The sequence below is a fragment of the Saccostrea echinata genome, unplaced genomic scaffold, assembly GCF_033153115.1.
Source record: "Saccostrea echinata isolate AGI-Se365-2 ecotype Australia unplaced genomic scaffold, CSIRO_AGI_Sech_v1 ptg000054l, whole genome shotgun sequence".
NCBI lineage: Eukaryota > Metazoa > Mollusca > Bivalvia > Ostreida > Ostreidae > Saccostrea > Saccostrea echinata.
Genome location: NW_026889803.1, coordinates 66281094 through 66344472, shown reverse-complemented (window position 1 = coordinate 66344472; position 63379 = coordinate 66281094). Strand labels below are relative to the sequence as shown.

The window sequence follows — 63379 nt, the reverse complement described above, 5'->3', positions numbered from 1 at the left end:
ATCTGATTGTACACACAAGTACTCTGAAGTTGACATTAAAAAGACGCTCGAATTTCTGATTGACAATATCTATGTGTTTTTTGGGGACCAGGTCTTCCAACAATCTATTGGAATTCCCATGGGTACCAATTTGTGCCCTGTTATTAGCAGACCTATTTTTGTATTCATATGAAGCAGAATTTGTTAAAGATCTTTTACTTGAAAAGAAGAAAACACTTGTTGTCACCTTCATCTCGACATTTAGATATATTGATGATGTATCGTCAATTAACAATGGTTATTTCCATTCTTATGTTGACGTGCTATATATCCCGGTGAGCTTGAGATAAAAGATACCACAGAGTCTGACACATTTGTTTCATACTTGGATATTTTACTAGAAAAAAATGTTAAAGGTAATCTAACAATAAAGCTTTATGATAAACGTGATGACTTTAACTTTTAAATCGTCAACATCCCTTACTTATGCAGCAATATACCCTTATCACCTGCATACCGGGTTTATATCTCTCAGTTGATCCAATATGCCAGAGCAAGCTCTACGTATGTATGATTTCTAAAATGAGGTAAGTTATTGACAAACAAGTTGATGAAACAAGAATATCAGCAGTCCCGTATAAAGTCATCATTTCGTAAGTTCTATGGTTGATACAATGACCTTGTCAGCAAATACAATCTATCATTAAGTCAAATGCTGACTGACTTTTCTCATACTAATTGTTAGGTCATTATTTACACACTGAATTGTCGACGGATTTTTCGTTATTTCCCGATCATGACATGGAGCACACGGCAGGTGTGACCGGTCGGCAGGGGATGCTCACTCCTCCCTGGCACCTTATCCCACCTCTGATGTCTTAGAGGTACGTGTTTGCTCTACTCCTATTTTGTAATATTTAATGGACTTTTAAGCTTGAATACTGTTCTTTATCTCCACATATTTCACAATAATAAAGAGTTATCTTTAAAGACTGCATTATTTTGGAAGTTAGGCCCTGCCTGTAAGACTAAATTGTATCATTATAACACCCCCACCAAAAAAGCTGGGGTATATAGTGGTGGTGGTATTTATCCAACCATAAATTTGTCATGGTTAAGGGTATACCCAACTCTTCTCTGAAACTCCTCCGATACAACTGAATAAAATTAAATGAGACTTTCACAGAATCTTTATTACATAGTGCCATTGTGACCATTTATTTTATTTGATGGGACAGATAATTGGGCTTTTCCATAGCAACACTGACTTTGCTAATATACTAATATGGGAGTGAGAGGTATCATTTTGTGAGTTCAGCGTAGGACTAGACTTGATTAATTTGAAGGTTTAGATCCCACCACTAGTATGGGAGTGAGAGGTATCATTTTGTGAGTTTGACGTCGGACTAGACTTGATTAATATGAAGGTTTAGGTCCCACTACTAGTATGGGAGTGAGAGGTATCATTTTGTGAGTTTGACGTCGGATTAGACTTGATTAATATAAAGGTTTAGGTCCCACCACTAGTATGGGAGTGAGAGGTATCATTTTGTGAGTTTGACGTCGGACTAGACTTGATTAATTTGAAGGTTTAGATCCCACCACTAGTATGGGAGTGAGAGGTATCATTTTGTGAGTTTGACGTCGGACTAGACTTGATTAATATGAAGGTTTAGGTCCCACCACTAGTATGGGAGTGAGAGGTATCAATTTGTGAGTTTGACGTCGGACTAGACTTGATTAATATGAAGGTTTAGATCCCACCACTAGTATGGGAGTGAGAGGTATCATTTTGTGAGTTTGACGTCGGACTAGACTTGATTAATATGAAGGTTTAGGTCCCACCACTAGTATGGGAGTGAGACGTATCATTTTGTGAGTTTGACGTCGGACTAGACTTGATTAATTTGAAGGTTTAGATCCCACCACTAGTATGGGAGTGAGAGGTATCATTTTGTGAGTTTGACGTCGGACTAGACTTGATTAATATGAAGGTTTAGGTCCCACCACTAGTATGGGAGTGAGAGGTATCATTTTGTGAGTTTGACGTCGGACTAGACTTGATTAATATGAAGGTTTAGGTCCCACCACTAGTATGGGAGTGAGAGGTATCATTTTGCGAGTTCAGTGTCGGACTAGACTTGATTAATTTGAAGGTTTAGGTCCCACCACTAGTAATAACAGGGATCATAATTACGTTATCCTCCAACTGAACACAAATTCTTTAAAATTGATGCATCAGTTTCAGATAAAAAGCTGAAAATAATCAAAGCTAAATGAGAGCACATGTGAATGAAAATACCCACACTAGCTAAATCTGCTTCCTTGATTATATACCATAAATTGATTCACCCAGAAGTCATACAAACTTACACACCTGAATAAAGAATGATTTGAAGCATTTAATGTGTAATGGTTTGGGCTATGGATAGCAGCCTGGGTAGAGTATCTGACTTATCATTAAGGGGTAATAGAATCAATATCAGGTCCAGCCATACATTTTCTCCTTTCCTGTTATATAATTTGATGTTGTGCAAGTGAAAGAACTTCCAGGGGTAAATAAGAACTTGGGTTGTATCTTCGAGGGCAAAGACAATTTAAGGAAGGAGGAATGTAATGGTTTGGGCTGTGGATATAAGCCTAGGTAGTTTAGTTGGAAGAGCACCTGAGTAGGGATGCAAGGGTCCCGGGTTCAATTCCTGGTCCAGCCATATATTTTCTCCTTTTCTGTTACAAAATTAATGTAATTATAATTTGATTTAGCTTACAGCTTTTTCTGGGTTTGAAATCAATATGAAATTTTACATCCAAGATGTTAGGAGTTTCATAATAAATTTCTGTTTGCTTCAGGTGAGCTGAATGTAAGAAGCTGCCGAAAAAGTAGGCACACTTACAAAGTAGTGATAATATTAAATATGACAGACCAACTAATCAGGCACTACATTGTTTAACAAGCCAAACAATAACACAATAACTGTAGCTAAAATGCATGCACATATGAACATGATGAAGATTCCTTTTCTTGTTAAACAAGGAGTGACTTTACTACAACAACATCTCCCCCCCCCCCCTCCCCCCCCACACACACACAAAATGGCAATACTATAACCCTATAAATGTATAACTTTATTCAGCTGTTAATTTTATTCCTTACAGTAGATTAGGAATCTACAAAGTGTGCTAGTCTACACTAAATCTTACTATTGAAAAGCAAGCCCTAAAACATTAAAACTAATTAATATTGTTAGTTCATATATAATACGATATATACAATTTGAATATAGTGTTATCCCATGCTAAATCCCATGCTTATCATGCTAAACAATACTGCAGCAGTACTTACCGGACCATTTTACTTCGTAAAACACTGGTTTCCCTGCAAATTGGTTAGCTTGTAATGTTAAAGGTATATACATGCATCTACTTACTGATTTAAAATTTCTTATTTTATTTACATACATTAGGAATTGGCTAGATCATGTTTTACAGGAGCAAAATAGCATTTAATTCTGAATTTTTGTAACATACTTCTCCTGGAAATATGATTATATTTTAACTTTTATTCCTCCTTAAAATTCAATGTACTGGAAAACACTATGCATTAAACATGTTGAAGAATACATTATACATTGATTCATTATTTTTTCACTAATGTCAATAATCGGTCAAAAATTAGATCTGATGTCACTTCACATAATGTGTTCTTTTACAAATTATGTGAAGACAATGCTTGTCATACTTAATTGAATTCACATTACAATGCATTATAATTAAGAATGATGCTTTGACTTTCTAAAAAAAAAAAAGTTATTTAATTTTTTTTATTTCCATAAGCAATGAGCATACGAGGGGACATGCTTAATGGCCCAGAATTGGTCTCAATGAATCTTAATAACATTTTTTGCCTATCATGCACAAATTTTCATTTAGTAAATTTGTAAGTAATGACATAAAAAGCAAGTGTTTGGATTAGACAGAACAAGTAACTCGTTCATTCTACATAGGTGATCAAAAATGCTTTATATCAACAATGTAACACATCATCTGATTCGCTGGAGAATTTTCAGTCGGGTAACTGGACAAGCATTTGTTGCTCCAGTTTATTTTCTAAATAATCACCTTTACTAGTTAGAATAATCTAACTGTGTCTCGGGACAGGCCCTCATCACAGTTAAAATGCCTCCCATATAAATCCATAATGTAGCAGAAAATTGCTGAATCGCTCCAAAACAATTTTGGAGAAAAATTAATGAAGTTGCATTGAAAATAACAGTCGAATTAATCAAAACAAACCTTTTTGAGACTGAAAATACATGTACCTTTCATCTAAAAATTAATCCATATAATGGAAGAATTCAATTCTCAGGATTTTTCATAGTAAATGCACTGAGTTAGGGTTACCTCCAGTATTTTCTTTGCTACGTTGACAATACACAGAATGCATTCTATCGTTAAACTGGGTCCGTAGGACATTTATCATTTTAACAATAAAACATTCTGTCTACACCTTTACTAGCTCAGTAGAAATAAAATCAAAAAATTTTGTTTTCTTAAAACAGGTTGTAACCAATCGCCCAAATTGGATATAATAGCCTGTTTGGGATATAATATCCCAAATGGGATATAAATTCACAGTGCAAAAATGAAAATTTTCATTTTGGCTATAAATATCATAAATCCGCATAAGAATTCTTAAAAAGGAGTAACTTTTGGCATGCAAGTTTTTCTGCAACCATACAGTTTTTTAGATTGATCCCCAAGAAGTTTTGGAACTTCTGAGGGATCGATCTCCTAAACAGTGGGCATACAGAAAAACTTGTAAACCAAAAGTTATTCCTTTATAAGTATGTTGATGTGGATTTAAGATATTTATAGCCAAAATAAAAATTTTCATTTTTTGTACTGTGAATTTATATCCCATTTGGGATATTATATCCAAAACGGGCTATTATATCCCATTTGGGCGATTGGTCCCAACCTGTAAAATACCCAGAATAAAGAATGCCAAAACAAATCTTGAATTATTCCAATTAATGTTTACAGTTTAGAAGGGAGAAATACTAGTAGATCATTTTGGAATGTTACATGTTAGTTGTAAACTTCAGATCGTACAACATTGTTGCTGGAGGGTGTGAATTTTTTAAAGTAAACATTATCAGACTCTTGACTGTAGTTGGTGTTCGGGTGGGTGGGTAAATCATCATTTGGGCAAAAGATTTCTCCCTTTTAAGACTTTGCCGGTTGGCCCCTTTCAGTTGCATTGAAACTTGATACAGGTCTCTCACATTTCGAGTTGTGGTCATTAAAACTAAAACAAAAATTTAACCTCCTAACACCTTCTAATCTTCAGTACAGTACTTTGAGTCTGACCGTCGACCTAGCTCACAAAAACACTCGGAGAAAAAGATGAAATAATAAAATAAAACTCTTTAAATTTTTATGATATGATTTCTTATTTTCATACCTGAATCACATGTTTTGTTTCATTTTCTTTCATTCATTATTTACTTCCAGCCTCATACTGAGGAATTTCGAACAGTAGCTGAACAACTCGTTCTAAAATTGGGTTGTAAAGATTAAACATACCTGGAATGTTTCGCGTTTGCATGCGGGATATTTGAATCGCAATATGAGATGAGGTTTCGATGTCAATCAGTCACCTGAATCAGTCAGTCACCTAAATCAGAAAAAAGTGGATAAGATTAATTGTAATTAATTGACAACTGTTGAGTGTTGAAATATATTATAATCTGTAATTTAATAAACAAATAATGAGCCGTTATTATAAAAATAGACTCATCAGAAGGAAACTCTGCATAACCTTTTTTATTTAAATGTTTTCTGCTGATAAAAAAATCAGTTCTTTTTCCTTGTTTTACATTACATGTATGTTGATTGAATTACGCCATCGGAAAGCAACAGTTTATTACACTGGGATTATATTTCTGTCATCCGCTAGTGCTTAATGTTCCGTTCGGTTTACAACGAGGATTTATGTCAATTTCACCAGTGGCATTTATTTGAATGTGCACTATGAGGAATTAATAGAGATTTAGATTTGAAAAGGATATTTCGAGTTTCATTTTCTTTGATCGTAGAAAATTTTTATCTTTCTGGGGTATATGGCGGCATATTTCTGCCCCTACACGCATGCCAAGATGAATTATATTAACACGCTAGAGTTCAAGTTCATTTTATTCTCCCAAACCAAAATGTCGGTACAATGGGTACATAAATAACAAATACACATTTTTTACAAGTTGGTAAATTAGAGGTACATACATGTATACAATAGAAAAAACGACACAAAATAAGTATAAATATTAAAAAAAGAAAACAGAAAGGATGAAAGCATATTTTAAGAGGTCCTTGTTTGCTCTGCTCCTGATATGCATTGTTTGAATGGGACTTCTGAGCTTGAATACTGTTCTTTATCTCCATATTATTTATGCAACATAATTAAGCAGACATGCAACTTATTTATGTCAACATGCAATTTATTTATGTCAACATGCGATTTATTTATGGGTGAATTAAAAAAAGACCACCAAATTGAATTTAAAAAAAAAATTCAACTACCCATAACGTATTTTTCACTTATATCATCATACTGTACAAACATTCTAGTAAAAATCCCATAAGTTGCAATAGAATAGACAATTGAATAAAAAAGTTTCAGAATTTCTTTTAGTAAAACTTTATTTAAATCAAAGTACTGTGAGTACTGATAGACGGTGGCATGAATGATTTTGTTTGATTGTTGTTTGTTTTAATTAAAACGTCCCTCTCGGGAATTTTTCACTCATATTGAGACGCCACCATTGCCATTGGTGGGCTGCATTTATATCTATACTCAGCACTGAGGGCGATTTTGCAGTGAGGGGTCTTTTTTTCTGACAAGCACTTACTGCGACACGGGACCTCAGTTTAACGGTCTCATCCGAAGGACCGGTCTCCACGTCCCGCAGTGGGATTCGAACCCGCGACCTAAGGATCGACTCCTTACGCAAACGCTCTAATTACTGGCCACTAGCATGAATGAATAAAATTAAATAAGATGATATGAGAGTCTGTAAAATGATATGGAAATTATGAAAGTTTGTTGCAATTTTTCACAATACATGTATTTGATGAGTTATTTTATATTTGCGTCAGTGTGATGAGGACATGTATTAATTGAAGTTGTTAAACAATTTATTGCATGAAATTTTCTACATTTATTTAGTTTTATTATAAAATAATGTTTGAAGAAAAAAAAATGCACTGAAATGTCAGAAACGAAAGCTTGATCATTTCAATCTTTTTTTTTTTTTTCATTAATTAATCCTGAAAACAATTCGTCAAAGGTTCTAATATATTCATGTGGTGACCGAACATATTTATTTTAAGATAGCTTTCTATACATGCATGTGTGGTTCCATTTAGGCGCTCTTCCAAGTTAGATGTGCATTTTTTTTAGCAGAAATTGTTTGAGATATTTGAGGAACAATTAATAAACCTATTGTGAGTTGCAGATATGAGCGAGTATCAGTAAATTCCGAATTTATTGTACTTTCTTCGCATAATTTGAAAATAATCTTATCAGCATGCATTTCAGCGATATCAAGTATCAAATGAAAAAGTTAAATTTTACAACAAAAAGTGTCATGAAATCGTGGTGTTTTGAAGTTAGAAATTGTGATTTTATAATTTAAAATCTTATACTCAGTGGTTAATTATCAAATTTCGCTAATCTGGAATAAAATTGAACTCACAATATTTTTTTTAAACAAAAACTAACTTTTCTTAAAATATATGGTAAAAAGGGAAATGATAAGGTTGAAAGACTTCGAGAATTGTACAGTAGTTTTACCTTTTTGTTTGATATATATATACTGTTCGAAAAGAAAAAAAAGAAGACAGAATAACAAAATATCTTTCACCCTCTATTTCTCTTAATATCTTAATATGCACTGACCCCGCTAGTCATTGCGTGATACGAAGTTTTGAAAACACATGTAGGAGAAGACTGCCCTATACTAAGTCAACTGAATTCGCAAGAAAAGCCTAATTTTTCATGTACATGTATTTGTGTAGCTTTTTTCTTACACTTTTTAATGGGTAAATTTCATTCGAGGCACGATAGAATTTTCAAATACAAATGAAATATATGGGAAACTTTTGTTCGTCACAGTCTTATAATTATAGCTTTGATAAATTAGCATCCTTTCAGTAGTTTTTGTGTCCGAGATAATTAGGCAATGACTTTTGTTTTTAGATAGAACCGTAATAAACTTTGCAAAATGGCATCGTATCTGCCTTCAACAACTCTTTTTTATGTAAACTTTAACTGTTTAAGAGGACGTGATTTTTATTTCCATTCCGAAAATATATCTTTTTCTAATATAGTATCGTCAACAGATACTAGAAATTCAAATAATCAAAAGACACGTAAAATTTCAATAAACTGTATAAGTATTATTGTATAAAAATTCCATAAAACGTCTCAAATAAAACATTTAACAGTTTAAAGGCCGAGGTTTTCAACCGGTCGGTTTTCTTCAGGCAAGTTTGGTGTGGGGTGGAGCTTAATTGAAACGGCTGTGAAGCCCCGAGGGAACCAAGCTGGCTTGTGTATACCTACCTATATACACAGGATGTTACCTGTATATTACCTGTAAATGTTTTCCTAAGACATAGTTTAACTTCGCGTGTTGGTCAATCGAAATGTTGATCGTCAAATTTATGAAATAAAACATGCTAAATTTTTTATGTAGACTGATTCCTTTAGTTCAATTCTTTTCTAAAATATGTTTGAATAAAGGAGACAATTTTAGCTTAATTTTGTGCGTTAATAAATTTCATGCAGTTCTGCAACAAGGAATACGCAGTCCTCGAATCATGTCAACTGAATTTTCGGAAATGGAGAAATTTGGGGATCGACGCTTTCCAAGCATGGAGTACCTCGTAATTAGGGAATACCAAATTAGGAACATCTCGTAATAAGCGTTTGTCACACATCCAACAGCGAAGAAACCGCCGAGAGTGTGTTGGTTTAACAATAATTATTTTATTTCCTAAGATGGTAAGGTGTAATGTGAAACCATTATCCATAAATATTTTCCCCCAGATTTTTTTTTATTTTTAATAAATTTTATTGAAATTTTACATTTACACAACGTAAAAAAGGCCGTGTGTACGAACTGACTTTTTGCATTTGTTTCATGTTCAGCAAACTTTATGTACGAATTGACTTCTGTGGTTTGCATACGAATTGACTCCTTATATACGAATCAGTTTTTGTACGAATTAACATTAATAATGAATATTCACGTGGCGAGAAATATTATAACGGGAAATATCAGGAATTAAACTTTGCGCCTACCAACAAAATGTCATTGAAATAACTTGAGAACCATGTACATTTTATTTTCGAACATCGAAACGACCCCACTTTCATTATTTTGTCTCTGCAAAAATCGCCGCTAGGGTCCCCGTGATTTTTCATCGCCCAGACCAGCAGCAATAGCCTGTGACTATAAATAGCCACCGTCTAAAAAAAAATTATCACTATATCCTAAAAGACTTTCTAAAATAGCTAATTAAAAGAAATCATGGTTATTATGCCCCCGGATCGAAAGATCCCGGGGTATATTAATTTTGTCCTATCTGTCTGTTTGTCTGTCTGTCTGTTGTCGACTTTAATCTTGCCCATAACTTTTGATTGGTTGGAGCTATGACTTTCATATTTCACATGTATATTCCTTGTGACAAGACCTTTCTTTGGGTACCATCATATTTGACCTTTTGACCTTGGAGTTTGACCCACTTTTGCAAAATTTTATGAGACATTAACCTTGGAAATAACTTCTGAACAGTTGGTGCTTGAGGTTTCAAACTTCACATGTGTATTTTTGTGACAAGGCCTTCCTTTGGATACCAACAACTTTGACCTTTTGACCTTGACCATGGAGTTTGACCTACTTTCGAAAAACTTTAACCTTGGCCATAACTTTTGAACGGTTGGAGCTAGGGCTTTCATACTTCACATATGTAATCCTTGTGACATCACCTTCCGTTGGATACCAACAAATTTGACCTTTTGACCTTGACCTACTTTTAAAAACTTTACCCTTGGCCATAACTTTTGAATGGTCAATGCTAGGGATTTCATACTTCACATATGTAATCCTTGTGACATCACCTTCCTTTGGATACAAACCACTTTGACCCTTTGACCTTGACATAGGAATTTGATCTACTTTTGAAAAACTTAACCTTGGCCATAACTTTTGAATGGTTGATGCTTGGGCTTTCATACTTCATATATGTAATCCTTGTGACATCACCTTCCTTTCGATACCAACCACTTTGACCCATTGACCTTGACATAGGAGTTTGACCTACTTTTGAAAAACTTTAACCTTGGCCATAACTTTTGAATGGTTGATGCTAGGGCTTTCATACTTCACATAATTTATGTAATCCTTGTGACAAGACCTTTCTTTGGATACCAACCACTTTGACCCTTTGACCTTGACATAGGAGTTTGACTTACTTTCGGAAAACTTTAACCTTGGCCAACAAATTTGACCTTGACCTTGACGTTTTACTTACTTTTAAAAAAATTGAACCTTCGCCATAATTTTTGAGCAGTTGCAGCTAGGGCTTTCAAATTTCACAGGTACATTCCTCGAGAAAAGACCTTTCTTTGGGTACCAACATTTTTTATCTTTTGGCCTGGATTTTGATTTGCATTTGAGAAACTTTAACCTTCGCCATAAGCTGCCATACGGGGGCATCAGTGTTTCACAAACACATCTTGTTTAGTATATTTTCCTTCACAGGACAAACACTGTAAGTAACTGAGGTCAACCAGAAACATTCTACTTATCATTTTTTTTCTATTTGATCAGCAATAATTCTAACATATTTGTTGCACTACTGACCAAACGCATGGGAGTCTTAATTTAAGTAGAATTGTGAAGAAGAAATTATATCAGAACTTGTTCTGTAGCTTCTATGTCAAAACTTGGGAAAATCTGAACTGCAAATCTGCAAATGTTGTCTACGGAATAGAATGTAACCTTTGTGGGCTTATTTATGTTGGTGAAACCCAGGGTTCACTTCATAAAAGAATATCGGGTCACATGTTTCAAATAAACAACGGGGCCAGCAGCTTCTCTACAAGCACTTTATTTTACCTAATCATTCTATTTTGTCAATGAAAGTTAGAATTCTAGAAAAGATTTACCATCATACTAATAGTCCATCACTGAATACACCTTTCTGTAGACAACGAGAAGAATACTGGATTAGGAAACTAGGCACAGCCTCTCCATATGGAAGCAATGACAATATCGATAGTATTGGGAATCTTCCAAGTCCACAGTGTAGCAATGTGAATGTGATGGGACTTTTTAACAATACTCAGAGACGTAAGCGTAGTCATGGACATCGGTCATACAATAAACCTATTATACACGATGTTTCTTTTGATTCACTACTACCTTATGTAAATAAACAATTAGGTCTCCATCATATTCGCACCAAACTTTCCTCTGTCCCTTTGAAAGTTCTCTCTGGTTTATTTGAAAAGGTCAAGAAAGTCCATATTTGGATTTTTCGACACCTGAATACAGGCTTGGATCTGTGATTATGGATATTGCAAATCATAGGCTTTTTAAACCGACACGTTTTACGGAAGATAATACTGCTTAAACAACCAGTTTGTTCCTTAAACTTCAATTTGCAAACAAAGGAATCGACGCAGTTAATATTAGTAATATTCTAAATCACAAAAGGGTCCAGTCTTATATTCCACCATATTTCAATTAGAAGTCCACACCTTTTATTTCTTATAAATATACATCGACTATTGCTTCCAAGCTTTTTAATTCCAAAAAAAACTCTACAATGCTTAGATATCGAACATCTGATACATTATCCTCTTACGCGTTCATATTCTTCTTCACCCTACAACTATAGTCCTGCTGGACACGTCATTACTGGTGATGTAAACATATCAGAAGTTAATAATGAGGACCTTAAATCCCTTATTTTAAAGGGGCCAAAATTTAGGGAACCCCGTTCTTTCAACTGGCGTCATTTATAAATACTATGAATTCTGTGGAAGATGACGCCAGGCGATGGGCCAAACACGAAAAAGAAGACCTTGACACTTTGTCAGAATGGATTAAGAGCATCAGATGGATGTTGAAATTTCGCATTAAGCGATTGAGGGGCTGTATGAAAACCATATATCCTTCTGTCTTTAATAATTCAGAAGTGAAAAAGGAATTAGATAGATAACACAATCAGTATGTACTGGTTCCAGCTGACAAAGCTGGTAACAACATAGTCTTTGTTTGTAAGGCTCATTATTTGAATTGTATTTTTAGAGGAACTAGGAATTAATTCTACGGGTGGAAATTTAACTTACATACATACCTCACTTTCTAAGGAGGAAATTCTTCAAAATCATCTGTCCGTTTTAGATATTTTTAATATTTCCAACAATCAAAATGAATTTGAATTTCCATACCTTTACTGGATTCCTAAACTTCATAATAACCTTACAAACAAAACAGTGTTTTCTTTGAACAAATTCTGCTTCATATGAATACAAAAATAGGTCTGCTAATAACGGGGCGCAATTGGTACCCAGTTCCAATAGATTGTTGGAAGACCTGGCTCCAAGACCATAAACTGAGAATAGACTTAAGTCAAAATTTAGATTTTGAATATTTTAATTATTATTTAGCGAACATGCTTTAAAACTTGCAAGTTTGTTAAATATTTTAATACAACATAACTTGAAAATTTTGTTTCATTTTGAAATTATTTCAAAAGTTACACTGATTTGAAATTTTGACTTAAGTCTGTTCTCAGTTTATGGTCTTGGGGCCTGGTCTCCAGAAACTACATAGATATTGTCAATCAGAAACTCAAGAATCTCTTCAACTTCAGAGTACATGTGTGTACAATCAGAATTGCTTTTTAACAAAATAATTTTTCAAATGACCAATGACAAGGTAAGTATATTTACAAGTTCCATTTTTATTAAAAAAGCATCTGTCTATGTTCTTTGTATCTTTGTTTTACAAAATAAAAATCAGGGATACATACATGTATACTGATAAAAGATTTTTCATTCTGGGGAACAAAACATCAAATGTTGCACACCTGGGTAGGCACAGATACTTGACTCTCATTAATGCTGCTTATGATTTGTATAACATTTTAAAGTTTATATTGTATATCAGTTATTGTTTTACACTTTGAAATTTTTTTTTGACTTAACAACACTACATTTTTAGCTTTACCGGTCAGAGACCAGAGGAGCTTATGCAATAGTAAGGTGTCTGTCGTCCGTCCGTCTGTCTAGCTGTCTGTCTCTCTGTCTGTAAACATTTTTTTCAAAACGCTACTCCTCCTACAGTTTTTGTCTGATTTCAATATAACTTGGCACATAAGTAGACTACAGTAAGATACATAACTCTGTGTATTGTTTTTTATTTCATTGAACGGTGTTGCCATGGTTAAAAAAATAGAAATTTCTGTGAAAAACTTTCAGAACGCTACTTCTCCTACAGTTTTGATCTGATTTCAATATTACCTGGCACACACGTACACTACCTTAAGATACACAATTCTGTTTACTGGTTTTTGATTTCAATGGATGATGTTGCCATGGTTGCTAAAAATAGAAATTTCTGTAAGCAACTTTTAAAACCCTACTCCTCCTACAGCTTTGGTTTGATTTCAGTATAACTTGGCACACAAGTAGACTACACTAAGATACATAATTCTATGTATCCGTTTTTGATTTCAATGAACGGTGTTGCCATGGTTACTAAAAATAGAAACTTCCTTGCATTTCTTTCAAAATGCTACTCTTCCTACAGTTTTGGTCTGATTTCAGTCTAAATTGGTACACAAGTAGACTACACTAGGATACATAATCCTTTTATAAGTTTTTGATTCTATGAATAGTGTTGCCATGACTATTAAAAATAGAAATTTTCTTGAAATACTTTCAAAAGGCTACTCCTCCTACAGTTTTGGTCTGATTTTTGTATAAATTGGCACACAAGTAGACTACACTGAGGTACACAATTGTCTTTATTGTTTTTTGAGTTTGCTGAATGATGTTGCCATGGTTACTAAAATCGAAATTTCTGTAAAATTCTTTCAAAATGCTACTCCTTTTACAGTTTTAGTATGATCGAATAAATCTTGCCACAAAAAGAGACTAAACCAAAGATCATTATTTTATTTATTGCTGTTGCAAAGTTTCAAGTCCAAGTGCTACTTTTATTTTCCTTTGTTATAAGTACAAACCAGTAGAGCTCCAGTCTCGTCAGAGACTTCTGGTTTCTGTTGCACTCCCGACATGGTATTACATTTTTTAACATATTTATTTCACAGATCTTCAAAAATATTGAAATTTCAAAATTTCACAAAAAGGTGTTGCACTCATGACATTTTTAGCATCATTTTTGGGCATAACTTTTTTTGTGAATTGAGATGTAAATGAGATGTTTAGTAGCTATTTAGACATTGTCTAAAGACATATGCTGTGACATAGAAATTTATTCCCATTGCCTATACTTTTAGTGCAGGTTGAAAAATGTGTGTTTGGTCATTTTTTTAATTCACCCCTATGTCAACATGCGAGTTATATTGGAAAATGCAAGATATTTATGTGAACATGCAAGATAATGAGTTGCATGTCAACATATACATATCTTACATGTTGACATAATTAACTCGCATGTTAACATAATTATCTTGCATGTTGACATAATTAAGTTGCATGTCTACATAATTATCGTGCATGTTGACATAAATATGTCAACATATGATCCTGTTGCATCTTGCTTGTGTTATGTCCCATTATAGCGTTAGTAAATAAGTTTAACAAAATTAAAATTAGATTCTCTAAAGAGATTGGTAACATGCATGTTAAATAATTATGTTGCATGTTAACACAAATTATTTTGCATGTAGGGGGCAGAAGTATGCCACCATAAATCCCTGACCTTTTACAGTGCCTTATTTCCTACTCCAGACTTTGTTAGAGATGTCGTGTTCCTTGTTTTTTTCCCTCCCTACCATCAATGAGGGGGAAAACGGTTTTTAATGAATATCTCATTTTGTTAATATTTCCAGTGTTTCCTAGCTTACGATGCCTGATGTACATAATTAGAAAATTTTATTTCCATGTTGTAATTTATTAGCATAAGGATTATTTATATGAACATTTTCAGAAAATTAACATTTTCTTTGCAATTAGATGTTCATTTCTGTTCTTTTCCAAGAATATTTATTATGTAACTTTAAACAACGACGCTTAAAATCTTTAATTAAAATTTGAATAAGTTCTAAAATGTCATGCTTTACTGCAATTACTGTAAAAAGCTTTTCATCAGTGAATCTGCTATGATTGCAATTTCCTTGAAAAATCGGCAACACAAAAAAATTTCTTCAGACTTAATGCTTAGGTTGACATTTCTAATATACAAGTAGGTCTATCTCCGCTTCAACATTAAGTTCTATGAAATACCAGTAGTAATAGGTGTATTGTACAAATAAAAATTGCTGTATTTATAATATCTTTCATAACGTTCTTTTGTTCAATTATTTAAATATGTTTCACGAATTAACAATCAAACCCGTGAATCTAAAGATATAATCACTTAATTTGTTATTTCATATTTCATTTTAATACATTTGTGTGAAATTTTTGTGTGAGAATTGTGAAACGCCATTTCGTGAATTTTGGTCGTTATAATGACCTTGTCTGGAAATGCAACCTATCATTGGGTCGTATTTTGACTAAAATATTTCAAACCATTTGTTTTGACATTGCATTTTAAATAAATTGTAGAACACATTATTCCGTCTACCTGATCAAGACACAAGCTCACGGCGGGCGTGACCGTCGACAGGGGATGCCTACTCCTTCTTGGCACCTGGTCCCAATTTCCAGGGGTTCGTGTATTTCTGACCTTTTCACAGATTTGTATTGTTTGTAGGTTTAATGAATCAATCACTGTTTATTATTGTCACTTTTGTCATTGTTGTTACAGGGTTTTCGACAATCTACTGAAATCAGCATTTCGCAAATTTTAATTCAGTTTGCAAATACAACCTATCATTGGATTGTTTTTTGACTGACATGTTTCAATTACTACCTTAAGCCGTTGTTTATACCGAATTCGACTACCAATTACTCCGTTTATCTGTTCAATACAGGGGTCCAGGGCAGGTGTGACGGGTCGACAAGGGATGCCTCTTTTTAGGCACCTGATCTCACCTCAGGGCAGGCGTGACGTGTCGACAAGGGATACCTCTTTTTAGGCACCTGATCTCACCTCAGGGCAGGTGTGACGTGTCGACAAGGGATACCTCTTTTTAGGCACCTGATCTCACCTCAGGGCAGGTGTGACGGGTCGACAAGGGATACCTCTTTTTAGGCACCTGATCTCACCTCAGGGCAGGCGTGACGTGTCGACAAGGGATACCTCTTTTCAGGCACCTGATCTCACCTCAGGGCAGGTGTGACGTGTCGACAAGGGATGCCTCTTTTTAGGCACTGATCTCACCTTTGGTCTTGCCAGGATTTCGTGTTTTGGCTTTTCTCACTATTCGTATTGTTTACAGGCCTAAGAGTTGTGAAATTGCTCACTCTTTGTTTTCTTTACCTTCTTCACACAATGACATAACAGGCTTCGTTGAAATAATCTGATTTTTTCTTTTTTGGAGATAGGTAAGGTGAAATAATTAAACAAAACTAGTCAAAATTGGTGGAATGCAATATATTAATTCCAGTGTATGTAAGCTTAATACATCTGAGATAAAATATTTCTTCTCATATAACTGATAAATGAATAAATGAGTTTATGGTATATTTCTCAGCGTTTTCATAAGCTGAAATGTATGAGGATGGGCCTATTCCCGAGTTGAGGTAAAACTCTCAACATCCACTTACAAATCAAGTCATCAGTCTTGCTTTACAAGTGATGCACCATAGTATAAGAACACAATGTCTGAAAGCTTTTTATTTTATTGAAAATACTTTGTCGATATTTTATGAGAATATGAGCATTCTGACTAGAATTTATCGGTAATTTTGACGTTTTTTAAGAAACATCAGACCAGAAGTACAGTATTTCCTACATCTATGTCAGTAGCAAAACATACTATTTATATTTACTGGACTATATAAATTTACCCCTTTCTAATGGGTAAATTAATTTTAATATGAACAAGAGGTGTGAAACACTGATGCCCCCGTATGGCAGATCAAGGTCAAGGTTAAGCTTTTTCAAATGTAGGTCAAACTCCAAGGTCAAGAGTTAATATATGTTATTACCTGAAGAAAGACGTTGTCACAAGAAATACACATGTGAAATATATTAGCCCTACTACCAACCATTCAAAAAATAGGCCCAAAGTTAAATATATTCAAAAAGTAGGTCATACTACAAGGTCAATGTCATGTTAATGTTACAAAGGGAAGGTCTAGTACAAGGAATGCATAAATGAAATATGAAAGCCTTAGAAGCAACCATTCAAAAATTTTAGGCAAAGTTAAATTTTTTCAAATGTACGACAAACTCCAAGACCAAGGTTTTTGGGGTCAAAATATTTGGACCCAGAGAGAGGTTTTGTCACAAGAAAAACACCAGTGATGTATGAAAGTCCTAGCATCCACCGTTCAAAGTTATGGCAAAGGTTAATTTTTTTCAAAAGTAGGTCAATCTCAAAGGTCAAATTTAAAGGTCAAAAAGCTGGTGCCCGAAGAAGGTCTGGACACATGGAATACACGTGAAATATAAAAGTCCTAGCTCCAACCGTTGAAAGTTTTGGTCAAGGTCAAAGTTTGGTAAATTTTTGCAAAAGAAGGTCAAACTCCAAGGTCAAGGCCAAGAGGTCAAATATGTTGGTATATGAAGAAAGATCTTGTCACAAGTAATACACATGTGGAATAGGAAGCCCTAGAACCAGCCATTCAAAGGTTATGGGCAAGATTAAAGTCTTTGTGGACAGAAAGGCAGGCGGAGGGACAGACCAAAAACTATATGCCTCGTATTTTCGATTACGGGGACAAAAAAGGTATTAAGACAGACATAATGGATCAAAAGTAAAAGGAAAGAGATAAAATAAAGCAAAACTATATCTATATAAAAAGGTGGTATCAGATAGTAAATTATAAGTATTAATTTAAGGTTAGTTTGTTATAAATACATTGTATACGAACAATATGGTAAAATGTTTTACTTCAGTATGATTATTTGTGCATTAAATTTTGAAAATGAAACACTAAACATATATTTACCAAAAAAAAAAAAACAACAAACAAACAAAAAAAAAAAAGGAAAAAAACCCAGAATATACAAGTGAAATACTAAATAATATACTGTATACATTTCGCAATATCTCACAGCAAAACACTATCAGACTTTGCATAATTAACTGAAATTACTTGTAAAGTCTTAGAGTCATTTTTTTCTTTGATTTTCACATTTTTGTCTGAACTCTATACCCTCTTAATATCTTTACTGTGTTTCTGGTAAAGTTGGCAACATAAAAATTGGTGTTTCATAGTTTACACTAGAGGCGTAAGAAGCTTCTATCTTCTGATAGCAGGAACCCATTTCAATGCTTCCTTGGCCACGTTTTTCAGAATTTCTTTCCATTGGGATGTACTCTGGGATATCCTGGTAGCAATGTGACCCCGTGCTGTCAGATGACCTGGATTTAGACATCAGACTTATGCTTTTATAGGTGTTCATTTCCACGGGAGTAGTCTTCCGCTCAAGATTTTCCTTGTGATGACGTAACATCTGTAATTCGTGATAATCTGCATCCAGAACCCGACCGGGTTGTTGTCTTCGGATAATGATGATAACAAGCAATATTATTGTCAAAATACAACATCCGAGCGCTGTGCCACCTACCATGAGGACTATTTGTGAGTGCGAAATATTCATGACATTTGAAATTGGTTTGTCATTTTCTTCTCTACTTTGCACAATGTTTTCGTGTTTGTTTCCTTCCATCTCTAATAAGGTTTCTGTGTTGTTTGGTGCTGCAATGTTTTATAAGCTATCTTAAACATCAATCAAGAGTTTAATTAATTAAAGGGGCCTTGATACAGGTGCGTTGTTTACATTTTAAATTTCTACGCTTATTCAAAAAATAAAACCAGTTAAATGAATCGAACTAACATGAATATTCCTAGAATTCTCTTCTTTACATCACGTCACACATCTTTTTTGTAAACAGGGCACGAGCTCTGTTATTATTAGTGTTTTCAATTCATTGGGTGTGTTCAATTTGTTAAACGCTGCACACATCACTGAGCACGGATTGACAACACTGGTGAGGTTGTTTTGCTTTCTCACATTTCTACTCTGAATTTTCTGGATTATAGTTATAATACTTTTCATTAATACACAACAAAATTTCTACTTTTCTTAAGTATACAAGGAGCAGCGTGTGACCGGTTGGCAGGGAATGCTCACTCCTCCATGGCACCTGATCCCACCTCTAAATTTTGAGGTCCATGTTTGCTCTGCTCCAAATTGTATCGTTTCATTGGACTGTCGAGATTGGATACTGTTCGTTATCTTCATATTTCATTAAGGATAAAGATTACTTTGAGAAAGTGCAAGGATGTTTCAATCAAACGCGTCCCGAAATTCGTAGTTTCATAATTTCCAGATAAAAGAAGTTTCTGAACGCTATGTGAAATGCTTTAGCAACATATAAGTTATGATATTATACAAAAAAATTTGAGAAAATATTAACTTCAAATCTGTGTTCAGACCGCTTTAAGTGGTTAACATTTTATCTACATAAATATGTATATATATATATTCTTTTTACAATTTTACAACAAAAAGTAACAGTTGTACAAACTTTTAAATCTTTTGAATAATTATATGAATTTAATCCTACCTTCCTTTGAACACCCTGTAACGGGGTGGCAGAGGTGTGGGTCACAGTCACATACAGGCAAGCACATGTTGCCGTAATGAGGATAATCACACACTTCGGAACAATTTTTGTTCCAATGTCCTGGATCACACTCTTTAATATATATATATATATATATATATATATATATATATATATATATATATATATATATATATATATATATATATATATATATATATATATATATATATATATATATATATATATATGTTTCCAAAGCTCAAAATTTGAAGTGGCGGTAGGAATGTCGGAATCTGAATCGCTAGAGAATCTTACACGTTCTTCAAATGCCAGTTTCCTGATTTCCGTACATCTGTTTTTTAAAATTAAAACACTGTGTTTTGAATTATTTCATTTTCATGTCCCAATGCACTAAAATTTTATTTATTGTATTTGACAAAAAGGAAGACAACAGTTATCGCTTCATTGACATGCAATGTGTGCAGGTAAAAAAAATTATCCTCACGACAAGAAAATCTAAGACCTGTTTTCCGTGATTTCTTTAATTATGGATGCTTTTCATATCTATTTTCTTTATTTTGACAGTCTTTTTTCTGGTAATCATGAAAAAAATTAAAGGCTAACTACATTATCTTTCCAGACGCTTTCATAAAATGTACTTTCTTTTCAAAGTAAAATCCTCGCAAAATCAAACTTACATGTAGATAAAGAAATATTTATTATAAATGCATTTCTTTCATTCTTTTTAAATAAATTTGGTAGAGCGCTCGCTCCGTGATCGGAAGGTCATGTGTTCGAATCACGGCCGCGACTGACGTAAGTCGATAAAAAGGTCTAAAGAAGCCCTTCATCGGTATCTATATGAGTGAACAATTCTCACGTCCCGTAAAACAACACACAATCAATCAATTTATTTAATTTGAAGATCTAGAAAATGGTGAAAGTAATGTTTAAAGTCATTTATGCGTATTTTTGATAAGTTCAGACTAACTAAAATTAAAAAAAAAATCTTTCTATTTGTTTTATTACTTTATATATAGATAGGACTTTTCCCGTAAATTACACAATTTAAATCAATCACGATTCAAACATATTAGAAATTTAAAACAATAACTGATTTATTTACCGACTCCGAGCTTTGATTATTTCATGCATTATTTCTACTAAATGCACATTTAGCATTGACACAAAATTCGAGGGATTTATAATACAATAAGTGGGTGCAGTTAGGCTAAAGACTAAAGATAATATCTTTCTCAAAGCTATGGAAAATTCCTTTTATTGTATGTTTGTTGCTCAAAACATGTCGTGCATTAACTCTCCTTGAGAAATAATTCATTTTTTTTTAATTAAGGAAGGATTCTTCTCTGGTTTCTGACTAGACAAAATAATCCAAGTATATTTGCTTCTATGTCTTTATACATAGCTGTAATGAACTTAAAAGATCATATTTTTCTTTACTCATCATAATTGTACAATTTTAGATAGAAATGATAAACTGAGTTTGAAATCCAGCAGGGACTATATTATTGGCGCAACTGCGGCGTATGAAAATACCTCCTTTTCTGCCTATCAAAATCACTTACAAAACAATATAATAAGTTAAATTTTTTATACAATCAAAGACTCTTAAAAAATTTGAAATTAGCTAAAATTAATAAAAATGCCCTAACGTTTTAAACAATAGCAAATAATAATGATTTTCTAAACACACTACAACTTTGTTAGCTTTTGAAAGCTTCAGATCTAAAACCAGATTTGAGCAAAAAATCAGTAAAAAGTGTTGTTTTTTTTTCTCTCTTACTAAACGGTCAAAGCTTTTTTTTCATATCATTTTGTATATTTCTATGATTTCTTTACCATATGTGAAAATAAGAAATATTTAAATATAAGAAGTATATAATAATGACTAAGATATCCTGGAAAATTAAGAAAAACAGAGGAAATTCGGATTAGCCAATATCTCTTCTATTTAAATTATTTCAGTTAATTTGGTAGTCATCTAATAGACCCGATATGGCAACATTGTTTTGTGTAAAAAGAAAAAAAATAACTTTTTTAAAAAGAAGTAGGCATCACATGATTAGCAATAGTAATTTTCTAAATGTCAAGGAAAAAGATAATGACTTTGACCTGACCTTGCTTCTAAAATAAAACGTTCAAATTCAATCCAACTGATACCATCACTTAGTGATAATGTCTTCTTGAATCAATGAACATTTCATTCATTTTTAAATACAAGAAATATGAGAAGAATCCCTCATTATCTTGTTCCATATATCAAAATAATCAGCTCGTTTTAATTGCGCTCCTATACGTGTAAAATGTCAAATGATGTCATAGTGCATTCTGAGTTCTTTACGCGTAAAAGTTCCAATATTCAACAACAAATATCTCCATAACAGTTAGACATACTTTAAAATGTCTGCAATAAGAAAATAGCGTAAATTCCCAGGATTCAGATTATGGCATTCATTTTTGTTTTATTGTGTTTTATAATAATATATTTAAGGCCAGCAGTATATAAAACAAAATCAGTGAGTTATACTTAATTTTATTCACTTTCTGCAAGGATATTCAATTCAATATTCACCTCAAGATTACGATAATTCTTTAACATTGCACAGAAAAACTTTGAGAAGAAAAGTTTATTTTTTCCAGTTTCAGAAAATTTAATCTGTTTTGTTGTATCCCAGTTGTTTACAAAACGCCAATAGTTTATTATCTGAAATGCTGAAAAGGCATAACAGGGCGTTAAAGGGTTAAATAACATCTTGAATATAATGAATATTTACCTAGCAAGTTATTTCCCCCTATACATATATAAATAACGATGAATACCAACCATAACAAGTTCCGTTGACCAGCTTATGGTTTGAACAACATTTTCTGCAATAGAAATTAAAAGTTTTGAGAGAAACACACCTTTTGAAAATTGAGAGTCAATCGTCATTTTCAAACGTTAAAGATAAATCTTAGACTTGTGTCCAAATCGTAAAAATTAACGAAAACATGACTAACGAGCAAAGATCTTCTGGTGATCTCTCACAGCATCCTTTGTCAGAGTTAGCAAAGTTGACGGACAGACAAAAGGAGAGGAATACCAGGCACACATATCTCTCCATTGAAGAATATTCTATGAGTATCTAGTGAAATCGCTATCTGGAAACCTGTAAGATTTATATACACAATTGGTCACGTGATTTCTTTCTATTCGTTGATAAAGACAAGGAATCTGAGTCTTTTTCCCGGAGTCACTTCCGGTCCAGATTCCTTTAATATTTTCCTTTATATCCATGAAGTCCCATCAACAGAAGGAAGTCCTGTGACGATTCTACATCTCTATCAATTTGTTATAATTTTATTTTGCCCTAGTTTATCTGTTTTAACATCAATTTACATTTCAGTGCTTTTATTCTTTTTATATCATTTCATTTCAGGCCTGATAACAAAATGTTAAGCTTTTGAAGCAGGAATTTTTGCAAAACTATTTGCAAAACATGAGCTAGTTTAGGGTTACTGACCTTTTCAGATTAGGATAGGCCGGCCCTCGTCTGATAAATTTTGTATTTTGGACTCGTCAAAATTAGTCGCCTCGCTAAGCCGAAATAAAATTATCCATGGATTAGCAATTTTAACCTTTGAACAAATGATGGGCCATGTTTTTTTTTTCTTAGGGTAAACAATAAACTGTATAAAAAAGGCATTAAGGTAAAAATGTTCTTAAAGACAAAAGAATCTTTACATGAGATTATTTTATCAGGGCTACGGTTGGATCGCATTAAAGAACAAACGTTAATATAAAAATTCAACAAATTGTGAAAAAAGAAAACTTTTCCACTTGAATAGCAGTATTCCCATTAATATAGCATAAAGTGCTAAAAAAAAAAACCCAAAGTAATGTGTAGTTCCAGAAATAAGTCTTTTTCCTTTAAAGCTGGGATATTTAACTTTAAACTTAAAAACACATCTAGTGCACATTTCACCACTGTGATTGTTTAGGGAATTAGTCAAAAAATTTCTTCAAAATTCATCAATCAGTAGAAATGCTTGATATAATTACCAGATCACATCAAAAATCAACCTTATTTTTAAAATTTATTGTACATCATGTCAACATGAAAACATTACAATAACAATATGAAACATAAATATAAAGCGGAAAGAGGCTAAAACATAACAATTACATCAGATAAAATAAATACAACAAAAACTTAAATCAATACAAATCAATATAAACCAATCGTGATAAATCTCACAAAATGTAGCATTTATGAACAAAACAAAAAGTATAAAAATTATGATAAATCACTCTTGATGAATCTTACAAACAATAGCATTTAAGAAAAACATCGAAAGTACAAAAAGGTAAACATTATTTTTTTATAAAAGTAAAGAAAGTGATGACAAAAGTGCACAACAGCAAAAAAAAAAAAAAAAAAAAAAAAAAATTATGGAAGAAAATACTTTTTATCAAAATAAAGAAAACAAAAATCTTACCGACTTAACCGTTATTAACTTAAATAATGAACAATAAATAAATAAACGAAAATCAAAGCTTAAATAGATTTTGACAACTTTAGAATATAGCACAACTACTTTCGATTTTAGTTTGTAAGCGGAGATTTGGTAGTTATAGATAAGCTTAAACTTTAAGATTTAAACTTTTTATATGAAAATAGAATGTTGAATAATCAATTACATATACTTACTGGCTCGTTAAGCGATATAGTAATCTCTTGTTTCACTTTCGTAGAATTCTGAATTCTCTGTACATGTTTTTGTAGAGAAATATTTTGTCCATGTATTATCAAAACTTGGAAGTGTTCCCATCAAGGCCTCTTATCTGCATGTTTTATCCATACGACTTAACAAAACTGAAAACCACCCCAATCCACAAAAGCAATATAAAGTTGCTGTTGTCTTTTAAAAAATGCGTTGTCATCTATGGATATCACTGATAAACTTAACTGACTCACAAAATGGCTTGGTAAAATGAAAAAAGGTGAAGATGATCATGACAATTACTGATCAACATCATAAATCCTATAACATCAACTTATCTGTTAGTAGCCAGCCTGGGTTTCAAAATTGATCGTACTCAGAGCATGCTTTTGAGAATCGAATAAGTTTGGAGACATAATCACCATATGCAGGTGGTAGCGGAATATTACTACATGAATAAGAAAAGTCGATGATGGGAAGGCTGAAGTCATTTCGTTTGTCGTACAATTTAGTTGTTAGTTGTCCCTTATCACTAGATTGATTGTATATTGTTTTACGTCCCATTCAGAATTGTTCTCTCAAGTAGAGAGGCGAAGGACTTCAAATTTAGTCCTATACTCGGCATTCAGGGCCAATGAGTAATGAGGGATCTTTATTTTACCAACGCCTGCAGTGCCTACCAGGAGCTCGGTTTTTAAGGTCTCATCTGAAAGACCTGTGACTTTCACCCCTAGTGCCGGCTCCTGGTGAAGGAATATTCACTACCTATGTTTACGTCTCAGGTTTGACGCGGCGCGGCGAACGAGAATAGAGCCCGGACCTCCCGATCACAAAGCGAACGCCCTACCTAGGCTACCATGATCGATTTGTCTATATTCAGTAAAACATTCAAATATAAAACAGATGTGGCAGACTCTGTGGTGTCGAGTCGACATATGAATGGAAATAACGATTATCAATTGATATAACGTCGTCGATATACTGTGCATGTATGTGAATGTCAAGTGAAAGGGTACAGCAAGTGTTTTCTTCTTTTCGTGTAAAAGTTTTTGAATAAATTCTGCCTCAGAGGAATATAAAAACAAATATGCAATAAGTGCCCATGCATCGAAATTCCAACAGATTGTTGGAAGACTTGGTCTCCAAAGACTACATGAAAGTTTTCAGAGGAACTCCAGCATCTTTTTATATCAACTTCAAAGTACCTTTGTGTAGAATCAGAGCGATTTTTGACAAAGTAATTGTGTTGATGATTAATCATAAGATATGAAAGTTTCCGAGTTCCATCTTTATTGAAAAAAACCCCAGTTTTCTCTGTATCATAAAGCCTCGTTTTTAATTGATCGTGAGGAATGGTTGTATAAAGTGTAGAAAAGTCGTTTATTTTGATGTTATTCACTGTAGAAAAATTTGGTGTTTTACATTTTCTAAAAATTCTTGAGTTTTTGATTGGGCGTCATTGCCCTGACTCCATCTTGTAATATGATGGATCAAGAAATATGTCAAAATAACACATGGAAATAAATACTTCGAAATGTATTCTGTATTTTAAAAAAAAATCAACAAATTAAGGTGTCTTGTATTCCATTTTTCAAATAAAGATGTTTGGAAATGTCTGTAGTTTTTGTGATGTTGGAGACAAAACTAGCCAAGTTTTTACTTATTAATCACAATTTGTTTACTGTCCTTTCTTGTCTTAAGTGGTACACATCTTGATAGTATTTAAAGTTGAACCAATACCGATTTTTTTTTCTTTTAAAGTGTGGAAAAAAACCCAGAACAAATTCTGTCGACAGAAAAACTAATTGATGCAACACTTCCTGAAATAGATTTTTTTTCAACTGATAAGTAATTACAATAATAACTTTTAAAAATTAGAGCTTGGAATTTAGAATATTAATGACAAACAGCAAAATGCCCCAAAAGCCCAGAAAATTAATAACGAGTAAAGACTAGCCGGTGTTTTCCCACAACGTCCTTTCGTCATCAGAAACAACCTTGACAGTCAGACAAACAGACATGAATTAAAGGCGAACACACTCCAGTGTATATTCTTAGGTTTAATGAATTCCTAATTGTGATAGCTAAACGATAAGGATATTTAATTAATCATGTAATTATTTTAATTGGACGTTGATCTCTTACCTCGAGTGTGCAGACCTAATTAGTGCAACGGTATGCTAATTCGTTTCCTTATTTTATTTTCCTATCTAAAGTATCAAAAATATAAGGATAAACAAAGTATATTTAACATTAATATCTCTTTAGAACTTGTTAATATTTCCGAATAAACCTGCTTAACTTTATACAATAAATTCATTTTCCATTTTATAGTTAACATGAGTGACTCACTGTGACACACCAAATATGATCATAGAATCGGAACATATCGAGTGAAGTTCGTAGGCGATTTAACAACAATAATTGTTACTTTAGTTAAATATTTCCCTTTAAGGACATACGCAACGTACCTTACCTACTGATAATTTTTCAAGATATTCTTGATTTAAGATTAAAGCGTCATCAGATGATCGTAGACAAAAAATGAGCATGCATTACCAGGGGTTTTGAAAAGATATCAATTGATGAAAATTCTTGTATAATTCAAAGAAAAATATACAAAAAATACTAAACATATATTCTTTTTTTTACCCAACTTATTTGACAAGAAGTGTACAACAGCTTATATAGACATTAAAATGTAGCACACAGTTCCTTTAAGTATCGGACCTCTTAATTCAACTCCAGGGAAAAAGACAATAAAGTTCAAAGTACGTTGCGTATGTCCAGGATTTTTGATATAATTGACAGCTGCTACACATGAGGGGATTAAGAACAGGGCTTCAGTTTTGACTTGGCCACCATGACTTGGCGATCTATAAACCTACATTAGGTACATGTAAAGCGAGATGAGAGTGATTTTGCTGTCATTAAAAATTGCCTTGTCATAAATGCTTATCATACCTGCCAGATACTAGTAAATACGCTACTGACTCAATATTGGCTAAGAACAAAAGTTACTGCAAAGATCATCGTCTTAGAGAAGAAATACACTGAGTGAGTATATAACAATTTATTTATCAATTTCATACATGTACATAGGTTGTGCCCAGATGGAAACCTTTGTATTAACGCATCTATTGGAATGAGCATGCTTGGTAAGTGTCATGTCAGAAATACGTATATCACATTATTTGACGTAGCTTTTATTTAAAAAAGTATAGTTCACACTTTCAGGTTTGTGTGATAATGTTCAAAATTTAGTTTGACAATAGTCATAGAAAAATTAAAATACTTTTTTCTCAGATATTTAAAAAAAAAATGCAAAACAAATTCAAGATTTTAATTTGAACTGTGACACATGTATTCGTCCTTATGTAAACCAAACATATATATATATATATATATATATATATATATATATATATATATATATATATATATATATATATATATATATATATATATATATATATATATATATATATATATAGATAGATAGATAGATAGATAGATAGATTGATAGATAGATAGATAGACTGAAAAGCTTAGAACTAAACCATTCAATAAATATTACACAAACAATTTATGGCATATCATCAGAAATAAGAATTGATTGCATAAATCAGAGAAATGATAACGAGGACTGAAAACAGAATTTCAAATAATATTTCACACGTAATTTTATTATTAAGACAGTTTTACGTATAGAAACAAAATAGTTTTGAGATTACGGGAGAACATGATGTATCAAATATGAAAAATCTATTGTACAGCCTTCATATAAGTGATAAAGTTTTGTGGTGTTCATGACATATTTGTATTTATAAAAAAGGTTTTTCTCGAACTCTGAAGAAAAATGTGAATCCGTAGAGGACAATCGACGTTATTCTAAAGTGAAAAAAATTTTTTATTATCTGAGGGAAAATAACTCGGTAAAACATAAAATATTCATTTACTGAGGAGAAAAAACTAAACATTATTTGTCAATTAACAATGGTACAATGATAATTTCTTGATAAGAATGGCCTATATTTGTTTATATTTTTTTCCACATGATTAACATATATTACATAAACACTTTTCGAATTGTCATAACATTTACCGTGAAAAACATTTGAAATCATTAAGGAAGTAAGCTATGTTATATTCTACTATGAAGATATTATTTCAGAGGAGGACTTTGTGTACAACTCTTCTCACATTCTTACACAAGGAAAATAATTATTTAATTCATGAGGAACTAATTTTCTCTAATATTGAAAATTCGGTATGCTTTGGAATTTTTTCTTCATTATCTGGGAAACATGAGGTAGCATGTTTCTGTTCTGTACTGACATATTTCATACCATCGTTAGGCCTTTGATTTTATACTGAATATGACTACGGATTACGATCTACTTGATCAATACATAGGGCTCAAAGCGGATGTGACCGATCAAGAGCGGATGTTTACTCCTCCTAGGCACCCGATCCCACCTCTGGAGTTTCCAGGGGTCTGTGTTTTATGCCCTGTTCACAGATTTGTATTGTTTGTAGGTTTTTTGAGATCGATCACTGTATGTTATGTTCACCTGTTTCATTATGTAAATAGAAACATGAAAAAAGGTTAAGATGACAAACAGTGATAAATCTCATAAATCCTGTAAGCAATACGCATCGTGAAGAGGACCAAAACAATACGAACCCCTGGAAACACCAGAGACGGGATCAGGTGCCTAGGAGGAGTAAGCATCCCCTGTCTCCGTAATCAAAGTAAGTTTTAACAATAGTCTAACAGGTGGTACATGTATATGCACGCAAAATCATTATAAGGACTAAAGAACTTATATATATATATATATATATATATATATATATATATATATATATATATATATATATATATATATATATATATATATATATATATATATATATATATATATATATATATATAGATAGATAGATAGATAGATAGATAGATAGATAGATATAACACTAACGTAGAACATTAATACTTTGTCAATAACTTAATGCCTTATGACTGGGTATTACAACTGAATAAGCAATGATATGAACATATTGGTATTCATACATTAATATGACAACAAATGTATAGCATAAATGACATTGTATCAATTATGCATATAAATGGATTTAACGGATACTGCTTTTCTAATTTTCAAAATGTCAACATATATGCTGAAAAACGTTTTACAATGCTGACATAACACAACCAGGCATATCACCATAACAAGTCTGATGTATCAATATGATGTATTTAACTCATACAAACGCATTGGCATTTTCGCACTGAGCACCGTTTCAAGAGTCAGGCTTGATGCACCTAAAGAAAGCCTACTTATATATGTGTGTGTCACATTTCAGATCTTTCAAAAAGGAAATAAACTACAAAATCTCAATAAAACTAATATTTGGGGGTGAGGATGGGGGAGTCAGACGTATATTATCAGATGACTTTGCAAAAGAGGTACAACGAAATACTTTGCAATGAAATCACGAATGCCTTCACTTTTGAAAAAATAATATTTTTCTTTTTTTCTGTAAGAGTCAAACCTGATATTTATTTTTCTTTTCTTTAAGAGTAAAACCTAATTCGAAAATTCATTTTTTTTTAGGAGATTTATTAATTCATATGCTAATTCTTTGATAACATTGCCTCTTTGACGATGGGGATTTGATACCCATCGTCTGTCATTGAAGGATCTTCCATTTTTAGGTACTCGCACAAACCTTTGTCATTTTTTTCTGTGTCACGTATTTCAGCATTTCCATCAATACTCATGTATTCTTGTATATCTTGATAACAATGAGAGCTCGAGTTGTCAGAAGATCTTGGTTTGGATGCCACCTTTCTTATGCTTCTATAGGTGTTCATTTCCACGGGAGTAGCCTTCCGCTCAAGATTTTCCTTGTGATGACCTAACATCTGTAGTTCGTGATATTCTACATCCAGATCTCGACTGGTTTGCTGTCTTCGAATAATCATGATTACAAGTAATACTATTGTAAGAATACAAAATCCGAGCGCCACGCCACCGACAGTAAAAACTATTTGTAGATGGGAACTGTCAATAAAATTGGTCATCCATTGAACATTTTCATCAGTTTTGTGTCCAAATTCAGTCAGATTAACTGATGTGTTTGTGGTGCCTTTTGCTGCAAAAAATTGGTTCTTTGAATTAATGCTAAAGCCTATGAAGTACAATAAAATTGTTATCGCAAGCAGCATGAAATATTACTGTAAAATTTACAGGAAGTGGCGAGGAGAAAATTACAGTTTAAACTAAACTTCACACGACGCCTAACGTTTAATTTTCGAAGAATTACTTTATCGTCACGTACACCAACAAAAAAAGTTCTGAAATTATATGTTTAGATTTTTTGTAAACTTCAAGTTTAAAATGGATATACTGATCCTTGAACAGTAATGATATTGCTAAAGTTGATTGTAAAAAATTAGACTTTTATTGAGACATTGTAAATTCTCTTGAGGATGCGAGTTTATTTCCATATTATAATCATGGATAAAAATGAATCTTTATGACATATATAGGGTGAATGCAACGTTTGGATAAAAGCATCAGCTGTTATAAAGAACTAGCTCGAAGCTTAATATTATCGTCAGAGATCTGTGTCACGTGATCAATCTCCACCCATTTGAGAGGTGAGATCTATACACACAATTCTTTTTTTTAATAAATTAATTTCATTTCATCTCCTTTGAATAGAGACTTCCTTATAACCGAGTTCTTTATTGCCGATTTTCTACAAAGATGATACAGAGAAGGCAGATAGAGAAGTGGTAGGAAGAAATCCACAATCCTCCTTACACATTACCTCCTTAAATATTAATATTGCAATCTATGTTCAACCCGTGTACTGCTTGTGCTTAATAGTTTGTTTGTTGTTTAACGTCCCTCTCGGGAATTTTTCACTCACATGGAGACGCCACCACTTGCCGGTGGAGAGCTGCAAATTTCTGACCTATACTCGGCACTCACGGCCATTGAGCAGTGAGGGATCTTTTTCGTGCCAACACCTACTGCGACACGGGACCTCGGTTTATACGGTCTCATCCGAAGGACCGGTCTCCACGGCCCCCGGTGGGATTCCAACCCGCGACGAAAGGATCAACTCCTTACTCCACGACTCTAGAGCAGACGCTCTAACCACTGCGCCACGTGGGCGACTTGTGCTTAATAGTAAAAATACTTGGTAAAAATTAAAAATGCAACCTGTGTTCACAAAAGGGTTTCAAATGAATATTTATTATTACTATATCTCCTACTCACTTGTTCAAGGTAATTTTAAAGTATTTTTATCACTATAATTATTGTTGAACTCATGCTCGTAAAGGTTTGTTAATTATATGTCTCATAATTGAATATATCTGCAAATGTCAAAATTGACATATGTTCATACTTTGTTTAGCAAGAGACAAATATGTGTGCTAAACCTTTATTTGTTTAACATATGTAGAACATACGTTAGAAATATGTCTTCGTTTTTTAAAAATAGTTTTCATATATGTACGTTATAATTTCAGCTTGTATGATGAATCATTTATAATCGAGTTCTTGATAAACAAGCTTAATTATTATATGTAAATCAGAATGTTTATTTCAAAAAGGAAAATTAAAACGTTTCCCCTTAATTTCTCATAATATACAGTAAGAGCTGTTTTGAGTTCAGTACGATGATATTGCAACCTGGGGAGTACAATATTCAACGAACCCGAAGGGCGATGTGAATTTTGTACTTCGAGGGAGACGTCGTTTTGGATGAAATAAACAACAAAAATTGTTTTATTATACGATTCAATGATTAAATGAAACAAACCTTGCCATCCTTGTTGTTTGTTTACATTTTGTTGAATTCCTTTGAAGAGAAGCGGGACATACCAGTGGTATTAATTTAGAAATTTTTTTTTATCTATTTTAAGTGCAAATCTGTAGTAAAAAAAATGTTATGTTCACCTGGAAGTCGGGTGCAGGTGAACATAACTTTCCATAACTGAAACAACAACATGGTAGCTACTTATCTATTTTTTCTAATTCAATGTAGAGAAAAATAAATGGTATGTTCACCTATAAGGTCTCATGCATAAGGTCTCATCATAACTTCGTATGATTTCTACAATGTTGGATCTCAGGAAGTAAGGATTTTTTCAATCATAAAATTAAATATTAATCTTATGGTATTTGTAATTTTTTTTATGAAATGAAATAGATTTAAAATGTATTAATGATTTTATAACATAAAAGAGTTTAACTGGTGGTCAATTTTTTTTTATCAAACTAAAATATTTTTCGCATTAAAATATTTCTGACAAGTTAATTTGATTCATCTGAATTTTGATGAGTAACTTTTTTTTAACTCCGTAGTTTTTTTTTTCACTGGGTGAAACCAGAGATGACTTACTGGTACTTTCCTCATGACAGCCCGTGACTGGGTCACATAGATGCTTGTCACATCGACACTCCTGTAAACATTTGAGGCCAAAATAAGGATAAACACATACATCGGAGCAATTCTCCCCAAAGAATCCGGGCTCACATTCTTAAAAAAAAAAATAAAATTTGTCAATCATAATATTATTCTCTAGATAACTGAAGTACACAGAGAATTGGGGGATTTTTTTTTTTATCATTTTACGAATGAAATTGATTTTAAAAATGCAGTTCGGTGAAATGACTTTGGGTTAGTGATGATATGAAAATTCAAAAGAAAACGAACCAGAGCAATTTCCGTCGACCAAATAATAGTTGTTGCAGCATTTTCTGAAAGATAGTTATTGATAAGTGCATTCTCTTGAATTTCTTATGTAAAAAGATGTATAAATTAATCTTCCAATCTCAGAAAAATAAAATGAATTACGGGCATTGACCAGCTTGTGCCTTTCCACAGCATCCTTCGTCAGCGATAACAGGCATGTCGGACAGACAAACAGACAGGAATAAAAGACAAACATATATTTCCATTGTCGATTCTTCAATCCAGTGAAATCGCTAATCAGCTATCTAAGAAATTTATAGATTTGATAAGTCACATGAATGTTTGATGAATGACAGAAGGTTTGCTTATCTCTTGCCTTGTGAGTACAATCCTAGTATGTGTTTGCTAAAATTAGGCTCCTGGTTTTATGAAACAACGATTGCCGTCAAGTACCAAACACACTGGGACACTCAATGTGTATTCCATATCCCCGTTGTAAGTATTTTTATTTCTGTTATTACTATTTCCTTTCAAAACTGCTTAAAATTCCTAATCAGTGAATTTATATTTCCTTTCTGTAATCATCATCTCCATCACACAATATCCACCAAATAAGATATCGGAATATTTTGTGTAAAGTACCTTGATGTTCCTGTGGGCAGAATGACAAGAGTTTTCTCTTCCTTTTTGACCTTCGATACTATTTCAAAGTTGTTCTGTGCAATGTATCATAAAAGCAACAAAATCAAGGCTTACAACCCGTCATGATTGTGTCACCATGACTACATAAACTATCAACCTAATTTCTGAAGAAACGATTTTTCTATAAAAATTGCCTTGTCATAAAAAGTTTTTGTAACTGCCAATAAAAAAAATCTACTGACCTAAAACTGGATGAGTGCAAATGTTATTTAAAGTGAAAAAGGTCTTTCTAGTAATAAGTCACCGACAAAACACATCCTAAGAGGAAGAAAAAATAGGATGAGTATATAACAATGTATCAATCATTACCATACAATCATGTACAAAGGTGATGAGTGTACAACAGTGTACTAATTATTACCATACAATCATGTACAAAGGTGATGAGTGTACAACAGTGTACTAATTATCAACATACAATCATGTACAAAGGTGATGGTATTAAAAGGATATAATGATTACATTTCTAAGATATTTAAAACGCACATTCCTTGTTTTTTTTCATATCTGTATAAGCAGTTCGAAATATCTGACGTTTTCCAGGCGTTTCTCACGATTTTGATATTTAGCGTGGCAGGAAAAGGACTGGAAAATGTCAGATATTTCGGACTTCTGTATGAGCAAAGATACATTAAACTTTCAGATTACTTTTTTTTTAACATTAAGATATGTTCACGTCACCTCATTTTTTTAGTTTTAAGAGAACTTCTATTTGATTTTTAAGGTAGTATTTCTACAAACAAGGCTCCAGATAAAGTTTAATCTATGAAGACTACATCAGGATAGTTCACGTCATTCTTCAAAAGTATAAATGTATATGTCGTTCAAGACAGATCGACATTATAGATGGATTTCAAAGATGTACAGTATCGATCATTATATTGTGCGTTAGAGATTTTTTTTTTATTTATTTACATTTCTTAATCTTTTCTTTAATTGTTTATGACCTTTATAGGAGAGATGACTAACATTATTAGTCCCCTACCGGTGAAACCGGAGGGGACTATAGGTTTCCTCTGAGTCTGTCCGTCCGTCTGTCCGTCCGTCTGTCTGTCTGTCCCTCTGTCTGTCAGTCTGTCCCACTTGGTTTTCCGCACTTTTTTTCCTAAACGCTTGCAGATATTGAGCTGATTTTTGGTATGTGAGTGTACCTTGATGAGTTACAGAACAAGTTTGCATTTCGTTCTGCTCCATTGATTTTTGACGGAATTACGGCCTTTTCAATTTTTAGGGGTTTTCCGCAATTTTCTTCTTAACTCTTTCAGATATTGAGCTGATTTTTGGTATGTGACTTTACCTTTATTAGTTATAGATCAAGTTTGCATTTCGTCCCGCTTCAATGATTTTTGACGGAATTATGGCATTTTCAATTTTTAACGGGAACCAGATTACACTTGCCGGTAGGGGACTAGTATTGCTAATGCAATACTCTCAGAATGCTTGTTAAACTTTAGCATTGTCATTTTTAATGGCTTGAATTTTTGTTTCTAAGCCATTTTATAAAATATGAAAAATATCAAATAGATCAGAAAATTAACCTGATTAAAAAAAAATTGCAAGATTTATGTGACAAAGTTCACTTTACATTATAACATAATCAGTCTAATTTATGGAAATGGAATGATTTTTTCTTATTGATCACAGAGCAATAATCTTTGTATAGTAAAAGTAATAATAAATAAAAATAGAATTATTAGTATTTTATAGTATTAACAAAGGAATTTTTGGATATTAAAATGGTTCTGTTCTGGCCACCAAAACAGTACAAATATTATTAAAGGTCGTAATATCTACATATATTGAAAACTTTGAACGATTACAATGATCAGCTCCTTTTCTTGCAACAAATACAATCTATCATTAAGTCATATGCTGACTGACGTCTTTCATACTAATTGTTAGGCCATTATTTACACACTGAATTGTCGACGGATTTTTCCGTATTCCCCGATCAGGACAAGGAGCACACGGCGGGCGTGACCGGTCGGCAGGGGATGCTCACTCCTCCATGACACCTGATCCCACCTCTGATGTTTTAGAGGTCCGTGTTTGCTCTGCTCCCGATTTGTATTGTTTGAATGGACTTTTGAGCTTGAATACTGATCGTTATCTTCATATATTTCATTGCATTATTTCTGTGTCACACCTATGGTTCTTCTCACTTATATTTTGTTTGTTGGTTTATCATGTGCTTTTATATTCATTTTCTTTGTATTAAAAATGACAATCTCATTGTCTAAATCAATTTATTATGTTCAACAAGATATGTTTTAATTAGAAAAATCATATCAGATAATGTATTGTACATCAAAATGTTTTATTCTACATTTTTTTTTTTTTTTTTTTTTTTTTTTTGTTTTGTTATTTTGAGAGGTTAATGTTCATGTTTTTGTTCATTTGGCGCCAATCAAATATCATAATAAAATGAAAACTTCCCTTGGGTAGGAAAAGAAGCGTATGCTTGTTCTTTTTTTGTCCTTTTTTTCACTTGTGCTTATTTAACAAAAGTCTATAGGCCTGACTTTGTTTATATATTTACCCACTGAGGTGGCTTGGTGATTGGTTTCCTGCGTTGAAGTACTGTATATGGATCTGTTTATAATGAAGTTTCCGCTTAATGTACTGCAAACACTATAAAAAAGTAAATAGATAATCTTGATGAAGACATAAATTCAATATCTTATTATCAATTGCATTCCTTAGAAATGTGTCAAATTGTAAATTTTAAATTGACGGGATGATAGTAAATACAAAATTTCAATGTATCGTATTTTAATTCTTGTACCGTACGTATTTACTACCATCTGATAAATTCTACAAAAAAAAATACAGTTTGACAATTGGTTCCTCAAAATCTGTCTGGTATTGAGGTCGGTTTTGTACAGAAAAAAACAGTTATTTAGAATATATAGTTCAGCATTCTACCAATATTATTTTCAGGTATCCTGACAATGGAGACCAAATGAGGAAGAAAATAAACATCAGAAACAATTTTATTCCCCCTATGTTTGACACGCTTAGAAAAAATAAAATGCTACACAATGATTTCTGAATTATTTTTTAAAAATAAAACTGCTCGTTAATAAAATATTTTTTGATAAATTGTTAACCTAGTATGAATATGAAAAACATCATTACAAACCATAAATAATATAATTCTGATTCCAAATGAAATGACCTTTGTCATAGATTATTATTCCTTCTTTTCATCAAGTAGATTGTCAGACTTCCTGTCTCTTTACCGTCACAGTAGCTCAGTCGATAGAGCGCTCGCTCCGTGATCGGAAGGTCTTGTGTTCGAATCACGGCCGCGACTGACCTAAGCACTTTGAAGTGAAAGTTGCGGTTCCCAAAAACCGAGGCCCTGTGTCTTGGTAGCCGTTGGCACTATAAAGAACCCTCATTGCTCAATGGTCCTAAGTGCCGAGTAAAGGTCTAAATTTGAAGCCCTTTACCGATTTATGGTGACGTCTTTATATGAGTGAAAAATTCTTGACCGGGACGACAATCAATCAATCAATCTTGCGTCTCTTTTTTTCACTGGATCTCTTACAAATATGGTTATTAAAATATTGCTTTCCAACTTATGACGTGTAATAAAGTTATGGTACCTTTGATGCATGGTCTTTAAAAAATCTGTTTATGTTGGTGAAACCAAGGGATCGCTCATTAAAAGAATATCAGGTCATAGATTTTAGATAAATAATGGGGGTCAGCAACTTTTATGCAAACATTTTAATTTACCTGATCATTCCATTTTGTCAATGAAAGTTAGAATTCTAGAAGACAAACAGTCCATTACTGAGTACATTTATGCACACCTTTCCGTAGACAACGAGAAGAATTTTGGATTAGAAAGTTAGGGACAGCCTTTCCCTATGGATGTAATGACAATGTCGATAGTTTTGGAAATCTTTCCAGTCCACAGTGTAACAATGTAAATGTGATGAGACTTTTAACCATACATAGAGACGTAAGCGTAGTCATGGACATCGGTCTTACAATAAACCTTTAATACACGATGTCTCTTTTGATTCATTACTACCTTACGTAAATCAACAGTTAGGTCTATATCATATTCGCACCAAACTTTACTCTGTCCTTTGAAACTTTTAAATAGTCTTCTTGAAAAGGTCAATGAAAGTCCATTTTTTGATTCCTCGACACCAGAATATAGGCTCGGATCTGTGATTATGGATATTGCAAGTCATAGGCTTTTTAAACCCCTACGTTTTACTGAAGAAAATGCAGCTAAAACAATCCGTTTTTTCCTTAAACTTCAATATGCCAACAAAGGAATTGACGCGGTTAATATAAGTAATACTCTTAATCACAAAAGAATCCAGTCTTGTATTCCATCATATTTCAAGTTAAAGACTACACCTTGTATTTCCTACAAATATACATCGACTATTGCTTCCAAACTTTTTAATTACAAGAAAACTTTACAGGGCCTGGATATCGAATATCTGAAACATAATCCCCCATCGTGTTCATGGTCTTCTTCATCCTATAACTATAGTCCTGCTGGACACGTTATTACTGGTGACGTAAATATAGTTAATAATGAGGACCTTAGATCACTAATTTTAAAAGGTCCTAAATATAGGGAACCCCGATCCTTCAACTGGCGTCGGAATTTCATAAATATTATGGATTCTGTAGAGGATTACGCCAGACAATGGGCCAGACATGAAATAGAGGACCTTGACTGTCAGAATTGATTAAATGTATCAGATGTATGTTAAAATCGCGCATTAAAAGATTGAGGGGCCATATGAGAACCATCTATCCTTCTGTATTCAGTAATCCAGAAGTGAAAAAAGAATTAGATAGATTACATGATCAGTACGTACTGGTCCCTGCTGATAAAGCAGGTAACAACATTGTCTTTGTTTGTAAGGCTCATTATATTAAATGTATTTTAGAGGGACTTGGATTTAATTCTACAAGTAGTAATCCAACTTATACGCATAGTTCCCTTTCTAAGGAAGACATTCTTCAAAATCATATGTCAGTTTTGAATATTTTTAATATTCCAAGCAATCAAAATGAATTTGAATTACCATATTTATATTGGACTGAAACTTCATAAAAATCCTTACAAACAAAGATACATAGCGGGTTCCAGTAAATGTTCAACCAATCCTCTTTCTTTACTCCTCACTAAGACATTAACAGTAGTGAAGGAGAAACTTCAAGAATACTGTGCAACAATATATTCGAGAAGTGGTGTAAATCAGATGTCGATACTTAAAAATTCCAAGGAACTTTTGGAAAATTTGAAATCACAAGATTTTACCAAAATCAACAGCTTAAAAACTTACGACTTTTCAACTTTATACACAACCATTACCCACGATAAATTAAAGTCCAGGCTTTTTGATATCATTGACAGCTGCTTTTTCAATAAAAATGGAACTCAAAAATTTTATTACCTTGTCATTGTTCATTTGCAAAAATATTTTGTTAAAAAACATTCTGATTGTACACACAAGTACTCTGAAGTTGACATTAAAAAGATTCTTGAGTTTCTGATTGACAATATCTATGCGGTTTTTGGAGACCAGGTCTTCCAACAATCTATTGGAATTCCCATGGGTACCAATTGCGCCCCGTTATTAGCAGACCTTTTTTGTATTCATATGAAGCAGAATTTGTCCAAAATCTTATACGTGAAAAGAAGAAAACACTTGTTGTGGCCTTCAACTCGACATTTAGATATATTGACAACGTATTGTCAATTAACAATGGCTATTTCCATTCTTATGTCGATACGATATATCCCGGTGAGCTTGAGATAAAAGATACCACAGAGTCTGACACATCTGTTTCACATTTGGATATATCACTAGAAAAAGTCCTTAATGGTAACCTTACAACAAAACTTTATGATAAGCTTGATGACTTCAACTTTTACCATATTTATTTAGCAATATAACCTCGTCACCTTATATCTCCAAGTTGATTCGATACACAAGAGCGTGCTCCACGTACGAACAATTTCAAAAACGAGGCTAGCTATACTATTCACAAACAAATTGATGAAACAAGAATATCAACAATCATCATTTCGCACGTTCTATGGTCGATACAATGACCTTGTCAGCAAATATTTTTTAAAGATCCAAGTTCAATGATAAAATTAATCCCTTTCTCGATTTCATCAAAACAGATATGTTTTTATCTTTTCTTCCAATTTTTTAAAGAAATTTTAAAAGAAAGCAAACAGAAAAATTGTAATAATATTCAAATAATTCCACCACGATTTTACTGAAACAATAGAATATTTTCTGATGTAATTTATGCTTCACAATTCTACTTGTGAAGTCTCACATGCACTTCGTCAGGAGTTTAACAAAAATGAAGAAATTATCAATTATCAAATATGTACAAATACATATATAAACAAAAATTGATGAGTAGAATGCTTCTTGTTAACCTTAATTGCTAACAGCGTTTGTCCCATTAAGTAAAATATCCTATACGTAAAATATACTTTTAGCTCATCAGAGCCAAAGGCTCAAGTGAGCTTTTCTGATCAAAATTGTCGTCGTAGTTGGTGTTGGCGTCGTCGTTGTTGTTATCGTTGTTAACTTTTCACATTTTCATCTTCTTCTCTAGAACTACTGGGCCAATTTCAACCAAAATTGTCACAGAGTATCCTTGGGTGAAGGGGATTCAAATTTATTCAAATGAAGGGTCACACCTTCTTCCAAGGGGAGATAATTGCGAATTCATAATAATTTATGGCATCTTTCAAAAATCTTCTTTTCAAGAACCACTGTGTTAGAAAATATGAAATTTATGTGGAAGCATCCTCAGGTAGTGTAGATTCAAGTTTGTTCAAATCATGACCCCCGGGGGTAGGGTGGGGTCACAGTGGGCGATCAAAGTTTTACATAAGAATACAATCGGAAAATCTTTAAAAATCTTTTTTTCAAGAACAGTAAAGCCTTGAATGGTCATATTTATATGGAAGCATCCTCAGGTAGTGAAGATTTTAGTTGGTCAAATCATGACCCCCGGGGGTAGGGTGGGGCCACAGTGGGCAATCAATGTTTTACATAAGAATACATAGGGTAAATCTTTAAAAACCTTCTTCTCAAGAACAGCAAAGCCTTGATTGGTCATATTTACATGGAAGCATCCTCAGGTAGTGTTAATTCAAGTTTGTTCAAATCATGACCCCTGGGGGTAGGGTGGGGTCACAGTGGGCGATCAAATTTTTACATAGGAATATATAGGAGAAATCTTTAAAAATCTTCTTCTCAAGAACAGCAAAGGTGCTCAGGTGAGCGATGTGGCCCTTGGGCCTCTTGTTTTCTTCTTACTATATCATAAACTAGTTTTACGACATAACTAGGGAATCATTTGTGATATAAAGCAAAGTTTAAACAATTTTAACAATGAAGTATTGGACTATAAATAATGCACAATTTCATTACTACTTAGGTTGCCAGAATGTTAGGAATTTTTGTGTTCTGTGGCTTTAATCTAAAATCTAAATAGGATTGAAAAAAAAACTGTTTTATAATTACCAATGAACTTCATCTCTCTTTAAAACAAAATAAATTGCAGAAAATGTTTTCACTATTTGTAGTTGAAATCATTATTTATATCAACAATATTATTTATATCAACAAATCGCAGACATTTTTGGACACTTTAAGTAATTCACAGAATAGCTTTCATTTAAAAAATTTATACAATATTTATTTAAAAAAAAAAAAAAGATACTAGATGTCAGGAGTGCAACGAAAAAGGTAAAAGATAACTTTAAAATCTAGTATTTTTATAAGAAAGCATTCTTTATCAAACTTCTTTTTCGGCTAAGCCTTATATTTGAAGAATTGACTAAATTCAATAAAATTTCTTTCCTACTAAAACGTTTTAGACCATAATTGAGACAATCAATGTTAAATAACAACCAAAATTGCCAATTTTCACATACAGAAGAGAACAAGGTTTAGATCTAACCATTTTTATCCCTGACACAACTCTGAAAGATTAAAAAAAACTTTAATTTCTTTTGATTATGTATTTCAGAAAGTCTTTTAGAATGTAGTAATATTTTCTTTTTTCAAATGAAGTTCTTCTGATTAAAAAAAAATTGATCCTTTTTTATGTATTTGTCAATTTTATTGTCATTTTGGAAATTTTAATAAGAATGTATATACAATTTGATGTAATCTTTGAAAAATTTGTTATGGTAAGCTGAAAAAAAAAATTCAATTTCTCCGTCATTATTTTTGAATTCATCCAAATTAAGAAACATGGCCCCAGGGTCACAGGTCCTGGTGCAAGGGCCGGGCTCTTTTGATCATATAATGCAAATCTATAAATTCTTTAAATATCTCCCCTGTATATTTAGCAGACAAATATATATTTAGATGAGCAAGTGCGCCTCTTCCAAAGTTGTGAAATTTGTTGCCCCTTTATCAGGGATCCTGGTGTTAGGGTGGGGCTCTGTTGATTATATAGTGGGGATAGCAATTTGTAACCGGTTAACCGATTTTTCGGTCAAAACGATGGTAATCGGTTAGAAAAATCTGTAATCAGTTAGTCGAAAAAAAAGAATATGTGTAAATTTCAATGAAAATTCTTTAAAATTAAATTTTAAAAAAACTGCATTAACTTTGATAAGTTAGCGTTTTCGTATATCTGGAGATAATTAAGGTTTTCCAGGTTGAATAAATGAGCTTTATTCTCATAACTGACAAAACAGTGAAGAGAAGATATGTACAATATCATAAACAGAAAATATTACATGCCCGAAGAAGGGGTAACAGAGTATGTCAACCAAGAGAGCCAGCTCTCTCAATTATGATATCTAACAATTTACAAATTTTGCTACGTTGATTAATATTGGTTACATTAAAAAGCATTTCAAATTTCAACAAATTTTGATTCGATTGAAAATATTCTGACAAATACATAACTCTTGAGTTCTTTATAGATACAACAGTACATTTCAATAAGTAATGAAATTCATGTCCAATACCATTGCACCATCTACCAGTCTCAACTGGTAATTTTGCATTCCCAGTTCTAAATAAGCAATATTTCTTGGATTGTTTAGGAGGCAAATTCAAGAATTCGTCTTCAAAGATCAATGATTTTTATAAAAAATACTATAGTTAAAACCTTTAGGGGAAGTTTGTACATCACTAAACCATGTTTGCTTAAACTGATCTAAAAGAGTGGTAAATACCTTACCGGTATTTCTTAGCCAAGATATATTAATTGAATTTTCATACCACATATAAGTCAATCAACATTCATTAAAAATTTTCTGAACAAATTCACACCATGGATTCTTATAGATTTTCAATGCACATAAAAGTTTTGCAGACAATTAAGAGCTCTGGGCATTAATGAGTTTATTCCAAAATGAAATCATTCTAACTTTGATATCAATTATTAAAGGATGTCTACCAAGTTCTCCATACACCATAAAGTTTGGTGTTGATGTTTTCAGGCTCAGAATATGTTTACAAAATCTTAGGTGTAATTTCTCTATTAGTTTAGTCATTAGTTTAAAACCCGTTACTTCGCATTCATATAAGAGTATTGGTTTGACGATTTTATCAAACATGTCTAATTTAGATTCTTCATATTATTAATTATATTCAAATTTCTAGTACTATCCCTATTATGGTGAAAAATGCAATATTTCTTGAGTCTTTTTTCTTTTTCTTTTTTTTTTTTTGGGGGGGGGGGGCATTTAGGAGCCAAACAGAGTACAAAGTTGTAATGAGCAAGGTGTATTACCGGATATGTGAAATTTCTGACCACTTAGTCAAGTGTTTTGACGATGGGCAGGGCTCTATTGACATTGTAAGGAAATTTATACTCGTTACTTCCCTTTGCTATGAAAAATTCACTATTGTAAATAATGTAATTGATTGATCAATTAAATAAAGAGTTAAATAAGAATTTTTTAATGTAATTTACAAAAGAGTACTATTATAGTTTTTTGGTCAGATAGACTTGTGATTAATCAATAAATAAAAATGAGACAAAAATATCTTATTTTTGTACATCAATGTGCTTCAAAGATTAAGAGAGGCCAATCATTAGCACAATCACTATTTGTTTATTTGGTCTACATGATTATAGTGATAAATGGGAGTTTATTAGCACTGGCAAGTATTTTGATTTGTTAATGATTAGTAGACTTACTATTTTGTTGATCCCTGATCATCTATTCCTCTTGGTTTAGGGCAACATATCTTCATCTAACAGTTTATTTTTCTTTCATGTTATACTTGTATGGATCATTTACAATGTTATACTCGGGTGACTGTTAAGGCCCTTGGGCCTCTTGTGATTCAGAGAGAGAGAGGAGAGAGACAGAGAGACAAATTGCTCATGTACGAAATAAATTGTACTGCGACAACTTGATTCATCTGCCAACGTCGAGTTAGGATCTTTCTCTTCTGAGTAAATCATTTATAGTACTGTACGTTGAAATCAGCTGTTCATTACATTTTAAAAGTCACATACAAGACATGTTTTAGTCAGTATTTATTTCCTGGATGGAACTCGTCAAGTAAAGTTTGTTAGGCAGAGGTAGGTAAGCAGTTGTGCGAATGTTATAAAACGCAATGATGAATGTGACGGGTAACAAGAAAATGTGTTTTGTATTTCATGATGAATTAGAAAATTATAAAGTATTAAGCTGAAATTTTCAAAATTTAAACTTTCTGTTCTTTATATATAAGCTCAACCATCAAAGTATAAATTTTATAGCACCAGTCAAGCATTTGAATTATGTGTTCAATAAAAAAACCCATAATAAATCGAATTTCAAGTCGATTTTCGAGAGAAAGAATTATTACTGTAGACAGGGTTATTTTTGCCTCGTGATATTTTCGCCCTTCTACACTTGAAAACAATTTTACGCAGTTCAGAATTTGCACAGAGTTGAATTCGCTCCGTTTTGAATTCGGCAATTTGCAATCAAGGGAGAAGTTACTTCCCTTTGCTATTCACCACTGTATATAAATAATGTAATTGATTGATTAAATAAAAGAATTATATTAGAATTTTTTAATGTAATTTACAAAAGAATACTATTATAGTTTTTATTGGTCAGATGGACTTGTGATTAATAAATAAATGAAAATGAGACAAAAATATCTTATTTTTGTACATTAATGTTCTTCAAAGATTAAGAGACCAATGCGAGAGTGAATATGTTGGGTTTACTACATGAGCACAATCATTATCTGTTTATTTGGTCTGCATGATGATAGTGACAAATGGGAGTTTATTAGCACTGGTAAGTATTTTGATTTGTTAATGATTAAAGACTTACTATTTTGTTGATCCCTGATCATCTATTCCTCTTGGTTTAGGACAACATATCATCATCTATCAGTTTATTTTTATTTTATGTTATACTTGTATGGATCCTTTACAGTGTTATACTCAGGTGACCGTTAAGGCCCTTGGGCCTCTTGTTAAATGGTACAAAAGATTCAGAGAGAGAAGAGAGACATATTTTCTACTGATTCGCGTTCCAAGTGTCTATAGAAAATCTAAAGTTGCTCATGTGCGAAATAAATTGTACTGCGACAAATGGATTCATCTGCCAACGTCAGGTTAGGATCTTTCCCTTTTGAGGAAATCATTTACAGTATTGTACGTTGAATTCAACTGTTCATAATATTTTAAAAGTTACATATACAAGACAGGTTTTAGTCTCTATTTAATTCCTGGATGGATCTCGTCAAGTAAAGTTTAGTAGGCAGAAGTAGGTTTGACATTGAGAAGCAATGAAGTTGTCGAATGTCATAAAACGCAATGACAAAAGCGACGGGTTACCAGAAAATGAATTTGTATTTCATGATATATTGGCAAATTATAAAGTATTAAGCTGAATATTTCAAAATTTAAACTTTCTGTTCTTAATAAATAAGTTCAGCCTACAAAGTATAAATTTTATTTCACCAGCCCCTCGTAGTATGTGTTCAATAAAAAAATGACATTATACATCGAATTTCAAGTCGATTTTTGCTCGAAAGTGTTACTGTATACATTATTTTTGCCTCGTGATATTTTCACTCTTTTACACTTGAAACGATTTCAGGCAGTTTAGAATTTGCACAGAATTGAATTCGTCCCGTTTTAAATTCGGCAATTTTCAATGAGGACAAAAGAGGAAAATTAAAAAAAAACAACAGGAGATTGATTGATTGATTATATGTTGTTTTACGTCCCGTTCGAGAATTTTTACCTATATATGTCACCATATACCGGTGAAGGACTTCAAATTAGACATTTACTCGGCACTCAGGGCAGTTGAGCAGTGATGGTTCTTTATCGTGCCAACGCTCTACCGATTGATCTACCGTGAAGGTCGAAAACAGGAGAGAAAATTTGCAAGTAACCACATACACGTATATCGTTGTTTGTACAGACTTTCCTGGGGAAATTTTTCAATTATTTAATGAAGCACTCCAGTAATAATGACTATGATGAGAAAAATAAATCGTCTTTGTTCAACTTTTGTTATTACCAAATGAGAAACATTTTTTTATTTATATATCTGAAAATCGCTTTTATAACAGTCATGGGTCCATTTTCAATTGTTGTTCAATTATTCTGCTATTTATTTTCTATCATGGTTTTATAGCTGAGAGAAATAAAGGCACTTTAATGAGAAACTCCTACTGTCTTCAATAACAATTTCTTGTCAATTTAATATCAAGTTAAAAGAAGTATGTGACTCTATGGTATCACTTCAACATAGGAAGGGTTATCGACAATGGTGCGGAGAGTGACGCCCTCTCGAGTCACAGGTTCCATATAAGTGTCTGTAGAATGGCTAGGAGCCTCCGAACGTCCTCGTTCATCCGATTTCCTCAGAGGGGAGACCGTACAGAGAGTTTGATACTCTGCTGATTCTTTATAACTGTGTTTATCAACACTGGTGGCTATCTCCACATCTGTCAGAGTCAACGCCTCCTTACTATTCATATGGTCACAGCTGTACATGTTTGTCTCTAGGTCTCTTTGTCTGCCATCACTTTTAATATTTGTTTGTTTTCCAATGGTGTTGTCTTGTTTCTTCTTCCAGAGGAAGAGACACACTAGACCTAGAATGACGACGAGACTGACCCCCAGGGAAATCCCCAGGACTCCAACAACAGAAATCAGCCAAGACTCACTGCTCAGGTCTGGGACCCTCCCCTGGGATTTCCTCGTGGACCGTAGACGGTTCAGGGACGTGGTTTGCTCAGTGTTGATTGTCTTTGGGACTGACGTTTTAACTTGTCTGTCTGACTTTGTGTTTCGTCCCAAACTTATAAAGGGTTTCGAAAAGTCTTCATGCTTAGTTGCGACGATTTCCTCTAAAAGAATGTATTCTAATTTTAATGTTACTTTCAAAGCTATGATGAGAAATCTCTTCAAAAAATAAACATTATGCTAACACTGTCAATTATCCTTCCAACTGAATGTTTGTTGTCTTTCAAAAAAAGAGAGTGCAGGAAGCAATTAAAAATAAAGCTTGAATGTACCAAGCAAATGATGATTCACATGTTGAAAATATTACTACATTATTAACTTAACCATCCTAATATTAATAAATACATATATCTTAAGTGTTTAATTTCCACAACGAACATGTCACCAAATAGACTGAAACCCGAATTTCTTTTAACCGAAGAGCATTTTACACAATTTTCTGTTGAAAACATGAATCTATATAGGTACACGTATATTTACAAAATCATAACAGAATATGTCAGTGAATATATTGTATATTAAATTTTCATAGCAATACGCACCCAAATGTAACACGAAAAATGATTTATCACATGTTTACTCCTTTATACAGTGGATATAGCCTCATAAGATATATCATTTTAATATCAACGGTTGTGACGTCACAATGGTTTTGCATGAATTTGATCAAGTCAAATATTGTGGATTTACTTATAAAACATGAAATTGCTATGTGTAAAATTTGTGATAAAAAGAATCTCCGTTGGTTTGTGGTTGGATATGATTTTTTTTATCTTAGTTCTTATCCCCGAGCCTTCTATATTTAATACATATAAATATTTTTAACTTCAAATTTTATAAATTTGCAAAACAATGCATATATACAATTTCCTGATTTTGTCGAAAATCTAATTTATGAAAATAGCAAGTTTGTTTCCTACTTACATATCAAAGGCAGTTTAGTAACACGAATTAAATTGCCTGAATTTATTAAAATTTCCATTTACCATTTATAGCGTTGTGGTGATTGTTTCCCTGCGTTGAAGTATCTTGTGATGAGGATGTTCTAACGTTCTGTGCTACGTACGATGTCACCGAGATCTCTGAATTATAAATATCATTTGTAATAACAAAAATCTTCATTAAAATTAATAAACATCTGTCACATTTTGATATTATCAAGTATGTTAGTACATTCCCTTCACGCCCGAAAAAAAAATCCTGAGGTTAGTGGTAGGACTTTATTTGAAATCTTTGAAATTGAAGTTCGGTCTTGGTAAAGGTAAAGTGAAGTCTACAGACAGAAAAAAAAACTACCACCGTCCTGCCATTATTTTGCCATTATTCTTTGTCCATACTTTTTAATTTGCATCCTGACACAGGATCACAGTCCTCTTTTGTACAGTTTAAGGCCTTAGTAGAGCACGATTCAATACACAACTCTCCATAATTGGGATAGCTACACATCATGCTGCAGTTAACGCCCCAAAATCCTGTCTCACAAGCTGTGAAAATAAATATATAGCTCCGAAGTACCATACGAATATAGATCTATTACTTTCTGCAAAGGATGACTGCACTTAAGGACGGTTTTGTTTTATTTTGTTTTTGTTTTTGTTTTTTTTTTTTTTTTTTTTTGTTTTTTTGTTTTTTTTTTTTTATCGCTTCTTTTACTTTTATATCTTAATCTAATTTTAATTTTGTTTATTCATTAAAGAAACGTGTCAATTTGGATTAACTAAATTTAAATGTTAAAATGTTTTTAGACTTTGATACTGTAAAATCCCAAATATTCGTTGGGGTTTAATTTTCGTTGTTTTGAGGTATGAAGAGACCCACGAATTCATGTCCACCATGAAATGTAAAATTCATATATATAACAACTCAGCATTTCCGCAACCACGAGCTCTAATCCCCCCCGAACCAATATTTTTCTTCAAACCTCAAAAATTTGACCCCACGAAAATATGTGATTTCACAGTATAATAAAAAAAATCTCTGCTTTGTTTGTCTTCACTACTTTCGAAATATAGAGAATTTACACTAACCTGCCATTGGTTGAACATAAGGTCGAAAAAGATATGCATGAGATATGGGGCTAACACTGTAGGAATGGGTCTAAAATTAGACTTGTATAAATATCAAGGACATGTCTTTCCCTAATTCCATCTCTAATTAATATCGCACAAGTACACTATTTACAAAGGTTTCAAAATAAAATTAACAATGTGACCATGTCCGTGTATGTACAGAGAATTTTAAATCTAAGGTGTTTGAACACAATGTCCGAGTAAGCCTTACAAGTCACGTGACAGAATTTAGTATTCACAAAGTACACTGAGGTAAGAGAGCACTTGGTGAATTATAATATTCAATATGTAACAGTCTTTGGTTACAACAAAAAGAGAAAATGTAAGAAGAAACAGTTCTTTCTCTTTTAAACCATGACCGCTTGTTTGTCTATTAATCTCCTTTTGACACAACTTTATTAATGTAAATATACAACTACTGTTAACCAGAGAACAATAGACAAACATGTGCTGACTATGTATAAAGTCAGTAAAAACTGGGTGTCCTTATTATCCTGTGGAGATTAAAGAAATCGTGATGATCCCCGTCTATGAAAACAGATTAATACTTCGTAAATACATACTTTACAATATATCTATTAACTGGGTTCAAGGGCAAAATGAGTTTTGTTGGACCCAAGAACCAAACTGTTTGCCTGAGGCCGTTAGGCCGAAATTAATGTTAGAATAAGAAGAATTAAACCACAATTTAAATAAATATATTTCTCAAGACGAAATACTTAAGGCTGTGAAGAAAAAAATTATAAAAGAACAAAGCTTCCGGTGAAAACAATATCAGGAAATGAATACATAAAATCATCAATACAAACAATGCTCCTATACTGTACCAGATAGTGTTTATTATTGCTTTTTTTCAACAGGTAAATTATCCCAATGGCTTGAAGGAAATACACTTCCTGTATATAAAAACAAATGGAAGAGAAATAATTCTTAGAATTATAGACCTAAAACAATTTTAAGCTGTATTGGAAAACTTTTTACATCTATATTGAATGACGAATTAAATGCTTTTAAATGCTGCACGAAAATCAAACAGGTTTTAGAAAACAATTGTCATCTATTGCTCATTATTTTCATTACATGTCTTATCAGAATTATTGAAATTAAAATTAAAAAAAAAAGCTTTGTTGTGCCTTTATAGACTTCGAGAAAGCATTTGACAATATATGGCAAAAAGCTCTTTGGTATAAACTTTGTGCAAACAGTATTAATGGAAATATAATTTTATTACATATATATTATTATAACAGTAACTTGATCCGAAGAGTCGTATCACGTCGAGTTGACAGGCGCGGATCATCAGATCAAACGAGACGCGAAGCGTCGAGTTTGATCTGATGATCCGCGCCTTCAACGAGACGTGATACGGCTCTTCGGATCAAGTTACTGTTATAATGATAAATTTATTATATACCCCCTTACAACTAACAAGATATAGTTTTAAAAACTTCTGAGATCAATTATTTAATATTTTTCCATTAAACAAAGCATTCTGTCAGGGGACTTTTTGATGCGCAAGAAAAATAACGTCATGTTTCTGTGTACTACGTCATCAATTTCAGAGAGGGCTGATATGGATTCAGAAAACCACAGTGTGGTGATCCGGAAAGTCGGATCACACCGTCACGTGATTGTACAAATTCTACAGTAAAATTGAGTGATATACTGTTGGGTATATAATAAATAATTGTATAATCAAATCAAGTCAAGAATAAGTATATGATAATGAGATTTCTGATTTTTTTTTACTGGAAAATGGTGTCGGACAAGGAGAAAATCTGTCGTCATGTTTATTCTATACTTATTTATATGACCTACAGAACTTTTTTCAACGCAATATGCTATTTGGTTACCTTCTATATCTAATATGTTTGAACAACATTTGAATGTATATTTCAAATTGTTTGCACTCTTATATACCGATAACACGGCATCGATAGCTGAATCTGTTCAACATTTACAAGCCAAAATTGATTGCTTGAAAAAAAAGTGTAGAAATTGGAACTTAAAGATTAATATTAACAAAACAAAAGATCTTGATAATGAGTAAAGGAAAGCAAAAAAGAAAAACCCGAATTTATGTACAACACAACGTTTATTGAAGTTGTTAGTGAAATTAATTATCTAGCGCATCGGGTTCATTCCAAAAAGCAAACCAAAAACAATTTGACAAAGCATATAAAGCAATATTTGAAATTCTTAAGAAAGACCTATCATGACCTATCAATACTGTGTAAGATAGATTTGTTTGATAAAATTGTTCAGCCTATATTGTTGTATGGATGTGAGGTATGGGTATTTTAAAACAATGCAATTGAAGAAAGAGTGCATCTTAAATTTTGCAAATAACTTCTTAACCTTTAACAATCTACTCCTGACTGTGTGGTTTATAGTAAACTCGGTCGGCATCCTATGCCCATAACAATACAAAAATATTTGTGTAAACTTATACTTGGAAAAGAAGCAAAAATTTCAAATATATTGTTCAAATTAAGTGATATGTCAAATCAAAAACAAAAAAAAAAAAAAGATCAGGATTGCTTGGAAAAATAATGTCTCAAATACTTATGGCCTTTCAAATATTTGGCAGTCAATCCTTTCATCTAAATTGGTTGAAATCGAAATTAAGTAAAACTAACTTTACTTGAACAATTTAAACAAGGATGAATTAAAATTTAAAAATACTCAGACATTCTATCCAGAAAAGATGCCATTAATTTCTGTAAATTCCGTACTTGTAATCATCATTTACCGAATGAAAGTGGACGTTGCATGGTTAAATGAACCAAGAGAAAATAGATTATTTAAACGAAATAGGCGATGAATTCCACTACGTATTGAGCAACAACCATGACAGAAGAAAGAAAAAAAGTTTATTACCGCAATTACGGTTTAGAAATATAATTACATTTGTAGAAATAATGAATTTAAGAAAAAATAATCCTTTTTTAAGAAAACTTTGAACGTTTATTAAAAATATTACTAAAATGTGCTCCACTAATAGTAAATACATACATCTATAATTGTACTATTTGTCACCTCCATACTCACGCATGCTATAAAATCTATTTTCATTTTTCACCTTATTATGTACATGTATATCTCTGTATACAATTGTAAAAATGTGATGAGATTAAAAATATTTAGTATAATTTCGTACAATTTTAGATTGGATTTTGACCATTCCTGCAATTAAAAGAAAAAAGCTCGTTTTGAAAGTTTATTTCGTCGCAATTTTCGTATTAATTCGTGAAGTGCAGTCATCCTTTCTTCTAGAAATAAGATGAAATAAGATGATTCTAGTCTGTGCATATCATAAATACGGCTCCATTTAAAATAAATTTATCTTAATCAAATATCTTTGAATTTGATAAGTATTTATGCATGTATATATTGAATTTACGGATTTTTGAATTAAAAATTGGTCGTTAATAGGCTCAGATAAATTTAATTTTGAATCACATCCGTGTTAATTGAAATATCGAGAATTTTAGCAACATTTTGTATTTTTGGCTGAAAATGTCGTTAAATTAATGCCAGAATTTTACCTCGACAGGTTCCGTTGATGAGTTCAAAATTACTGCAGCATTTCCTGAAATAAAATCCAAACCGATAAATCTAACATAACCATTTCACATTATTGAAGAGCTAGGGTTTTTTTTGCTTTCATTTCATTTCTTAATTATTTTCCGATACTACTTCAAAATAATTCTAAACACTCATATATTTTCAACATCACTTATATTCTGGGAAAAAGTGTTCGTATATTGTTAGAAAGCTGCATAACATTAGCTCGGAGGTCCATTTTGCCTGACCAGAAATGCAGTTCTAAAATAAACTATAGCTTACTTTAGTATCAAAGTTTCCACTGTAGTAAATCAAAGTTTTAACTTTAGTAGCAAATCAAATTATTTTTACCAAGAAATTTTCACCCGTTCTTGCATACGATTTTTTTTTATAAAAAAAGAAATAATACTTGTATATCCACATATTATTTCAAAATTTATATCACTTAGTAAGTTGTATAGAATTTTAAAAAAAAATCACAGGAAAGTTCCATTGATAATAAATCAAACTTAAGTGCAGGTATATTAAAGTATGTACAAAAGAAAACTATATTTTACTATTATAGTAAATTTTCCCTTTCATTTTGTGGTAGTAGTTCTGTATCCTATCATGAACCTGTAAAGCCCCGCCCCTTTGATTTTGGGCTTAAATCCAATTGACCCCAGTCGATAATTTCGGAGTTAAAAAATCTCTTTTTTCAAAATATTACCTGTTGTTTTATTTAATTTTGTGGAAAGACTTTTGAAAATATTCTTGTAATAGAGTTTTAATCACATATTTATCACAAACGCTTTAGAAGATACGAAAAATGTTTGTTAATAATTTCCTATCAATGTGTACATCCAATATTTCCATCATCCATTGATCAGTAAAAAAAAATTGGAATACATTTAAGCATTGTTAAGAATCACAACTCATATCAGAACAGAGACCTTAATTTATGGCTCCTTAAAGGTCCTTGTACCTACCCACAAGATCCATTGTTGTATGATCCACAACATCCCAAGTCCGTCTTACTTTGGCAAAACCCGACACACATATAAATAAACCAAACTATCCTATTCATTTCTCATTGAAGTAGTTGGATAAACGCGCTTCATGGTGAGCAACATCCTCCTTCCTTCATTTGCTGGTATTTGTAAAAAGCACTCTTCCCTTTCGATACTTTTTTTTTAGCTTTAATTCGATATTAGTATTTGAAAAACTTATCATTTGTTTCCATATTTAACTAATGTGCGGAAACAAAATAGGATGTAATTCTTACTCTTCCCTTACAAATGGCTCGATCACCAACACACTGTGCCAATACCCAGATATCAATACCCGTATATCGATTCTCATTTAAGTTAAAACTCCATCGTGTTATCAAGTGACTTCATCTCGTCCAAAGAGTTTGAAAGTGAAAGGAAATATGGAGATAACGTACAGTGATCAAGCTCAAAAGTCCATTGAACAATACGAATCAGGATGAAAGTATAAACGCACCTCTAAAAACATCGGAGGTGGGATCAGGTGTCATGGAGGAGTAAGCATCCCCTGTCGACCAGTCATACCCACCGTGTTCTCATTGTAATGATCGGGCAAACGTAAATATCCGTAGACGATTCAGTGTTTAAATAATGGCCTAACAATTAGTATGAAAAACGTCAGTCAGCATTCGAGTTAATGATAGATTGTATTAGCTGACAAGGTCATTGTGTCGACCGTAAGACTTGCGAAATGGTGATTTTAAAGGAGACTATTGATATCCTTGTATCATCAACTTGTTTATCAATAGCTTGCCTCGTTTTCGAAATTGTTCGTACGTGAAGCATCTCTTGCGTATCGAATCAACTGGGAGATATAAACCCCGTATGTAGGTAATATCATGTTGTAAATTTTGAATTTACTAGGGGGAGGTAAATGCAAAATTTACAACATGATTTTGCATTTACCTCCCCCTAGTAAATTCAAAATTTACAACATGATAGTAATAAGGGTATAGTGCTACCTAAATAAGGGAAGTTGACGATAAAAAATAAGTTGTTGAAAATAAGGACTCTTAGTATCAGTAGATGTGTGAACTCGTGTCATAATTTATGTACTCTATCTTATAGCGCATTCCACTTTAAATTATGCTTTCAAACAAACTTGTTCAGACTGAAAAAAAAATCTGATATACCATAGCTATAGTATATTTACGTTTAATTGACTTATTATAATTAATTCTACGTCGACAAAGAACATAGGAAAGCCGACTAACGTGGCTTCATTTTAACTTTTCTCTTTCGAGAAACTCCAAGTAAAAAGCTTTTGATATGTTCGTACCTTTTTATATAGTATGCAGAATTTTTTTAAATAAAAAAGTGTCTCTGTTCTATGTTATAAAACTTCGTAAATTATTAATAATTTAAGTACTGCTAAAGCTCAAATATTAACAAATTATATACTGTGTTACTTTTAATACCTTGTTGTCACAATTAATTATCGTCCGTATGTGCGCCTCAAGATAAAAATTAAACTGTCTTAATACTTTGAGATACTTGCACACCTTTTCCCCGAAACGTTGATTAAATTAAAGTCTACTTTAAATAATTTTTAATAATCTGTTTCAGTATCCGATATTTAATTGGACCATCGAGGGTAGGGTGGGGCAACAATGAACGATCAAAGTTTTACATGGGATTATATAGGTGTAAAATCTTTTAAAATCTTCTCAAGAACATCAAAGGTACACACGATGTATGATTAGTCGTATTGCTATGGAAGCATCCTCAGGTAGTGTAAATTAAAGTTTGTTCAAATAATGTCCCCTGTAGGTAGTTTGGGACCACAATAGACGATTATATTTTTATATAGGAATATAACGTACCTAGGAAACAAGCAAATTCAGAAAATCGTGGTTCCCCACTATTGGGGTTTTATTGGTTGGGATGCAATTATTTAAGGTATATTGCAACTGACTTGTCTGTTTGTCCTGTCTTGTCTATTCATCATACAAAAAAGGTTAAATTTTTGAATTAATAAAAGTTTGGACCAAAATAAAATAAAAGTTTCAGAAAACTGCATCAAACTTTGAGATCAAGATAAAATATTCTGAAAGTTATAATTAATGCACGTGAAAAAAAAAAATATTAAAGCTGTCTCTTCTTGTGCAAAATTTTCTGCCAAAGTTATAACTTTTGAAAAGTAGGTCAAACTTCTAGGTCATGGTCATGATGACACAAAATACTTCCACTTTCTGAAAGGTGTTTTCATGGGTAATGTACAAAAAAGACCTATATAAGCCCTCCTTTCAAAGATTATTTACAATATTAAATTTTCTGAAAAGTAGGTTAAACCTCAAGGTCATGAAGTAAATTCATAGTATATTCAGAAAGGCCTGGTCACAAGTAATCCACATGTAAAAAATTAAGATTATTTTCTCTCATTCAAAAATATGACCAATGTTAATATTTTTTAAAGTAAGTCAAACTTCAAGGTCAAGTTCAGAATTTCAAAAATCACAGTATCTTTGGAAAGGTCCTCTCATACAAGTACCTAATGCACATGTGAAATGTGAAAGCCCTTCATGACCCCAGGGGTAGGGTTGGATTACAATAGGGATTAGAGTTTTTACAAGGGAATATTTAGAAACACCACCCCTCAGGCCCCAGGGGGGCAAAGACCATGATATTCAAAATGTTTGTTCCTTTTCACCCATAGATACCATATGCCAAAGTTTGTTGAAATGGTTCATTACTTCCAGAGAACAAGCTGAAAAATAATGTTCAAAAGTTTATTCGACACATGATGATGGACAAAAACAGATAGCAATTGAGTGTCCTAAAAACGTACTTGTCGCCTATGCAAACTTGTTACTACCTTCAGATCAATCTCAATTAATATAAAAGCAGTTTTTTGCTTAAAGTTTATTTATTTTTGATCTGTAAAGAGACCAATTTAAGAATACATCAATAACAATTTGGCACCAGGAAACTACAATAAAAAGTTGCTTTTGAAATAACATCAGAGAAGCTTTGAGAACATTGTCACAGAATTAGGTATTATACACTGAAATAGCACAATAATGGTAATTCCCCAAATTTATTGCTAATTAATGACAGTACTTTTGCTATATATGGAAGAATTGATCAAATGCAAACAATAGATTATGTTGATCAATTTAGTATAGCATATTTAAGTAACAATGTACATTGTTTTTCTAAAGTATGAGGACATTATAAAATTGACTGAGCTAAAAAATAAAATTCTGTATTATTCAAGAACTTAAAATTTCTGTAATTAAATTCCACAACCAAAAAATTCCTGCAAGCAAAGTCCTAACAATTCATTTTTCTCATCCGGATAATTTTTGGGTTAATCCCTAGTTTTATTGACCTCATGGCCATGGCCCGATTAAAATGTCTCTGTGTCTTCACTTCTCCTGGGTCATCAAAACTGGCTTCAATTGAGGTAATGACACCAAAAATAACTCCCAAGACTAAAAACAAGATAATGAAGAGTGTATACTGTGTCACTGTCGGGCTTGGCGTTCCTTCCATTTCCCTGAGATGAGCTTTCGCAGGCTGAAAACCTGGATTAAGGTCAAGGGCATGAGTAAAATGCAGTGCTGCTTCTTGGTAATGTCCATAAGCTTTCAAGATCTCTCCTAGTGTAAAATGTTGGAGCCATGTATTTTGGGTTGAAGTTTGCATGACTAGTGAACGTCTTGTCAGAAATATTGCATCATCTAAATACTGGAGATTAAATAAGACCCGTGCCATATTAAGTAAAACCTCGGGATTATTTGGAGAGACTGCTAATGCTTTTCTAAAGCATTCTATTGAATTCTGTGTGTTTCCTTTAATTCTCCAAAAATTTCCTATTTGGTTATAGACATTTGCTGAAGTCGGATCCTGCAAATATGAATACATTGTATTTTACTTTTGAAAACAAAGTCTCAAAAAATCTTTTACCTTCTTTTGGTATATATACCGTATAACGGGTATTTTCTGCGGTTGTCCAATTTTTGCAGAATTTTGCGGATAGGACAAATTCGCAAAAATTACAATCGCAAAATATTTTTCAATATTTATTCAGATATTTTATACATGCAAGTATGATAAATGGTGCGTATGTCACAGGGTTCTCATTAACGCAAGAACCTGCGTACTGGACGCAGCAAAATTATATGGGACTGAAGGTTCTTAAAAACGATGAAACCGCAGATTCATGAGTGGATGCATCCTCGTTAGCGAGAAAATTGGTGTGTCATTGAAATTCGAAGATTTTACATGTCAGGATTTGTCCAAAATATATTGAATCAAAACTTTTCTGTAAATAGTATTAATTTGATAAGTTTATACAAAAAAAAAATCTTTTCTTGTTCATATTTCTTTATTTAAAATTGAAATCATAGAATCCAAACTCCAATAGCTGCAAACAACACATGGAAGCTTTTCTTTCTTTCTTTTTTTAACACCTTTTCAATCTTGTGTTTTATTTTGAGACCATAATTACTGCTTGTATACACAATATGGCTTGATTTTCTCGTGAATTTCACCCAAAGCAGACAACTGACAGGATAAGTTACGCCTCAATGCACGTGACACTTGTGATTGTATACGGTCAGCCTTAGGGTATTGAACACCCAGTTAATTTTGATGATAATTACTTATAAGCGTATTTTAGAATATGGCTTGGATACATTAATTATCATTATCTATATATTTAAACATTTTAGTAGATCGCATAAAATAAACGTCCGATACAAAAAATATTTTGATTGTTGTTTGGGTGGACTGATACTGCAATAATTCATTTCAATTGGGACTCGACATAATTTTACAAAGACTAACTAAACTAAAAGAAAGTAGTTTAATTAAGCTTAATAGCTTAATACCAGTTCTCATGCACCTTTGATCAATATGTCTTATAATGAATTTATAAAACATAAACATGACACAGTTTTGATAATTCTTAGAGTTTGGTGATCATACCCCGTAAATAAATTTTTGCGGTATAATACAACCGCAGAAATTAATTTGCTACCTTCTAGGGGTTAAATCGCAAAAATTTCCAACCGCAGAAAATACCCGTTATACGGTAAATTGAAAACTTACATCTTTTTTCATCTTTCTGAGTTTTTCCTCCAGTTCATTAATATCTACATGTGAGCCTTTGCTGCCCTTTTTCTTGAAGATAAGTGCGACCTCTGGCTCTGGTATATGACTGTGTTCATTTCGGTTTGCTATTCCTCTTAGGTGATCATACTGAGTATGGTTAACAGCCTTCCCACAACTTAGTTCTGTCTTCTTTTTCTGATCATCACTACAAATTAATATTCTAATATGAGAACTGTAACTCCAGATCAAATTCATTGTAAATAAGTTAAAAATGAAATTTAAATAACTTGGCTAGAGTAGAAAATTATTTATTGTTAAGATGGTCTATAAAAATAGAAAGTATTTTTTTTTTTAATTTATGCACTCAATACATCATACATGGAACAGAATGGACAGCATGCACTTTCCTCGTTTTCAAAAAATGTACACAATGTCTCTGAATATATTTTGAAATGATCCAAAAAGTATATTTCTGTATGTAGTGAAGGAAATGTTTTGTAAAACATAATGGTGTTAAATATTAGGGTTGGGACGATACATTTTCTATATCGATATGTATCACGATATTTGAAGCACGATACGGTATGTATCACAATATGTTGAATTATTTATAAAATGTTTTTTTTGTACAGAAATGAACACAATATTTCTTCACAAAAATAAGAATATTTATTCAAAGAAGTTGTATATCTCTTGTAAAACAAAATTCTTTTACAAAAGTGGTGTTTATCATTATGTATTTCATATTTATATTTTGCATATTTATTTTATATATTTAACTCAAAATGTTAAGTAAACAAAGAAAAAACATAAGTCAGAATTTTTTTGCGATATTTCTTCATATGTATCGATATACGTATCATCCTAACATTGAATCAATTATGAATATCTCGATATATCGTCCCAGCCCTATTAATTAAATATATACCAGTACATCAAAGGACCAATTTTCATTTTGTCGGATAGAGAAGATTACTCATCATTAGTCAAAAGGAAAAGGGGAAAATATAAATTTTCAGACCAGTGTATGTTAAAAAAAAAAAGGAAATGGAAACTAATAATAAAATGTAATAAAACTGAATGTAATAATAATATGATACAATTTTATACATCCTGGAAGCAGTGTGGCTGACTACCTCTGTTATGATTTGTAAGGAGAGTGTTTCAGTTCACTAGTTTTTGAGAGAGAAAACATTGAATATCAGATAAAGGATCATAAAGCATGAATTCATCTAAAAAGTGTAATACACATCAGTAAACAAACCCTCAAGTGCTTATGTATAGTGTAATACACATAAGAAAAAAACCTAATGCTTACATATAATCACCAAAAAAAAGTTTTCATTTTAAAATAATATAATTTCTTATGTAGCTTAAGCTAGGGACAAATTTTTTAGCTAAAAACCAGTGTAAACTGCAGTACATGTCCAAAATGAAAAAAAAAAAAATTACTGCTGCCTGAACTTAGACGTTCCTTTTAATACATTACCGTAATTGTCATGTCATTTGACATAATAAAACAATTGTATGCATGAAAGTTTGAATACAATGTTTATAAAAGAGCAATGCAGATAAAATACTGAATATCTTTTACAAATGTTCAGTAAACCTTAATTCATAAATACAATGCTGTTGATTTGAATTGCTGTTTCAACAGGGTTTCTTCGCCATGCGCTCGGCACTTTGAAGTGAAAGTTGCGGGTCTTTCGGATGAGACCTTAAAAACCGAGGCCCCGTGTCACAGCAGGCGTTGGCACGATAAAGATTCCTCACTGCTCAATGGTCCTGAGTGCCGAGTAAAGGTCAAAATTTGAAGCCCTTCACCGGTATATGAGTGAAAAATTCTCGAATGGGACGTAAAACAACATACAATCAATCAATCAACAGGGTTTCTCTTTTCTATAAACTCTGATCTGATAATAGCAAGCGGAGTGAGCTCCAACGACAATACCAGTGCAAAGAGAAAATTCGGACTTCGCACATTGATACTAAATAAATGATTTTTTTTCCGCAGTACACCTCTAGTCCCCCTCTAGACGTACAATCCTTTCCAAATTGCATCTCTCCACAAACTACATTCTTGCAGTAGCAACAAAAGTTCACCAAAAAATAACTCGTAGAAACTTAATTAGTATTAAAATGTAGTAGTTGATTGATTGTATGTTGCTTGAGAATTTTTTACTCATAGACGTCACAATATACTGGTGAAGGGCTTCAAATTTAGACCTTTACTCGGCACTCGATCAGGGCCATTGAGCAGTGAGGGTTCTTTATCATGCCAACGCCTAACGTGTCATGGGACCTCAGTTTTTAAGGTCTCATCCGAAAGACCTGTGACTTTCACTTCTAGTGCCAGGTGCTAGGGAAAGGAACAGTTACTACCTATGTTTATGTCTTAGGTTTGATGCAACATGGTAAACGTGAATCAAACACGGGCCTCCCGATCACGGCATGTGTTAAAAAAAAAATTGTTGAGAAGACTATAGCCAATGAGCATTTTTGCATTGCAATTAACCCTATAATCTCTGTCTTGTTTTCTGAAAACAGGATTATCCCCTCCCCCCCTTTTTTGCAAACAATGGCAGTTAAATAATACTGATAATTTCGTCAGTAACATGATCATGATCACTGAACAGTTTTTTCCCGCGTTTTACACTGGGCCTCCTATAAACATACAATATGAAGAGTAAACAACTCTTACGTACACGTTAGAGCAATCCTTATGCCGATGTTTATCACAATGTTCTGTTTTTCTCATTATTCGCCATTGTCCGTTCTCTACCACTTTGTTGGTCAGAATGTTCATCAAGTCGTCTGTTTCTCCATCTGTTTGGTCACTACTCTGAATCACCTTTCCCTCGTCGGCGCTCAGTTTCCAATGGTTTGACCCCGCAGAACTTCTAGAATTGGAATTTACAATTTGCATGGACACTATGTACAGTGCCATATACGAGACACTTGGTAAATCGTAAGTCATTTTCACAGTTCTCAAGCTATGTTGACAGTTTACTTTCTGACAGTTGACATCGTGTTTTTGTCAATATGGCGGCTTTAGAAGCGCCATCTGTGAAAAACTTTCCGATATTCAAGGAGAGATAAATCTTAGCTAAATTTTATGAAAGGGGGGAGGGGTTGATTTAGAAGCCGTAGAAGAGGGGTGGTGCTGCATCCCCCTTTGATTTTTTTTTTTATGAAAGGGATGGGTGGGGTAGGAGGAGTCTTCATGTTTTTTTGTTTTTTGTTTTTTTTTTGTTTTTTTTTTTTGAAATATAAAAGATAAAGATAATTCAAATGTACATGTATAAATACATATTTAGTATATAGTTCCCTGATATATTTGATTAACGTTTATTGTATCTTAATTGTAGGCTAAACATTACTGAATTAAATGGAATTTCAGTTATATATACATGTAGTAAGACTTATCATAACCGTCCTTGTCAGTTAGCACTTTCTAATCGATAACAGAGAAGCACACATAAAATATAATGGACAATATTTTCAACACTTTCTTTTCTTAGGCTCAGTTAATAAATTGGATCGTAAGAAATTTAAACATTTGGTTTTAACACGAATAAAAACCATGTTATTTAGGCCTCTGAGTGTACACATCGTATTTTGGACTTATTCTTTGCAAACAGAGCTGATTTTAACTGTTTATTTCTGATATAAATGCATATACCAACAAATATTACCCAAGATCCTATTTAAAGTTTGCCCCCCTTTTTTTTCTGGCGTATATATAAGCCTTTAATCCCCCCCCCCCCCCGTCAAAAAATCTATTGAATTATTTGCCTGCAAGGAAATGTGGGAATTAGACGTTTTGTATTTAAGAGAGAATACTCTTTCCTCCTATTTATTCCTTCCTTGCCTTCAATGTTTAGAAATTAAAAATTTTTGTAATTAAGGTTCATAAACCCTCTGCTCACTCATATAAAATGTTTCTTTAACTCTTATGATTTTCCAAAAGAAATGTATTTTTTAAGTAAAATACAAACAATTATAGCATAGCTTGCGGGTCAAAATTGGACAAAAAAGACACTTCAACTTGACAAGATTATAAAGGAATAAACATTTATATCATTAAGAATTGTCTCTCTTATCAGAGTATCGATGAACCTTAACATTATTGTTACCTATCATAGGGTTTATTCAATTAAGCATGCGTATTAAAGATAACAAAACAGGCAATATCATCTATGAGCAGTGGCAGTTGGCAGTAAGCAGTGAGCAGTTGGCAGTAAGCAGTTGGCTGTCCTATATGGAATTCCACAGTTTCTTCTTCTTTTTTTCAATTCAAATTTTATGGAAACATCCTAG

The 63379-nt window shown here is 32.6% G+C and overlaps 3 protein-coding genes and 1 long non-coding RNA gene across 4 annotated transcripts; all 4 read right to left on the bottom strand.

The window, feature by feature from the left end:
* Positions 1-30175: 30175 nt before the first annotated feature.
* On the bottom strand, positions 30176-34151 carry LOC133206057 (uncharacterized). Its single transcript, XM_061341964.1, has 4 exons — positions 33541-34151; positions 33400-33443; positions 33085-33222; positions 30176-30819 (listed from the first exon to the last, which is right to left on the bottom strand). The coding sequence occupies exons 1-4, from the start codon at positions 33642-33644 to the stop codon at positions 30299-30301; spliced, it is 807 nt and encodes a 268-aa protein (XP_061197948.1). The 5' UTR covers positions 33645-34151; the 3' UTR covers positions 30176-30298.
* Positions 34152-46684: 12533 nt separating this feature from the next.
* Positions 46685-47956, bottom strand: LOC133205113 (uncharacterized). Its single transcript, XM_061340856.1, has 2 exons — positions 47918-47956; positions 46685-47496 (listed from the first exon to the last, which is right to left on the bottom strand). The coding sequence occupies exons 1-2, from the start codon at positions 47954-47956 to the stop codon at positions 46819-46821; spliced, it is 717 nt and encodes a 238-aa protein (XP_061196840.1). The 3' UTR covers positions 46685-46818.
* A 373-nt stretch (positions 47957-48329) lies between these two features.
* On the bottom strand, positions 48330-52999 carry LOC133205454 (uncharacterized). The gene is made up of 3 exons (XR_009723612.1): positions 52955-52999; positions 48675-48821; positions 48330-48419 (listed from the first exon to the last, which is right to left on the bottom strand). It is a non-coding gene; the product is annotated as an uncharacterized LOC133205454 (long non-coding RNA).
* Positions 53000-56716: 3717 nt separating this feature from the next.
* Positions 56717-62113, bottom strand: LOC133205963 (uncharacterized). Its single transcript, XM_061341868.1, has 3 exons — positions 61765-62113; positions 59057-59264; positions 56717-57850 (listed from the first exon to the last, which is right to left on the bottom strand). Exons 1-3 carry the CDS (start codon positions 62034-62036, stop codon positions 57275-57277), a joined length of 1056 nt encoding a protein of 351 aa, XP_061197852.1. The 5' UTR covers positions 62037-62113; the 3' UTR covers positions 56717-57274.
* Positions 62114-63379: the final 1266 nt, after the last annotated feature.

Excerpts from the sequence above, each read along its gene's own strand:
- LOC133206057 (XM_061341964.1), bottom strand. The coding sequence starts at position 33,644 with ATGGAAATATATGTTTGTCTTTTATTCCTGTCTGTTTGTCTGTCCGAC. Across the intron at positions 33,444-33,540 it reads GCACAAGCTGGTCAATGCCC|AAAATGCTGCAACAACTATT; the intron begins GTAATTCATTTT and ends ACTATCTTTCAG. Across the intron at positions 33,223-33,399 it reads GGTCGACGGAAATTGCTCTG|AATGTGAGCCCGGATTCTTT; the intron begins GTTCGTTTTCTT and ends TTTTTTTTTAAG.
- LOC133205113 (XM_061340856.1), bottom strand. The coding sequence starts at position 47,956 with ATGATATATCTTATGAGGCTATATCCACTGTATAAAGGA. Across the intron at positions 47,497-47,917 it reads TATATCCACTGTATAAAGGA|AGATTTCTCATCATAGCTTT; the intron begins GTAAACATGTGA and ends TATTTTTTGAAG.
- LOC133205963 (XM_061341868.1), bottom strand. The coding sequence starts at position 62,036 with ATGACTTACGATTTACCAAGTGTCTCGTATATGGCACTGTACATAGTG. Across the intron at positions 59,265-61,764 it reads CATAAGGATTGCTCTAACGT|TGATGATCAGAAAAAGAAGA; the intron begins GTACGTAAGAGT and ends ATTAATTTGTAG. Across the intron at positions 57,851-59,056 it reads TCAGAAAGATGAAAAAAGAT|GATCCGACTTCAGCAAATGT; the intron begins GTAAGTTTTCAA and ends TCATATTTGCAG.